General features: G+C 42.4%; 1 protein-coding gene across 2 annotated transcripts; it reads right to left on the reverse strand.

The window, feature by feature from the left end:
* Positions 1 to 13,678: 13,678 nt before the first annotated feature.
* Positions 13,679 to 58,377, reverse strand: SERPINB6 (serpin family B member 6). Of its 2 annotated transcripts, none has more exons than XM_077143509.1 (7): positions 58,248 to 58,377; positions 45,782 to 45,956; positions 41,574 to 41,717; positions 38,986 to 39,103; positions 37,300 to 37,442; positions 19,620 to 19,775; positions 13,679 to 14,228 (listed from the first exon to the last, which is right to left on the reverse strand). In XM_077143509.1, the coding sequence occupies exons 2-7, from the start codon at positions 45,944 to 45,946 to the stop codon at positions 13,824 to 13,826; spliced, it is 1,131 nt and encodes a 376-aa protein (XP_076999624.1). In that variant the 5' UTR covers positions 45,947 to 45,956; positions 58,248 to 58,377; the 3' UTR covers positions 13,679 to 13,823. The 2 variants fall into 2 exon arrangements, with proteins under 2 accessions (XP_076999624.1, XP_076999623.1); XM_077143508.1 differs by lacking the exon at positions 58,248 to 58,377 and adding an exon at positions 57,486 to 57,593.
* Between the last annotated feature and the right edge of the window lie 1,783 nt (positions 58,378 to 60,160).

Raw genomic sequence — 60,160 nt, forward strand, 5'->3', positions numbered from 1 at the left:
TGGGGAAGGCCTATCTGGATTTATTTGTTTGGAATTCTTTGGATTCCTTTGACCTTTATATTTATGTCCTTTATGAGGATTGGGAAGTTTTCCCCCATTATATCCTCAACTACTCTTCTTAGCCCTTTACTCCCCTCTTCTCCTTCTACGACACCAATGATTCCTATATTGGTGCACTTTGTTTCATCTATCATTTCCTTGGGTTCCCATTCAATTTTTTCCCTCTTTTTTTTTTTGCCATTTGGTGTTTTGAGTCTTTGAAGTCAATTATCCTGTCCTCTATATCACTTATTCTTTCTTCTGTCTCTTCAAATCTGGTGTTGTGTGCCTCTATTATGTTTTTTAGTTGGTCAACAGAATCTTTAATCTCTGTGGTTTCTGCTATTTTTCTATTTATTCTTTCAGATTCCTCTTTGTGCTCTTCTACTGTCTTCTTGATCCCCTTTATGTCACTTGCTATCCCACTTGTTTTATTAAGTAGAGTTGTATGAACATCTTTGATTAGTTGTTCCAACGTCTGTGTCTCCTCAGGTGTTTTAATTTGGTTATTAGGCAGACTATATCTGTCTGCATTGCGATATGCTTAGTGATCTTCTGCTGTCTTGGCGTCATCTTGATTGATTTACTTTGGCAGTTGATTTCTTTCAGTAGTCTAAGGCCTTGTGTTTGCATGATGCTTGTACAGCAGAGAGCAGGGCACAGGGTGGAGCACTCAGTACAGTGATTTGTTTCAGGGCAGGTATGGGCACAGGTTGGGGATGTTACACTGGTGCTTGTGAACGTGGGCACCAGTGGCCAGCAAGGATGCAACTGTGCAGGTGCACTGGTCTGAGGGACGTAACCCTGGTGTGCGCTGGTCTGAGACATGGGGCTCTTTGTGTACGTGCATAAAGCTGTGGCAGCAGGTCAGTGTTATGCCTTTGTGGATTGGGGGTAGATGTAATCTTGCTGCTCAGTTTAGCACTTTCTTAGAGCTGGAAAGTGTGGCTGAGGGCCGTGCACATGCACAGTTCTAGGACTGCTGTAATGTGCAGTTTCCAGATCTGAATGACGTGATTGGGGGCCTGTGTGCATGCACGGGCCTGGGAGTGCTATAAACAGATACACTGAGGGCAGGATAATGCTGTACAACACTATGGGTTGGGGAGCAAGTGTGGCCTAGGTATTGAAGTTAGTGCCCACAACCTCTATGTTTTGTAACAGCCTGCACGGAGCAGGGAGGGGGAGGTAGTACTTGGGAGGAGTGTAGGAGAGGTGGAATGGACTGCACTTGCATTGGGAGTGTGGGGCAGGTACATGAACTGGGGGCTGGTGGGGTGGGGGTGTCTGGAGTGTGGGAAATGGGAGCAGGTGAGGGGGTTCATGTCCATGGGGTGTGGGATGAGTTGCCGGTCATGGGGTTGCACTGGTGAGGGTAGAATGCCCAAGGTATGTGGTCTGGCTTACTTCCTAGTCTTGGGATCCTGTCCGTGCACTCCCGTGGGCTCTGTGGCTCTGTGCCTCCACGCCAGCCTCCAGCTTTCTGCTTCTCAGTTCCTCAGCCTCTGCAACCAGGGCTGCCACATGTGGTGCAGAAGGTTCTCACAGGTCAGCCGCACTCCCAAATTGCTGCCTCAGTCACCCTCCTGTCCCTTCTCTAACTTTTCCATGGAACAGGGCTAAACTCAAGCTGCTCTAGTTGGCCATCTTCCCAGAAATCAATTGCATATTAAAAGGCAGTTGCCAAGTGGAATTTATCCCAGGTGCAAGGATGGTTCAACATGCAAAAATCAATCAATTTAATGCACCACCTTGACAGCATGAAGGGAAAAAAAAGCATATGATCATCTCAATAGATGCAGAAAAGGTATTTGACAAAATTCATTGGTCTCTCCTGATTAAGACACTCAGAAAAACAGCAATAGAAGGGTAATAGAAGGAAACTTCCTTGACATGATAATATCATTTACAAAAACCCTGCAGCTAGCATCATCTTCAATGGAATACTGGAAGCTTTCCATCAAGAACAAGATAAAAATGCCTGCCTGCTTTCACTTCTGCCATCAAACACTGTACTAGAAGTTACAGCCACAGTAATTAGGCAAAAAGAAAGAAATTAAAGGCATCCAAATTAGAAAGGAAGAATTAAAAATGCCTCTATTTGCAGACAGAAAAGCCAAAGGAATCTACAAGAAAGCCACTAGAGGTAGTAAATCCAGAAAAACAGATGAATATAAGAGCAAAATGTAAAATCAATTATATTTCTATATATTATCAATGAGCAAAGCAAAGAAAAAAATAAGAAAACAGTTCCACTCACAAAAGCATCTAAAAGAAGAAAATAACTAGGAATAATTTCAACCGAGGAGATGAAAGACCTGCACATTGAAAACTCTAAAACATTGCTAAGAGAAATTAAAGATCTAAATAGATAGCAAGACATATCAAAACCATGCCACAAACAATCCATAGATTTTAATGTAATCTTTACCAAAATTCCAGCAGCCTTTTTTGCAGAAATGAGAAAAAGCCAATCCTCAAATTCATTTGCAATTTCAAGAGACCACAAATAACCAAAATAATCTGAAAAAACAAAGTTGGTGGAGTCATACTCCCTGATTTCAAAACTCTCTAAAGCTATGTAATCAAAACAGTGTGACACTACAAATTTAAAAATGTTTTTGCATGAGGAAGAACAAAGGAATGTCATTACTGCAGGGTGCTGAAAATAGATGGTAATTAATATTTTAAAATTTTACCTTATGTGTGAGACTAAAGCAAAAAATGTTTATTTGGTACAAAATTTATATTTTGACTAGTGCATTTCCTAACATAATTTATGTAGACAGTTTAATTGAACACCATAAGTACATGGAACCTTGAGTTGGACATGAGATTTAGTTGATTTGTCCAGAGTGATGCCCCAACAAATCCCAGAGTGATTTGAACAGTGAATAAAAAAGCATTTGTAAAGTCCCCTTTGGGGAACGATGAAAAAGGGGGAAAATTCATCTTCCCCAAGTTGAATTCTTGATATTCCCACAAGCAGTGTGGACAACCAAAGCTATAGGCTGAGCCCCTAATCTTGGGGTTTGTTCATATGAAACTTAACCCCACAAAGGACAGATCAAGCCTACTTAAAATTATGCCTAAGAGTCACTCCCAAGAGAACCTCTCTTGTTGCTCAGATGTTGCCTCTCTCTCCAGCCAACACAACAAGCAAACTCACACCCTCCACCTGTCCACATGGGACATGACTCCCAGGGGTGTGGACCTTCCTGGAAATGTGGGACAGAAATCCTGGAATGAATTGAGACTCAGCATCAAGGGATTGAGAAAACCTTCTTGACCAAAAGGGGGAAGAGTGAAATGAGACAAAATAAAGTGTCAATGGCTGAGAGATTCCAAACAGAGTTGAGAGGTTATCCTGAAGGTTATTCTTATGCATTAAACAGATATCACCTTGTTAGTCAAGATGTAGTGGAGAGGCTGGAGGGAACTGCCTGAAAATGTGGAGCTGTGTTCCAGTAGCCAGTAGCCAGTAGTAGTTTCTTGGAGATGATTGTATAATGATATAGCTTTCACAATGTGATTGTGTGATTGTGAAAACCTTGTGTCTGATGCTCCTTTTATCTACCTTATCAACAGATGAGTAAAACATATGGAATAAAGATGAATAATAGAGGGAACAAATGTTAAAATAAATTGAGTGAAATGCTGGTGATTGGTGATGGGGAGGAATGGGGGGTATGGTATGTATGAATTTTTTTCTGTTTTCTTTTTCTGAATAGGTGCAAATGTTCCAAGAAATGATCATGATGATGAATATGCAACTATGTGATGATATTGTGAATTACTGATTATATATGTAGAATGGAATGATCAAAAGTTATGAATGTTTGCGTTTGGTGTTTTTTGGTATTTAAAAAAATTAAAAATTAATAAAAATAAATAAATAAATAAATAAGACATAAATATACAAGTCAAGAAACCCAAAGAACTCCAAACAGAATAAATCCAGATAGGCCTTCCCTGAGGCACGTACTAATCAGTCTGTCAAATTTTGAAGAGAAGCAGGAAATCCTGAAAACGGCAAGAGAAAAACAATCTACTACATACAAGGGAAATCAAATAAGACTGCGTTCAGACTGCTCAACTAGCACTCTGGTGGTGAGAAGGCAGTGGTATGATATATTCAAGATTCTGAAAGAGAAAGACTTCCAGGTAAGAATTCTGTACCTAGCCAAATTGTCCTTCAAAATTGAGGGAGAGATTAAGGCTTTCACAGACAAAGAAGCCCTGAAAGAATTTGTCAACAAGAGACTGGTCCTACAAGAAATACTAAAAGGAGTTCTGCTTGCTGAAAAAAATAGACAGGAGAGGGCAGTTTGGAGGAGCACACAGAATTGAAGAGTACCACTAAGGGTAATTTAAAGAATACAAAGTGAAAGAGGGAAAAGAATACATAGATCTGACAAATAAAATAAAAAAGATGAGATGATGGAATCAAAAAATGCATTTTCAGTAATAACTTTGAACGTTAATGACCAAATTTATTAATTAAAAGATACAGATTGGTAGAATGGAATAAGAAACATCATCCAACTATATGCTGCTTACAAGAGACTCATCTTAGACACAAGGATACAAATAGATTGAAAGTGAAAGGATCGAAAAAGATTTTCCAGGTAAGTTGTAACCAAAAGAAAGCAGGAGTAGCTATAATAATATTGGACAAAATAGACTTTAAATGTAAAGCCAGATGGTTTCACAGAGGAATTTTATCAAACATTCCATAAAGAACTAGGATCAATCCTGCTCAAACTTTTCAAAAAAATTGAGGAAAAAGAAACTCTACCTAACTCATTTTATGAAGCTAATATCATTTTAGTACCATATCCAAGTGGGGATTATACCAGGAATGCAAGGATGGTTCAACACAAGACACTTAATTAATATAATACAGCACATTAACAAATCAAAAGGGAAAAATCATATGAACATCTTGATTGAGGCTGGAAAAGCATTTGACAAAATTCAGCATCATTTTCTGATTGAAAAACTCCAAAAGATAGGAATCAAAGATAACTACCTCAATATCACAAAGGGAGTATATGAAAAACCAATAGCTAGCATCATACTCAATGGAGAGAAATTGAAAGCTTTCCCCCTAAGATCAGACACAAAGCAAGTATACCCACTGTCACCACTATTATTCAACATTCTGCTAGAAGTTCTAGCTAGAGCAATCAGGCAAAACAAAAAACTAAAAGGCATCCAAACTGGGAAGAAAGAAGTAAAACTCTCATTATTTGCAGATGATATGATACTATATTTGGAAGATCCAGAGAAAGCTACAGTAAAGTTACTTGAGCTAATAAACAAATTCAGCAAGGTGGCAGGATATTAAATTAATGTGCAAAAATCAGTAATATTTCTGTACACAAGCAATAACCTAGCTGAGAGTCAGTTAGGGAAAAAATTACATTCAAAATAGTGACTAAAAGAATCAAATACTTAGGAACGAACTTAACTAGGGATGTGAAGGAATTGTACACAAGAAACTACATAACATTGCTAAAAGAAATCAAAGGAGATCTAAATAGGTAGAAAGGCACCCCCTGCTCATGGATAGGAAGGCTAAATATAGTTAAGATGTCCATTATCCCCAAATTGATCTACAGATTCAACACAGTACCAATCAAAATTTCAACAACCTCCCTTGAAGATTTGGAAAAGCTAACTACCAAATTCACCTAGAAGGGAAAGAGACTCCAAATAGCTACAAGCATCTTAAAAAAGAACAAAGTGGGAGGATTAACACTCCCTGACTTTAAAACCTATTATAAAGCCACAGTGGTCAAAACAGCATGGTACTGGCACAAAGACAGAAGCATTGACCAATGGAATCGAATCGAGAATGCAGAAATAGACCACCAAATCTATGGTCAACTGATTTTTGACAAGGCCCCCAAATCCTCTGAACTGGGACAAAATAGTCTTTTCAATACTTGGGCATGGAAGAACTGGATATCAAATGAAAGAGAACCCCTATCTTACATCCTATGCAAAAATTAACTCAAAGTGGATCAAACACCTAAATATAAGAACTAGCACCATAAAGCCTCTAGAAGAAAATGTAGGGAAACATCTTCAAGACCTAGTAATAGGAGGTAGCTTCCTAAACTTTACACCCAAAGACAAGCAACAAAAGAAAAAATAGATAAATGGGAATTCCTCAAAATCAAATGCTTCTGCACCTCAAAAGTTTTTGTACAAAAGGTGAAGAGTCAGCAACTCAATGGGAGGAAATATTTGGAAATCACATATTGGACAAATGTTTGATTTCCTGTATATACAAAGAAATCATACAGCTCAACAACAAAAGAACAAACCCAATTTAAAAATGGTCTAAAGGTATGAATAGATATTTTCTGAAGAGCAAATACAGATGGTTCAAAATCACATGAAGAGATGCTCATTTTCATTGACTATAAGGGAAATCCAGATCAAGACTACAATGAGATACCACCTCACACCTATAAGAATGGCTGCTGTTAAACAAACAGGAAACTATAAATGTTGGAGAGGATGTGGAGAAACTGGGACACTTATGCATTGCTGGTGGGAATGTACAATGGTGCAGCCACTATGGAAGACTGTTCGGCAGTTCCTTAGGGAACTGAATATCAAACTGCCCTATGACCCAGCAATAGCACTACATGGTATCTACCCAGAAGAGCTGAAAACAATGACACGAACAGACATCTGTACACTGATGTTCATAGCAGCATTATTCACAATCACCAAAAGATGGAAACAAACCAAATGCCCATCAACAGATGGGTGGATCAACAAAATGTGGTATATACATACGATGGAATATTATGCAGCAGTAAGACAAAATGACACCCTGAAACATATGACAGATGGCTGAGCCTTGAGGACATAATGTTGAGTGAAATTAACCAGACACGAAAGGATAGATACTGTATGATTCTCATTTTATGACCAGCATAAAGGTATAATCATAGGCTTATAAAACAGAAGATGGAGAACTAGGGATACATAGATACTAGAGATGGGTGAACCGTTCTTCTTCACAAAAAAAGTCAATTGTGATGATAAAAAAATATTTAAGCCCTCTAGCCTCCTATATTCTGGAACAGCTAGAAGGAAAAATATGAGAGGATCGTATGGTAGCCCATGACAAACTCTGGGATCTGTCCTGTAACCACTTGTTGAAGAGTGAAAACTATTGCTTTTCTATTTCTTTGCTTTGTATATATGCTATACGATATCACAAAAAAAAAAGTTTAAAAAAATTGAAGAGGGCAATGTGATTGAATGTGTGTTTGTCTTTTTAAAATCTTAGCATAACATTTTGTAATGTAATAATTTGAAGACTTGGTTTTAAGTTCAGTTAACTTCTGAACTTGGATGAAATACCTAAAAGAGGAACAAGATTTCTCAGGTAAATAGTTTTATGTGAGTGGAATAAAGTTATTGTTGGTTGTGCTTAGTAAAAGTTAACATTTGACTGTCAGTCTAGCTATTCATTATGCATGGGTTTTTGGTTAAAATCAAGCTAGTAAAAACTCATTTATCATTAATCAGCTTTTTTTTTGCAAGCTAATTGAAAAATGTTGTATTTTTATATTTTTAGCCAACCCAACCTCTTTTGGGGGGAAGATTTTATGCTGTTTATAAACATACATTTCCAAGGTTTTTAAAGTGTCCATATATGGGAGTTTTAGCTTCTTTCTTATCAGTAGAAATATACAATGTTGGGGAAACATCCAAACAGGTGTTTTTAAAAGGATCATCGCACATTCTTTCAAAAACTTGGGTTTTTTTCCCCTCATTCATAGGTAACACCTCCCTTTAATCAAATGTTAATACCTGCAAATGGGTGTGTCATATCTGCATGGCGATAATTTAATCAAGTGTCCAACTTACAGTAATGAATAGGGATTAAAAGAAATGGCCTCAACAAGATGGATCAGGGTTAGAACATCCTTTCAAACCAGCACATTCCACCCTCTGGATCCTGAAAAAGACATGTTCTCCCCATATACAAAATACATTCATTCATCACAACATCAGAAAGCCTTAAACCATTTCATTAGCAATAAAGATGCAATACAAGGTTAGAAACAGTGCAAACTCTCATCAACCTGTTAGTCACAGGCATGGTCTGTTCTAAGGTAAAACGCTCCTCTCGCTCTGGGCCTGTAAAACTCAGAATAAGTTATCTGCTGCCACCATTGAAAGGAGGGACAGTCACAGGATACGGTATTCCCATTTCCATAGGGAGAAATCGGAAGGAACACAGGAATCACTGGACCCAAGCAGCTTCAAAAACCTGCAGGGCGAACTCCATTAGATTTCAAAGTCTGAGAGTCATTTATCTCTGGGGCTTTAGAAATTGGCAGTCCCACCTTTTCCAAGGGCCTATGCAGAGGCCCACCTCTCTCCTAATGCAATCTTAAGGGACATTGGAGAGACCACCTTTCTCTTGGCTCCACCTTCTCCAAGCATGGGGGCCATGCCTGGGATCTCTGCCGTCTCTGGGGCACATGCTCCACCTTTCCATGTGGTGACAACCCAGTTCTCTCCAATCTCAGGGAATGTGCTCTACCCTCTTCAAGGCCTGAGGTGGTACAACTCTTCCACTGCAACGAGGTAGAAGGCCCATCTTCTGCCTTTTGGGCAAATCCTTCTCTGAGTACTGTGGTGGGTCCACTCTCCTAGCCCAAGCCTCCACGGTTCTGCCTCTGAAGTTATTTTTCCTCCAATGTGTCCCTTTTCTGAGCCCCCCCAGTCATGACTGGTAGCAGTTCCATTTATACAAGTCCCACAGCACTCTTGTTGGTTTTCTATGTCGTAAGCAAGGATTATGCCCATCAGACAGAAGGAGTTTCCACAAATCCTTCCTGGATAACTCCATCTCCAATCCTGGCTTTCTCTGAAATGGCTGACTGGTTCCACATTTCCATTAAATCCTCACATGGGGCACTATTCCCTGACGTTTCCCTTCCTGGAAGCCCAGAATTTTCTAGAACATCAATTTTTGGTCTCTTTGTACCCAAGAGTTCAGATCTCAGCTTATTTCTCTCCTGTCCCATTTTGCTATAAGCTGCAAGGAGAAACCAAAAACTGCACTTTCTACATTTAATTTGGAAATTTCTTCTGCTAAATATCCAAGTTCATGGCTTTTCAAATCTACCTTCCAGCCAAAGCCACTAGTCAACTTTGCAAATTACCTGCCATTTTAAAACAAGAATCACCTTCCTTCCAGTTTGCAATAACACACGCCTCATTTCCTTCTAGAACCTCATAAGAGGTATCTTGAGAGTTCACATTTCTACCAACAGTCTCTTCAAAGCATTCTAGGCATTCTCTATCAAGCTCTTCAGCTCTTCCAGAATCTTCCCCTTATCCATTTAAAAAGCCATTCCAACATGTTTGGGATTTGCACACCATAGCACCCCAGTTCTCTGGTACCAAAATCTGTTCTGGTTTGCAAGATGCCAGAATGCGATATACCAGAAACAGAATGGTTTTTGAAAAGGAGAATTTATTAAGTTGCTAGTTTACAGTCCTAAGGCCATGAAAATGTCCAAATTAAAGCAAGGCTATAAAAATGTGCAATCTGAGGCATCAGGTAAAGATATCTTGTTCAAGGAGTGATTGATACTCAGGGTTTCTCTCTCAACTGGAAAGGCACATGGCGAACATGGCAACATCTGCTAGCTTTCTCTCCAGGCTTCTTGTTTTATGAAGCTCCTGGGGGCATTTTCCTTCTTCATCTCCAAAGGTCTCTAGCTGTGTGGGCTCTCATGGCTTTGAAACTTTTTCTAAAATGTTTCCTCTTTTAAAGCTTTCCAGTAAACTAATCAAGAACCACCTGGAATGGGTGGAGTCACATCATCCTCTAATCAAAGTTTAATACCCACAATTGGGTGTGTCATATCTCTGTGGAGATAATATAATCAAGTGTCCAGCCTACAGTACAGAATAGAGATTAAAACATGACTTTTCTAGGGTACACAGTCCTTTCAAACCAACAAAGTTAAGATACAGTTTTACCTGAAAAAGAAATCAATTATATTTTTTTCAAAAATATTTGTGAGGTGTCCTAGGATTGACAGCCATGTCATTGCAGAAAAGGTCAGCACATCTGGAACACTTGCCTTTTTAAAGGAAAACAATATATATATATAGACTAACCCTAACCTTTTTTAAAGTACTTTGATATGTGATACTAAGCAATCTTGGTGTTTTTCAAAAGATAATGGTTGCTAACCTCATTTCAAAGTGTTATTAAAATCCTACTATTTAAAGCGTTAAAAGTTTTTTTTTCCCCCCCAGTTACAGTGATTCTGCCCTGTAGCTGCATTCCTTGCATTACAAAACTGACTCTCATGTAGAAGTTCAGAGAGCCAATTTGCAGTTCAAACACTAGTATCCCTAATCCGGAAATAGGAACGTTCTGCTTCCATGGTGATACGGGAAGGGACGGAAAAGGCTAATTAGGAATCAGAAATAGACACAGACCTTCATGTATGGAGAGTCACAGAGAAATTTTGATGAGTAGTTCTTGCCACCTCAGAGTGTTAGTTGCTTTTAAGACTGTTCATTCCCAAGAATATCTGAAAGGAACTCAGCCCTGAGACCTCTTTGAGTGGACATGAACGGGATAAAGAGCATATTGGTGGCACCGTCAGGAAACACAGTTTTTAATGGTTAGGCCCACCTGACCCCATCTCAAATAGAGAAACAAGTCTCTATTAAAAGCCGTGTTTTCTGGCAGTAAAACTGGGATTAGTTCTGAGAGTCTCAAGGCAGGCAGTGAGGCAGGGAAGGTCTTACCTGAAACGCATGGACCTCCAGGTACCGGTGAGACTGCAGGTATCTGATAACAGTGACTCTATGATTCATTCCTCGAAACTGTTACCACCTTCACCATCTGTCTTCATTTTGCTTCATTTTGCCTCATGCTTCATTTGGCATATCTCTTCCACCCGTACTTGGGCATATCTATCGGCCTCAACTCCAGATCCAACCCTTGACATGGTTTTTCAGATTGCCCTTGGTTCCTGATTTTGCAGACCTTGGGGAAAACACACCCCTGTCCCCCTCTGAGTCCAGCCTCCCAGAACCTCTAACTCAGGCTTCCTCTTATCCAGGAGTGGGTGGAGTTCAGGTAAAGTCAGGATCTGCATGGTGGTTTGAGATCCCTGTTCTCTGCACGGTGAAATGCAGAAACACTCCACCTTGAAGACTGTCTGTTAGGATGGGCTGTGAGCAGGTGTCCTTAGCCTTCCCTGGACTTCCAAGCTGCTTGTCCTTGGTGACTGCCCATGCCCTCCAGTAACAGCCATGCTGTATATTCCCATCCACCTCCCACTCTCCCAACGAGATTTCTGGCAGGCTTTTCATGATCTGAGAAGGCATGAGGTTAAATACATACACATCTGCCCCTGTTAATTAATCCCAGGAGAACAGAGATGGCATCATGAAAGAGCTGGAAAGCACCTGAGATGGTTGACCGCTACGCCTTATCCACTGGAGAGGAGGAAAATGAAGCAGAGGTGGTTTGTGTGATTCATGTAGGGTCACCCAGAGTTCACGGAAGGTGCTGGACCACAGTCATCCCCCCTTCTTGCCAGGGCAGTGTTTTTTTTTTCCCACAGCCCGCAGTAAGAGTGTAGTCAAAAGAAAACTAAAGAGTGTTTTTCTCACACATTCAGTGAGGAAGAAGGAGCATAATTGTGATGAACAAATGTCAACAAAACTTATTGTCTGGTTGCTGAGCCCATTTAGAGTTTTCCTACTCTCAGAGCAGCTGGGCTACATGGCTAAATTGGATCTTCAAGCGTGTGGTGTGTCATCCCCTTTCGCTGAAGCTAAATTGCTATTTACAACTTGAAAGTGGTTCTAACTGCTTTGGTGACGATGCTTTCGAATTTTGTTTGCCTATATGAATGCATGTACTCAAACTTACCCAAATCTCTTCTCTATTTTCCCACAATTTCTCTCATTCAAACTATTAGAAAACCTTCCTGGCTTTTTTTTTTTCTGCCATAGGCAGGCACCAGGAATTGAACCCGGGTCTCTAGCATGGCAGACGAGAATTTTGCCACTGGGCCACCATCGCACTGCCCTGGATATTATTTTGCCAGACCTAAGAGTTAATGGATCATTTATATAATATCTACTTCTGTCCCTTTCTTTTGTTAACCTGCCACAATAAAATCAGTACAGCTTATTTCCAGAGTCTCTGCCCCTCCATCCTCTCCCACTCAGGTTCTACAGTCCAGTTTTCTGCCCCTCTCTCCCCTCCGTTGCTTAGGGATATCCTTTGGAATGCACCCTAGGGTCCTTCCTGGAGATGGGGATGGAGGCAAGGAGGGAATGTCTCAGCACCTCCACAGGAGTGATGGGGACACAGGGACCCAGGCAGAGTGCACAGGGCCCAGTTGCACCTGCCCTTAGCTCCACACCCCAAGACCCACATCCCAGGGTCCAAGTTCATGGGCTTCAGTGCTGTAAATTTCCAAGCCCAATTTTTCAGATGGGGAAATAGAGTCAGAAAGATAAGACTTCCTATCAGAGGTAGCCCTTGCTCCAGGCCTGCACCTTTGGCACTGTGCTGACTGCTGGAAGCTCCGCCCCCTCTCCCCCTCAGGGCAGCCCAGCCTCTGGGAAAGAACCAAAGCTTTGGTGTTATCAGACCAGATATTCCATCCAGTTCTACCTGCATGGTAGCTGCAAGACCTTTTTTTCGCTTTTTCTTTAACTTTTTTATTGTATAATATAACATATATACAAAGCAAAGAAATAAAAAAGCAATAGTTTTCAAGGCACCCCTCAACACGTAGTTAAAAAACAGATCCAAGAGTTTGTCATGGGCTACCATACAATCCTCTCAGATTATTTTTTCCTCTAGCTGCTCCAGAATATAGGAGGCTAGAAGGCTTAAATATTTTTTATCATCACAATCGACTTTTTTTCGTTTTTTTTTTTTAAAATAACTATACAAAAAAGCAATAAATTTCAAAGCACTGCATAACCATTAGTTGTAGAACATATTTCAGAGTTTGACATGGGTTACAATTCCACAATTTTAGATTTTTAATTCCAGCTGCTCGAAGATACTGGAGACTAAAAGAGGTATCATTTTCTTTTTTTTTTTTTTTAACATGGGCAGGCACCGGGAATCGAACCCAGGTCCTCTGGCATGGCAGGCAAGCGTCCTTGCCTGCTGAGCCACCATGGCCCACCCTAAAAGAGGTATCATTTAATGATTCAGCATTCATATTCATTTGTTAAGTCCTATCTTCTGTATATAATTCCACCATCACCTTTGATCTTTCCATACCTGTCTTTGGGGTTGTTTGGGCTATGGCAATTCTAAATTTTTTATATTGGAAGGGTCTGTCACTAATAGACAATAGGTCTACAGCTACAAAATGGATTAAAATAGCATGGCATTTCTGGGGTACGTAACAGCTTTGAACCAGTCCAGGTGGGGAGGGAGAGGTACAGCTTACATGTCACTCCAGGCTGAGGGTTCTGCTAAGTGGCAGTGCTCCCATGGCATGAGTGACCACAGGTCTCCCAGGAATGCCCATTCTAAATCCTGGAGGAGCACTGAGCACAGAAGTACACAAGCACACAAGAGACGTGCACACGGAGTTGCCAAATCAGGCCTTTATTTCCGAATTGCCACCAGTACATTAATAAGGTCACTTGGGGGCAGGCACATGGTTCAAGATCAGAGGCAAAGTTGGCCAGGAGGAGAAAGGAGAGGGGCTCCCTCCAGGACCACGGCTCACCTATGGAGAGGAGACCCGGCCGCAGAAGAGAATACTGTTGGTCTTGCTGTGCTGGATAAAGAAAAGGAAGGGGTGGTCCGCGCAGAACCTCGGGGTAAACCTGCTGCAACGCAGCATCATGATGGCTGCCGTGGCCGCCGCCGCCTCGGTGCCCTCCTCGTTGACCTCCACGAAGGACTTGTGCACGACCTTGGACAGGTACAGACTTTTCTGGGATGACATTCCGGAAAAGTCGGCCCTGGCCTGGTCAAAGGCGTCACTCATGCCCAGGCGGCAAAGGACATCCTTCATGTCATAGTTTTCCTCCAGTTTAAACCTGGGAAGGAAAACCTCCACTTCTTCTTCATCCATCATGTCTGGCCTCATCCATTCCATGAAGCTCTCATACGTGAGTTCTCCTTCCACCTAGGAGAAGACAGAGGGTGAGTGTGAAGACCTGGAACGATACTGTCCAATACGACTTTGCGCTGTGATGCTTGCACTCTGTGCCTGCACCATCTGGGGCAGGAGCTGCTGGCCAGACATGGCTTTTTTTCCCTTTTTTTTGCATGGGCAGGCACAGGGGATCGAACCTGGGACAGACATGGCTCTTGAGTGCTTGAAATGTGGGTGGTGCAAGTGAGGACCTGAATTTCTTATTCTATTCACTTTGCATTAACTTAAATTGAAGTTGCCCCCCATGTGGTGAGTGGCTACTGTACTGGAAAGCGCAGTTTGAGAAGACAGCACTGTAACGCTAAACCATTCAACTAAACACTATCACATTTCCATGCCTTGGCTTTTCAGCTCCAGAAATGTAGTTGAACTGGTTCCCCAGGAGAGAAACTATACCTGAGACCCAGCTTAGACAACACTTGTGCAGAAGTGCCCATCCTTTTCCAGTGTTAAGGCAGGACTTCTCAGACCCGGCCTTCTCTTTCACACCCCTCCTTCCCGATAAGCCCATCACCAGTTTCTGTTGACGTAACTGCTGAAATATCTCCCCAGTCTGGCCCTGTCCTTCCCTGTCTCTACAGCGCCTGCCTTCATTTGGGACCCTGTCATATTGCTGAAATGCCGCAGCTGCTCCCTGTCTGATCCACCTTTGCTGTCTTCTTTTAAAAACCAAAGTACTCTCCTGCTTTAACCATCAGCAGTTCTCCCCAGCCTTGCTCAGAGTGTGGTCTGCAGGCCAGACGTCAGCCTCCCCAGGACTCTAATGAGCAATGCAGAATCTCCAGACCGGCTGCATCAGATCTGAGTTTTAACAAGGCCCCACCGGACTCATTTTCAAGTAATAAAAGCTCTGCCCATATAACTGCTTTCTGAAGGACAAAGCTGCAATGATTTAGCAGCAAGGCTGGGGAGAAGACGTCTGATGTCTGCCAATGGCTTACTCTGGGCGCTGACATGAACACAATATATACACCACTTCCTTTAATCCTCCAGACACCCTGGTGGCAGGAACTGCCCCCATGCTCCCAGGAGGAAGCAGGCTGAGAGAAGGCAGTTACTCTTTAGATCTGCTAAGGTACAAAGCAGGACATTGACTTCTGACCTTGCTGGGCCACTCCCTGAGTTCTCATTAGGAAGATCACATTTTCTCGTGCGCTCAGAACTCAGAACAATGTCCTTCCTTACTTTATGTAACTGGGGGAAAGAGGGCACGTGGGCACCTACGCTAAGGAAACACTTTCTTTCCAAGTTTCTTCCCGCAGGGCTCAGAGCTTTTAATGTGGTCAAAAAATGTAATCTTTGAACTGCCGAGAAGAGAACACAGGCTATGGATTCACAAACTCATGGCTTAGAGTTGGACTGTGGGCTCCCCCTTGCCCTCCCACAAAAGAGACACTCAAGTTCTACTGCTCGGTACCTCAGAATGAAACCTTGCTTGGAAAGAGTTGGTACGGATGGAATTGGTTACAATGAGGTCACACTGGAGAAGGGGGCCCCTTAATCCAATATGACTAGCCTGTCCTTATAAGACTGGGAGAGGAGAGACAGACAAAGAGAGAAAACAGCCATGTGGCAAGAGTCACAGACTGTGTTATTATGTCACAAGCCAAGGAACGCCCAGGAACTCAACCACCGCCAGAAGGCAAGAGAGAGGGATGGGACAGAGTCTTCCCTACAGAGGTCAGAGGGAGCTGGCCCTGCTGATACCTTTATCAGGACACCTGGCTGCCAGAGCTGTGAGACAATCCATGTCTGTACGTGGTACTTTGTCATAGCAGCAAATTGTCACAGCAGCATATTCAGCCAATGCCTCCCTATGTTTGAGGAGCACCTGGAGAATCTGGGGTCTCAGAGAACAATCTTTAGGGAAACACCAGACCCCCCCTTGTTGCCTCTGAGGCAAAGTTTCAATCTGCCTCCAGCCTCTCCACCTCGCTTTGGCTTCTCCGGCCACACCTGCCATCTTCTCCCCTGGCGGCTGCCCCTTCCAGGCCTCTGCCCACACCAGCTCTCCCTGCACAGCCCTCTCCCACCCATTCTCTCCCACATGGACTGCACCTTCTCCTTCAAGCCACGGTCCAAATGCTATTGCTTCTGAGCAGCCCTCCAAGGCACCTCGACCCTCAGCCAACTCTGCACTGTTGCCCCATCTGTCACTGCCCTTGGCACCTTGCACTGTGATTCTTTCCTTCTATCACCAAATGCTCTGTAACCACTCATATCATGGTGATTTTGAAGACAGCATCCTCCTTTTTTAAAAAATTTTTTTTAGTAGAGCTGTTTAAATCCCAAACCTAAAATGTGTTTATCGTGCAAGGTATAGGAAGAAAACAATGGGATTTCTCTGCCCCGATCCAATTCCCTAATGTGAACGATGTTAACAGTTTGGGTACACATCCTTCCAGGCCTTTTATTCCTGGGCACCTACAAGAACCCACCCTTGGTTCTCTTTGGTTACTCTGTCATGGACAGTGTAGACTCCAGAGCCAGGCTCCTGGGCTGGTAAAATACTAGCTCTCTGCTAACCAAATACTTAATCTCCTTGGGCCTCAGTTTCCATACCTACAAAGGGCATGATAATAATATCATTCCCACCTTAGAAAGTTGTATTAATTTAGTTGATAAACATAAACTGTTAGTAGAATAGTATCTACATATAGTAACTCCTGAGTAAGTATGGGCTATGATTATTTTTTCTGTAATTTTTTTTCCTACTTGTCTCTGTCTCTTGGAAATCTCTCCATTTCAGTATTGACAGTTCCACTGAGCCTAAATGATTGCACAATAGGTAGTCCATGGTGGGGCTCTATCACAGTTTATCTGATTACTCCTATAAGGATGGAGGTTGCTTCCAGTATTTTTACCATTACAGACAATGCCATACCAAACATCTCTGTGCATCCACACCAAGCTGTACTACCATTCTGCAGGAGAGATTGCTACAACTGGGGTGCTATGCCCAACGTCATACACAATTAAAATTAATGGAAAATTTTAAATTGTCCTAATTTATACTCCAATGATGAAAACCCTTTTCTCCTAGCCCTCACTAATAACAGACATTACCAATCTTCTTAACTAGACAATTTTATAAGTGGAAAATGGTTTGGATTGGCTTTATTTGCACCATTTTGAGGTTATCATTTCATGTTTCCTGGCCATCTGTACTTTTTGGTGAACCCCTGTGCATATTATTCCCTGTTTTTCTACTTGATCTTTTTCCTTATTTATTTGTAGATGTTCTTTACATATTTATGTATACCTTTTTATATACACAATACAATTATTTCCTCTGTTTCTCATCTTTCCACCAGCCAGAGTGACTTTTTTTACTTTCGATGTCTAGGTACACATTTCTCAAATATTTCCTTTTGCGCTTTATGACATGCTTAGAAAGTCCTTTTCCACACCTCAATATTATTAAAAATATTTTCCTATATTTGTTACTTTTTGTGCTCTTATTGCCTTTTTGCCCCATGTTTTTTTAATCCACCTGGAATTTATTTATGACAGGAAACAGGTATCTAATTTAGTGATTTTTCCAAAGAGAGAGTCAACTTTTTGAAAACAAAGCTATTTAAAAATCCTACTTTAATTATAAAATTTTCATATATATGTATCTGAGTTTTTAAAGTCACTATGGTGGGGGGTGCCACAGTGGCTCAGCAGGCAGAGTGCTCGCCTGCCATGCTGGAGACCCGGGTTCGATTCCCGGTGCCTGCCCATGCAAAAGAAAGAAAAGTCATCACTGTGTTCCACTGATGCCTTTATCTCTTCCTTAAACTACAGACAGTGTTTCATACATTACAGATTCAGGGTACACGTTGATATCTGGGAGGGGATGTAACAGCACATCTTACTGAATGAGAAAAATACATATGAAGATATGGCACAATAAGCTCAACACTCCAGAAACGTTCCGTGCCTTCCTGTTTCTCTAGCACAGCACCGGGCACTTAGCATGCACTCGAATAGTTACCAAAACAAATAAGCGACTGCCACAGTTAAGATGTGCGAGTTAGAATGGACGAATTGTCAGGACCTGTGTGGGAGGGGGTGGCTGAGCAGAAGACAGAAGAGAAAGCGCACACCACGCTCCAGGGCGGGAAGAGATGCTCCAGGTCTGCAAGGGGCCTGGACCACACGCTCAACAGAAACGCAAGAACCAGAGCCTCTAGGAAGTGTCAACATTAAGGCTTCGTATTTAGAGGAGCTGTCGTGTACCACTGGAAGGGAAGCATGTTTGGGGAACCAAGTTGTGTGGGGAAAAAAAAGGGAAGCAGGGACTCTGCAGAGTTAAACAAGCCCAGCACAGTGGGCTGGGGATGTTATTGAAATGGCTTAGGATGAGGGTGGGGAATTGGGGAGACTGATAAAGCCCCACACTGCCTTGTCCGTGGGGTTTGTAGGATGAGAAAACTGTAATTTGGAAACTTGACTTTTATGCTACTTAAACTTTGTTGACTTTTTGTTTTCAATTATGTTCTAGAAGATTCTTTTGAAACCATTGGACTAGCTTTCGACTTTGAAAACAGGAATGGGAGAAGGGAAGGCCTTAATTGCCCTTGAACCATGTAAAACTAGGAAGCAGTGGGAGAATGAGTATTAAGAGGTCCCCAGGAACCCAGCACAGGAAACCTAAAGGGGAACCAAAAGTCCCTGCAGAAAGAGTTCATCAGGCAGCCCTTATGCAGTCTGCCATTGCCTCTCCCCTGCAATCCTCCTTTCCGAATTCTTCTCTGCCCTAAACTTGGGGAAAGGAGGGGTATGATCTGTTTCAGTCACGAAGGGCCTTTGCTCATGACATGGTCCATCTTTTGGGCCTGCACCTTATTTCTACTCCCTGACCAGGTAAGACAGGCCATCATCATGCCCCAGGGACACTGGTTTGTTCAGAGACCTTCACCACGGTACTGCGCGTTAATCTGAGAAAGTTCTCACCCATATACAAAAGCAGTAAAATGCAACCCAAACCAAGTCCACAGAGTTTTTCAAATATCTTTAAAGCAGCTTTCTCTTAATGTCTCTCTGCTGTACAGGATGACTAGAGTTCAGTGAGTGAGGAAAGAAAGCTTACTTAGAAGTCAGGACCGAGTTAGCACTCAGCTAGAATACCGTCTCCTCTACCCAAGTCTCCTGGGGTGACCATCAAAGTTTTCTCACACTTCAGTTCTTCCCCGTGCCCTCTATCTGCCTTTGAATTTCAGAATGTTCGTCCAAGTGATTGGAAGTTGTGCTAGCATTAAAAATAATTAGCTAGGTAATGGGGAGAATTACCAAAGCAGAAATTCAAATGTAATTATTCTGCCATCAAGGCACAATGCCACCCCCAGAGAGGACCAGTTGTTTAACACTCATTACCGTTTTCAAATCGGTGTCTTCACCTGGAAGCATGATGATCATGTTCAGCTCCTTTTCGACATAGGGAAGCATCAGAATTTGGGTGAATATTTTTCCTATGTAGGTCATTCGAAACTTAGATTTCTTAAACATCATTTGCACAGGTTTCTCCTCATTCTGTAGAAAAGGAAACAGATACACATTAAGCTGAAACATGGTCCAGGTGACACATGGGACAGTCAACAGAGCTGGCCACTCTACTTCTAGAGACAGTTTCTTCCTCTGGCTTCCAGAACACACCAGCTTCCTTCTTTTCTGGCTAGTCTTCATTACTTCAACTTCCAAACAGTGGGGTCCCTAGGGCTCAGTCGTTCAATTTATTTTCTCCCAGTGATCTCATCCGGTATCACGACTTTAAATAAAATTCCCAAACTCGCATCTCTAGCCTGGATTCTGTACTCCAGACTCATATATTTGCATATATTTTATAATCTCCTGTGTGTGGACACATACAAGAAACCTGCAAAGTAACGTGTAGCACTGAGCTCCTAGTGTTCCCTTCCAACCCGCTCTACCTACACTGTTCCCCATCCTTCCAATTGTCAGAAATCTTGGGGACACCCTTGATTCCTGCCATTCTCTCACCCTCCATAGCTGATTCATTTGCAAACTGATCAAACTCTACCTCCACTGCTATCACCCCAGGCCTGGATCGTCATAAACTCCTAGGTGACCTCTCTGATCCTTCCTTTATCCCCCTCGTCATTATTCCCAGCACAGCAGCCAGGGGGGTCCTGGTAAAGCATGGGTCAGCTCACTGCACTCTGACCTTCCAGTGGCTCAGATCAAAGGCGAAAGTCCTTAAAACAACCTGTAAATGGCAACAAGAGCTAGCCCCCTACTTTCTCTGTGATCTCATGAGTATCACTCACCTCTTGCTTCTCTGCTGCAGTTACAGTGACCCTTCACAGCCCACAGACAACCCGGGGGCCTGTCCATCCGTGCCTGGGCAGCTCGCACCCCCTGCCAAGCCTTACCTCGGTACTCAAATACCACCTTCTCGGCAGGGCATGACTCACCTGAAACTGCACCCCTACCTTCCCAGCCCCTCTTTTTTGTAAATGTCTTCAAAGTGCTTCTGCTCCCCAGTACATTGCCTATTGCTTATTCACGCCTGCTGTCTCTTTCCCCAAGGAACATGTGCACTTCCCAAGGTCAGGGCTGCTTCCAGTTTGGTCCTCTGCCATCACAGTCCTTGCACAGTGCCTGGTGCCTACTTGGCACTCCAACAGTATCTTGTGAATACATGAATGAATAAACTAATGAACAGGAAAACTGAAAGGATCAGGTAAAGTGAACAGACTGTGGTAGTTTGGAGCTGTGTGTACTCCAGAAAAACATGTTGTTACACTTCATGCATTCCTGTGGGGGTGAACCCATTATAAATAGAACCTTTCAATGAGGTGGCTTTAGTTAAGGTGTGGCCCAGCCCAAAGAGGATGGGTCTTAATCCTATCACTGGAGTCCTTTATAAGCAGAATGAAAGCCACAGAGGAAACAGCCAGAAGCTGAACATCACTGGAACCAGGAAAAGAAAGGAGAGGCCAGACGAGGCCACCACGTGTCCTGTCTGTGATGGAGAAGCCCAGGAGCAAGGTTCACCAGCAGCCAGCCCCAGAACAGACTGTCTTCAGGGAGAAAACATCGCCTGAGTGCTGTCTAGATTTAGGCTTTTTCCTAACCTGCAAGGCATGAGTGAATAAATTCCCATTCTTTTTTTTTTTTTTTTACTTTTTTTTTATTAATTAAAAAAAGAATTAACAAAACAATTAGAAATCATTCCAATCTACATGTACAATCAGTAATTCTTAATAACATCACATAGTTGCATATTCATCATTTCTTAGTACATTTGCATCGATTTAGAAAAAGAAATAAAAAGACAACAGAATAAGAATTAAAACAATAATAGAAAGAAAAAAAAACAAAAAAAACAAAAACAAAAAACCTATACCTCACATGCAGCTTCATTCAGTGTTTTAACATAATTGCATTACAATTGGGTAGTATTGTGCTGTCCATTTCTGAGTTTTTATATCCAGTCCCGTTGTACAGTCTGTATCCCTTCAGCTCCAATTATCCCTTCTCTTTTTTTTTTTTTTTAATTAACGGAAAAAAAAGAAATTAACCCAACATTTAGAGATCATACCATTCTACATATGCAATCATTAATTCTTAACATCATCACATAGATGCATGATCATCATTTCTTAGTACATTTGCATTGGTTTAGAAGAACTAGCAACATAACCGAAAAAGATATAGAATGTTAATATAGAGAAAAAAATAAAAGTAATAATAGTAAAATCAAAACAAAACAACACAAAACAAAACAAAAACCTATAGCTCAGATGCAGCTTCATTCAGTGTTTTAACATGATTACTTTACAATTAGGTATTATTGTGCTGTCCATTTTTGAGTTTTTGTATCTAGTCCTGTTGCACAGTCTGTATCCCTTCAGCTTCAATTACCCATTGTCTTACCCTGTTTCTAACTCCTGCTGAACTCTGTTACCAATGACATATTTCAAGTTTATTCTCGAATGTCCGTTCACATCAGTGGGACCATACAGTATTTGTCCTTTAGTTTTTGGCTGGATTCACTCAGCATAATATTCTCTAGGTCCATCCATGTTATTACATGGTTCATAAGTTTATCTTGTCTTAAAGCTGCATAATATTCCATCGTATGTATATACCACAGTTTGTTTAGCCACTCTTCTGTTGATGGAGATTTTGGCTGTTTCCATCTCTTTGCAATTGTAAATAACGCTGCTATAAACATTGGTGTGCAAATGTCCGTTTGTGTCTTTGCCCTTAAGTCCTTTGAGTAGATACCTAGCAATGGTATTGCTGGGTCGTATGGCAATTCTATATTCAGCTTTTTGAGGAACCGCCAAACTGCCTTCCACAGTGGTTGCACCATTTGACATTCCCACCAACAGTGGATAAGTGTGCCTCTTTCTCCGCATCCTCTCCAGCACTTGTCATTTTCTGTTTTGTTGATAATGGCCATTCTGGTGGGTGTGAGATGATATCTCATTGTGGTTTTGATTTGCATTTCTCTAATGGCCAGGGACATTGAGCATCTCTTCATGTGCCTCTTGGCCATCCGTATTTCCTCTTCTGAGAGTTGTCTGTTCAAGTCTTTTTCCCATTTTGTAATTGGGTTGGCTGTCTTTTTGTTGTTGAGATGAACAATCTCTTTATAAATTCTGGATACTAGACCTTTATCTGATATATCATTTCCAAATATTGTCTCCCATTGTGAAGGCTGTCTTTCTACTTTCTTGATGAAGTTCTTTGATGCACAAAAGTGTTTAATTTTGAGGAGTTCCCATTTATTTATTTCCTTCTTCAGTGCTCTTGCTTTAGGTTTAAGGTCCATAAAACCGCCTCCAGTTGTAAGATCCATAAGATATCTCCCAACATTTTCCTCTAACTGTTTTATGGTCTTAGACCTAATGTTTAGATCTTTGATCCATTTTGAGTTAACTTTTGTATAGGGTGTGAGAGATGGGTCTTCTTTCATTCTTTGGCATATGGATATCCAGTTCTCTAGGCACCATTTATTGAAGAGACTGCTCTGTCCCAGGTGAGTTGGCTTGACTGCCTTATCAAAGATCAAATGTCCATAGATGAGAGGGTCTATATCTGAGCACTCTATTCGATTCCATTGGTCGATATATCTATCTTTATGCCAATACCATGCTGTTTTGACCACTGTGGCTTCATAATATGTCTTAAAGTCAGGCAGCGCGAGACCTCCAGCTTCGTTTTTTTTCCTCAAGATGTTTTTAGCAATTCGGGGCACCCTGCCCTTCCAGATAAATTTGCTTATTGGTTTTTCTATTTCTGAAAAATAAGTTGTTGGGATTTTGATTGGTATTGCATTGAATCTGTAAATCAATTTAGGTAGGATTGACATCTTAACTATATTTAGTCTTCCAATCCATGAACACGGTATGCCCTTCCATCTATTTAGGTCTTCTGTGATTTCTTTTAGCAGTTTTTTGTAGTTTTCTTTATATAGGTTTTTTGTCTCTTTAGTTAAATTTATTCCTAGGTATTTTATTCTTTTAGTTGCAATTGTAAATGGGATTCGTTTCTTGATTTCCCCCTCAGCTTGTTCATTACTAGTGTATAGAAATGCTACAGATTTTTGAATGTTGATCTTGTAACCTGCTACTTTGCTGTACTCATTTATTAGCTCTAGTAGTTTTGTTGTGGATTTTTCTGGGTTTTCGACGTATAGTATCATATCGTCTGCAAACAGTGATAGTTTTACTTCTTCCTTTCCAATTTTGATGCCTTGTATTTCTTTTTCTTGTCTAATTGCTCTGGCTAGAACCTCCAACACAATGTTGAATAATAGTGGTGATAGTGGACATCCTTGTCTTGTTCCTGATCTTAGGGGGAAAGTTTTCAATTTTTCCCCATTGAGGATGATATTAGCTGTGGGTTTTTCATATATTCCCTCTATCATTTTAAGGAAGTTCCCTTGTACTCCTATCTTTTGAAGTGTTTTCAACAGGAAAGGATGTTGAATCTTGTCGAATGCCTTCTCTGCATCAATTGAGATGATCATGTGATTTTTCTGCTTTGATTTGTTGATATGGTGTATTACATTAATTGATTTTCTTATGTTGAACCATCCTTGCATACCTGGGATGAATCCTACTTGGTCATGATGTATAATTCTTTTAATGTGTTGTTGGATACGATTTGCTAGAATTTTATTGAGGATTTTTGCATCTGTATTCATTAGAGAGATTGGTCTGTAGTTTTCTTTTTTTGTAATATCTTTGCCTGGTTTTGGTATGAGGGTGATGTTGGCTTCATAGAATGAATTAGGTAGTTTTCCCTCCACTTCAATTTTTTTGAAGAGTTTGAAGAGAATTGGTACTAATTCTTTCTGGAACGTTTGGTAGAACTCACATGTGAAGCCATCTGGTCCTGGACTTTTCTTTTTAGGAAGCTTTTGAATGACTAATTCAATTTCTTTACTTGTGATTGGTTTGTTGAGGTCATCTATGTCTTCTTGAGTCAAAGTTGGTTGTTCATGTCTTTCCAGGAACCCGTCCATTTCCTCTAAATTGTTGTATTTATTAGCGTAAAGTTGTTCATAGTATCCTGTTATTACCTCCTTTATTTCTGTGAGGTCAGTAGTTATGTCTCCTCTTCCATTTCTGATCTTATTTATTTGCATCCTCTCTCTTCTTCTTTTTGTCAATCTTGATAGGGGCCCATCAATCTTATTGATTTTCTCATAAAACCAACTTCTGGTCTTATTGATTTTCTCTACTGTTTTCATATTTTCAATTTCATTTATTTCTGCTCTGATCTTTGTTATTTCTTTCCTTTTGCTTGCTTTGGGATTAGTTTGCTGTTCTTTCTCCAGTTCTTCCAAGTGGACAGTTAATTCCTGCATTTTTGCCTTTTCTTCTTTTCTGATATAGGCATTTAGGGCAATAAATTTCCCTCTTAGCACTGCCTTTGCTGCATCCCATAAGTTTTGATATGTTGTGTTTTCATTTTCATTTGCCTCGAGGTATTTACTAATTTCTCTTGCAATTTCTTCTTTGACCCACTCGTTGTTTAAGAGTGTGTTGTTGAGCCTCCAGGTATTTGTGAATTTTCTGGCATTCTGCCTATTATTGATTTCCAACTTCATTCCTTTATGATCCGAGAAAGTGTTGTGTATGATTTCAATCTTTTTAAATTTGTTAAGACTTGCTTTGTGACCCAGCATATGGTCTATCTTTGAGAATGCTCCATGAGCACTTGAGAAAAAGGTGTATCCTGCTGGTGTGGGATGTAATGTCCTATAAATGTCTGTTAAGTCTAGCTCATTTATGGTAATATTCCGATTCTCTATTTCTTTATTGATCCTCTGTCTAGATGTTCTGTCCATTGATGAGAGTGGGGAATTGAAGTCTCCAACTATTATGGTATTTGTGTCTATTTCCCTTTTCAGTGTTTGCAGTGTATTCCTCACGTATTTTGGGGCATTCTGGTTCGGTGCATAAATATTTATGATTGTTATGTCTTCTTGTTTAATTGTTCCTTTTATTAGTATATAGTGTCCTTCTTTGTCTCTTTTAACTGTTTTACATTTGAAGTCTAACTTGTTGGATATTAGTATAGCCACTCCTGCTATTTTCTGGTTGTTATTTGCATGAAATATCTTTTCCCAACCTTTCACTTTCAACCTATGTTTATCTTTGGGTCTAAGATGTGTTTCCTGTAGACAGCATATAGAAGGATCCTGTTTTTTAATCCATTCTGCCAATCTATGTCTTTTGATTGGGGAATTCAGTCCATTAACATTTAGTGTTATTACTGTTTGGATAATATTTTCCTCTGCCATTTTGCCTTTTGTATTATATATATATCATATCTGACTTTCCTTCTTTCTACACTCTTCTCCATACCTCTCTCTTCTGTCTTTCTGTATCTGACTCTAGTGCTCCCTTTAGTATTTCTTGCAGAGCTGGTCTCTTGGTCACAAATTCTCTCAGTGACTTTTTGTCTGAGAATGTTTTAATTTCTCCCTCATTTTTGAAGGACAATTTTGCTGGATATAGGAGTCTTGGTTGGCAGTTTTTCTCTTTTAGTAATTTAAATATATCATCCCACTGTCTTCTAGCCTCCATGGTTTCTGCTGAGAAATCTACACATAGTCTTATTGGGTTTCCCTTGTATGTGATGGATTGTTTTTCTCTTGCTGCTTTCAAGATCCTCTCTTTCTCTTTGACCTCTGACATTCTAACTAGTAAGTGTCTTGGAGAACGCCTATTTGGGTCTAATCTCTTTGGGGTGCGCTGCACTTCTTGGATCTGTAATTTTAGGTCTTTCATAAGAGTTGGGAAATTTTCAGTGATAATTTCTTCCATTAGTTTTTCTCCTCCTTTTCCCTTCTCTTCTCCTTCTGGGACACCCACAACACGTATATTTGTGCGGTTCATATTGTCCTTGAGTTCCCTGATACCCTGTTCAAATTTTTCCATTCTTTTCCCGATAGTTTCTGTTTCTTTTTGGAATTCAGATGCTCCATCCTCCAAATCACTAATTCTGTCTTCTGTCTCTTTGAATCTATCATTGTAGGTATCCATTGCTTTTTCTATCTTTTCTACTTTGTCCTTCACTTCCATAAGTTCTGTGATTTGCTTTTTCAGTTTTTCTATTTGTTCTTTATGTTCAGCCCATGTCTTCTTCATGTCCTCCCTCAATTTATCGATTTCGTTTTTGAAGAGGTTTTCCATTTCTGTTCGTATATTTAGCATTAGTTGTCTCAGCTCCTGTATCTCATTTGAACTATTGGTTTGTTCCTTTGACTGGGCCATATTTTCAATTATTTGAGCGTGATCCGTTATCTTCTGTTGGCGTCTGCGCATTTAGACAGATTTCCCTGGGTATTGGATCCAAAAGTTTCGAAGATTTTTCTGTGAAATCTCTGGGTTCTGTTTTTCTTATCCTGCCCAGTAGGTGGCGCTCGTGGCACACGTTTGTCTGCGGGTCCCACCAGTAAAAGGTGCTGTGGGACCTTAAACTTTGGAAAACTCTCGCCGTCCTGGGGGTTCGCTAGCCGAAGCGGCTTGAGCCGGCCCTCGGTCCGAACGCAGGGAGGGTTGCTGGTCGCCGCAGCCAGGGAAAGAGCCTGTCCGAATTTCCTAGTCGGCCCTGGGCAACAAGCGTGGCGGGAGGGCGCCAGCGGCAGCGGCCTGCCCGAGAGAGTGCACGTTCCCCGGGAGTCACGGGTTTGGAAGGGGCCTCCCCCACCCGTCACCGTTCTCCGCGGGCTGGGGATTTCCGATCCAATTCTCTCAGTTGGTCCGGAGGCTGCGCGTGGTGTGGGCGCCAGTCGCCTTGGTTTCAGGGGACCACCTCTCCAATTCTCCCAGCCGGCCCGGGAAGGGGGAAGGGAGTAACTCCAGCCGCTTGCCACCCCGCCCGGTAAGGCCCGCGTGCCTCGGCGATCTCACCCAAGCTGCTTCTCTCAGCCAGCCAGCCGTTCCAGGATGGGGTACGCTGTCTTTTTTTATCTCTGTTGTGGCTTTGGGCGCTTTCTGTATCGTTTCTACTCCCCTAGTAGGTGTCCTGGAGAAGAAACTAAGATCCGCGCGTCTTACTAAGCCGCCATCTTCCAGGAAGTCCTAAATTCCCATTCTTTAACCTGACTCACTGCATGGTATTTGCTCTGGTAGCCAAGGAAACAAAAAACAACGACTTACTAGAAAAATCTGCATTTGTTACCAGTGCATCCCTAACAGGGCAGGAAGCAAGCTTTGAGGGCCGTGCCTGTGTCCTGTGCAATAATCTTCCTGAATCCTTTCTAATTTATGCAATTTAATGATAGCTACCAACTTACTGAATCCTACGTGACAGGCACAGTCGAAGGCCCCTTAAGCCCCTAGCTCTCTGGCATATTCCGTTATTCTGTATTAAATGGAATAAACCAAAAAATATCTGTCTCAGCCTTTTGTCTTCACCTTGCTGGGCTCCCCTGAACTACCCCTGAGTCATGCCATCCTCCTTGTCTCTGGCTGCCTTCCCATGGGCTGGCGATCAGCAAACTTCTTCTATAAAGGGTCAGATAAGAAATGTTTTCAGCTTTGTGGGCCACACAAAACTTCTGTCACAACTACTCAACTCTGCTGTGGTGAGTGTGTAGAAAGGGGCTTGACCAAGTGTGCTTAAACAAACAAGCACCATTGTATTCTAATAAAACCTTTTTTAAAAAAATAATATAGGCCAGGGGCTGGAATGGACCTGCCATAGTTTGCTGACCCTTGCCTTATGGGTCAAAGGCTCTAGTGTTCTAATATAAAAGGATCCCAATCTTAGAAACTGGGTGATTCATGGATATGGAATAGTGTAGATAAGTTTCATGCTATTTAGAAACAAAGGAATTAAAATGCAAATTCCTGACAACTCAAAATCTGCCCTTTGAGGCCCCTCCACCCACAGGCTGGTTCTCAATTCCCACCACCACCTGTTCCTCCTTTGTCTTTCTCCACTATACAGTCAGAAAGCAGGATGGAAATCCTCACCTCCCTGTCCCTGGTGGAAGCCATGTTAAATAGTAATGGCCAGTAAGGCAGAGAAGGAAGGCTTCCCTTTCTGAATAAAGTGACACGGCACACCAGGAGAGGCTTCAGCTCTCTGCCCCTTGTCCGTCCCACTTCCTCCCACCTTCATGGGAGAAGCCCATGTCTAAACCATACTGTGACCAGAAGGAAGAGAGACCCGTCCTGGGGTTGGCCTGGTTCCCGAGAGCACCCCCACAAGCGCCCCTTTGGCCCAGGCCCCCAGGCCTCTGCTCACCCCAGACTTCCTTGGAGGAACGCCGGATGCCTGAGTTTAAACTACTGTGAGAGCTGGGTTTCCCATTCATTACACGCACGGGAGCGAAGTCCTAACGTACATCTCGTTAAAAAAATTTCAAGCACAGAAATAATTTTTCCAGGCAGAAAATAAGACAGTTCATTTCAAAATAAAACTTGAAGAAAATATATCTCTGGAAAAAACCAAAGATTCAGACTCAAGTCTGCCTAGAAGTTATAAACAATAATCAGGAATAAATTGAATGTAATCTATCTGTCTACTCTTGCCTGCAAGCAAAACTCTCCTTAAAGTGAACCAAAAAAAAAAAGAAAGAAAGAACAAACTGGATTTGGTGAGAAAGATAAAAGGCTACCAGCAAAGTCTATCTTCAAAGCTGGAGACTTCAAAATTCTGTTACTTATCCTGTGTACATGTCCTTAGTTTTTTAAAGAAAATTTTGCCTTTATATTATCTTTATCATCAACAGAAAAAGGCTGAAGACCATCCCTTTTGTATTAGTTAGGGTTCTCTAGAGAAACAGAATCAACAGGGAACACTTGCAAATATAAAATTTATAAAAGCGTTTCACGTGACCGCAGGAATGCAGAGTCCAAAATCCACAGGGCAGGCTGCGAAGTCGACGATTCCGATGGATGGCCTGGATGAACTCCGCAGGAGAGGCTCACCAGCCAAAGCAGGAATGGAACCTGTCTCCTCTGAGTCCTCCTTAAAAGACTTCCCATGATTAGATTTAGCATCACTAATTGCAGAAGACACTCCCCTCTGGCTGATTACAAATGGAATCAGCTGTGGATGTAGCTGACGTGATCATGACCTAATCCTATGAAATGTCCTCATTGCAACAGACAGGCCAGCGCTTGCCCAATCAGATAAACAGGTACCACAACTTGGTCAAGTTGACACCTGTCCGTAACCATGACAGTCCACCCCTTGTCAACTTGGCACCTATATATATATATCACCTTAGACCATACTTAATTTCCAAATGAAAACAAATAAACACACATTTTTTCTTTTACCTGACAATACTCAACTGTCCTGCATATAACTGGAAATACATTACATCTCTCCAGAATAGGGTGCAAATCCCTGGGCAACACTCATTCTTAAACTTGACATCTTACAACTTAAATAGTATAACACAAACAAAACAGCATTACAGTCCTCATTTCTGTAACTGATCAAATGGTCATAGTTCATATTTATCACAACCTTCTTCCACTACCCATTCCATGTTCCCTTTCCCCTCAGCAAGCACTTCAGCTGGCTGTGGTTCTTTGCCTGGTGGGGTGACCCAAACCTTCATTCCTGAAGTCTCAGAGCCATTAGTGGTCCTGCCTGGATTGTGTTGTTGCAGTTTTCCATTGATTTTAATCACAGGGCATGGTAGTACTAATAAACGCCCTAGGGGATCTCCTATATTCCAAGAAAACTCTTCTTTACCTCCATTATGTAGTTGCAGTCCTACTTCCTTCTGATAGTCAGGGTCAATTACCCCAGACAATAATGTAATCCCCTTCTTGGCTTGTTGATCCAGAGGCATAAGTAGCCCAAAGTGACGAGGTGGCAATCTCAACTTCCAGTTCAGTGGTATCATTGTTGTTTCTCCTGGAGGAAGCACACCCCATTTTGGAACTAAAACCTGTAGACCAGCAGAACTCAGGGTAGCAGGGACAGGAAGCAAAAATTTTCCTAGTGGATCACTAGGAGCAATAGTGAGTGGCACCACACCCATTTCCACCCCTTGGTTCCTGGACCCATGGATCCTGGCTATGGGAGAAACAGCACCATACAGCGGACGCTGATTCAGAGCATACACAGCTTCCTGGAGAACATTACCCCAGCCTTTCAAGTTTTTGCCACCTAGTTGGCACCGTAATTGAGTTTTCAAAAGGTCATTCCACCGTTCTATCAGTCCAGCTGCTTCTGGATGATGGGGAACATGGTAAGACCAGAGAATACCATGAGCATGCGCCCATTCCCACACTTCATTTGCTGTGAAGTGTGTTCCTTGATCCAAAGCAATGCTATGTGGAATACCATGACGATGGATAAGGCATTCTGTAAGCCCACGGATGGTAGTTTTGGCAGAAGAATTGCATGCAGGGAAAGCAAACCCATATCCAGAGTATGTGTCTATGCCAGTTAGAACAAATCACTGCCCCTTCCACAAAGGGAGTGGTCCAATATAATCAACCTGCCACCATGTAGCTGGCTGGTCACCTCAGGGAATGGTGCCATATCGGGGGCTGAGTGTGGGTCTCTGCTGCTGGCAGATTGGGTACTCAGCAGTGGCTGTAGCCAGGTCAGCCTTGGTGAGTGGAAGTCCATGTTGCTGAGCCCATGCATAACCTCCATCCCTACCACCATGACCACTTTGTTCATGAGCCCATTGGGCAATGACAGGAGTTGCTGGGGAAAGAGGCTGACTTGTATCCACAGAACGGGTCATCTTATCCACTTGATTATTAAAATCTTCCTCTGCTGAAGGCACCCTCTGGTGTGCATTCACATGGGACACAAATATGTTCATGTTTTTAGCCCACTCAGAAAGGTCTATCCACATACTTCTTCCCCAGACCTCTTTGTCACCAATTTTCCAATTATGGTCTTTCCAAGTCCCTGACCATCCAGCCAAACCATTAGCAACAGCCCATGAGTCAGTATACAAATGCACCTCTGGCCAGTTTTCCTTCCAAGCAAAATGAACAACCAGGTGCACTGCTCGAAGTTCTGCCCACTGGGAGGATTTCCCCTCACCACTGTCCTTCAGAACACCTCAGAAAGGGGTTGTAATGCTGCAGCTGTCCACTTTCGGGTGGTACCTGCATATCATGCTGAACCATCTGTAAACCAGGCCCGAGTTTTCTCTTCCTCAGTCAATTCACTGTAAGGAACTCCCCAAGAGGCCATAGCTCTGGTCTAGGAAAGAGAAGGTAATGTGGCAGCAGGAGTGGAAACCATGGGCATTTAGGCCACTTCTTCATGTAACTTACTTGTGCCTTCAGGACCAGCTCTGGCTCTATCTTGTATATACCATTTCCATTTTACAATAGAGTGCTGCTGTGCACGCCCAACTTTATGGGTTGGTGGGTCAGACAACACCCAACTCATGATAGGCAACTCAAGTCTCATGGTAACTTGGTGGCCCATGGTTAAGCGTTCAGTCTCTACTAAGGCCCAGTAGCAGGCCAAAAGCTGTTTTTCAAAAGGAGAGTAGTTATCTGCAGCAGATGGTAAGGCTTTGCTCCAAAATCCTAAGGGTCTGCATTGTGATTCTCCTATAGGGGCCTGCCAAAGGCTCCAGGCAGCATCTCTATTTGCCACTGACACTTCCATCACCATTGGATCTGCTGGATCATACGGCACAAGTGGCAGAGCAGCTTGTACAGCAGCCTGGACCTGTCACAGAGCCTCCTCTTGTTCGGGTACCCACTCAAAATTAGCAGCTTTTCTGGTCACTCGATAAATGGGCCGGAGTAGCACACCCAAATGAGGAATATGTTGTCACCAAAATCCAAAAAGACCAACTAGGTGTTGTGCCTCTTTTTTGGTTGTGGGAGGGGCCAGATGCAGCAACTTCTCCTTCACCTTAGAAGGGATATCTCAACATGCCCCACACCACTGGACACCTAGAAATTTCACTGAGGTGGAAGGTCCCTGTATTTTTGTTGGATTTATCTCCCATCCTCTGACACGCAAATGCCTTACCAGTAAATCTAGAGTAGTTGCTACTTCTTGCTCACTAGGTCCAATCAACATGATATCATCAATATAATGGATCAGTGTGATGTCTTGTGGGAGGGAGAAATGATCAAGGTCCCTACAGACAGGATTATGACATAGGGCTGGAGAGCTGAGATACCCCTGAGGTAGGAGTATATTGCTGACCTTGCCAGCTGAAAGCAAACTGTTTCTGGTGGTCCTTACTAATAGCTAGTGAGAAAAAAGCATTTGCCAGATCAATAGCTGCATACCAGGTACCAGGGGATGTATTGATTTTCTCAAGCAATGATACCACATCTGGAACAGCAGCTGCAATTGGAGTTACCACCTGGTTGAGTTTACGATAATCCACTGTCATTCTCCAAGACCCATCTGTTTTCTGCACAGGCCAAAAAGGAGAGTTGAACGGGGATGTGGTGGGAATCACCACCCCTGTATCTTTCAAGTCCTTAAGAGTGGCAGTAATCTCTGCAATCCCTCCAGGAATACGGTTTTGCTTCTGATTTACTATTTTGCTTGGTAGGGGCAGTTCTAGTGGCTTCCACTTGGCCTTTTCCACCACAATAGCCCTTACTGCACGAGTTAGAGAACCAACGTGGGGATTCTGCCAGTTGCTCAGTATGTCTATGCCAATTATACATTCCGGAACTGGGGAAATAACTACAGGATGGGTCCTGGGGCCCACTGGACCCACTGTGAGACGGACCTGAGCTAAAACTCCATTGATCACCTGGCCTCCATAAGCCCCCACTCTGACTGGTGGTCCAGAGTGACGTTTTGGGTCCCCTGGAATTAATGTCACTTCTGAACCAGTGTCTAATAATCCCCGAAATATCTGATCATTTCCTTTTCCCCAATGCACAGTTACCCTGGTAAAAGGCCGTCGGTCTCCTTGGGGAAGACTTAGAGGAAGATTAACAGTATAAATTTGTGGCAGTGTAACAGGTTTCTTCCCCATAGGGACCTGGCCTCCCCTTCATTCAAGGGGCTCAGGGTCTGTAAACTGTTTCAAGTCTGGAAATTGATTAAGGGGTCGTGACTCTGTGTTTTTGTAATTCAGGTTAGACTTCTGTTCCCTTGACCTAGAACTCTTTTGTTTATACAGCTCCAACAAGAATTTAGTAGACTGCCCTTCTATTATATTTCTAGGTACCCCATGATTTACTAGGCAATGCCACAAATCTCTGCGTGTCATATAATTCTGATGCCTCCTTTGAGTTTGCTGTCTATTGTAACAGCTGCATCTACCCTGTCTTTGGTGATTAAGTGCTGCCACCTGGCTTCTGCCAACTCGGGATCCTGTCATCCCCATTGTGTTTAAGGATTCCAGCTCAGTGACAGCAGTTCCTACTGTAATATCTGACCTACAGAGAACTGCAACCACAGAGCTCTTTAGGGATGATGGTGCGAGTCTCACAAATTTATTTCTCACTGTTCTGGTAAAAGGTGCATCCTCTAGACATTCCTGGGGTGTAAGAGCAGGCTTTGCATGATAAATCCACTCTAACATTCCAATCTCTCTAAGCCTCTGGATCCCCTCATCTACATTATACCAGGGCAGTTCTGGCATTTCAACCTCAGGTAATGTTGGCCACCTTTTGATCCATGTTTCAACCAACCACCCAAACAAGCTGTTAACACCTTTTCTAACTGCTCGAGCTATAACTTTGAATGCAGAATCTCTGCTTAGTGGGCCCATATCAATAAATTCAGCCTGATCCAGCCTTATATTCCTCCCACCATTATCCCACACTCTTAAAATCCATTGCCACACATATTCCCCTGATTTCTGTCTATATAAATTGGAAAACTCGCACAGTTCTTTTGGAGTATAACGTACCTCCTCATGTGTGATACTTTGTACCTCACCTTTAGGGGCCTGTTGGGACTTTAGTCTAGTTATAGGTCTAGAAGAAATGAGGGGTGGTGGGGGTGGGTCATGAAAAGAATTTGAAATATCTTTCCAGCCATTTGCTTCAGGGCCTTCATTTGCAGTTTCATCTGGTGAAACAGGAATAATCACTCTAGGGCTAATCCCTTCAGGAGGAGGTTGGGTGGCCAATTCCTCAAGGCAGGCTGGAGGTGGGGCGGCTATGTCCTCAGGGTAGACTATTACAGGGTTATCTAGAGAAGACTCAGCATGGTCTAGGGTTTCAACCTCGCCCCCAACATCATTATCAATCCATATGTCACCATCCCATTTTTCAGGGTCCCACTCCTTTCCAATCAATGCCCTCACTTTAACGGCAGACACCATGCAAGATTGAGATTTCAGTTTACGTTGTAAAGTTGCTACTCTAACAATAAGATTCTGAGTCTGATTTTCAGAGATCTCAAGTCTACGGCTACAGGAAATAAGATTTTCCTTCAGGATACTCATAGAAACCTCTACATCTTTCAGACGGCACTTAAGTTTCTCGTTTGAAGCCTTAAGCCCATCCCTTTCACCCCTTAATGTAGACAGTGTATCTAACAACAACCAACCAACATCTCTATAACTCTTAATTCTACAAAACTCTGTAAAGGTGTCAAAAACATTATCCCCCAGAGTCTGGCTTCATACAAGCGAAGCATTAGGAGAATCGAATGGTGATATTTTGACTATCTCCTTTGCCAACTCACTCCATGGATTGGGAGTGTCATTCTGATTATGGGAATCAGAGTCCTTAGTGTCTCTGAGTCTAGTCAGAGTAGAAAACCATTCATAAAAACCCATTTTTAAGATTCTGTTTCTTAAGAACCACTCCTGGTACCAAGATGTATTAGTTAGGGTTCTCTAGAGAAACAGAATCAACAGGGAACACTTGCAAATATAAAATTTATAAAAGCGTTTCACGTGACCACAGGAACGCAGAGTCCAAAATCCACAGGGCAGGCTGCGAAGCCGATGATTCCGATGGATGGCCTGGATGAACTCCGCAGGAGAGGCTCACCAGCCAAAGCAGAAATGGAACCTGTCTCCTCTGAGTCCTCCTTAAAAGGCTTCCCATGATTGCATTTAGCATCACTAATTGCAGAAGACACTCCCCTTTGGCTGATTACAAATGGAATCAGCTGTGGATGTAGCTGACGTGATCATGACCTAATCCTATGAAATGTCCTCATTGCAACAGACAGGCCAGTGCTTGCCCAATCAGATAAACAGGTACCACAACTTGACCAAATTGACACCTGTCCCTAACCATGACACCTTTGTTCAGTGTTCTTTCAGCATCAGCTGCGTGACTGGTACCCGTAAGGTAGCAGTGTCTGCTGTATGGAGGTGCTGGGCGGGCACGGACTGCCCTGCGGCCACTGAGATGTCCCCAGGGAGGCCAGCAGAGGGTGCTGGCCAGCTCAGGGGAGAGGAAGCCACCGGCCCGGGAAGGAGAGGGTCCGGGAGGCTTTCAGAAGGAAGCAGGGAGGTCCTGATGGAAATGCGGAAAGGGAAGCAGACAGACTCCAGATGGCAATGAGCCGTGCACACCATGCAATGGAGTTTGGAATTTTCTCTCAAAGGTTCTGGGGAGCCAAGAAGGGCTCTAGGACTAGAGACATTTGATCAGATCTGGGGCAGAGGCAGAACTCCCTGGAAACAACACAGAAGACGGCAAGGGAGCCGGGCAGATAAAGTTACTTGAGGCTAACCCTCCTGCATGATTACAAAAGCAGCATGACATATACGTGCAATGGAATATCATCCAGCAGTAAGAAGGAATGATGTTCTGACCCACACAGCAACACGGACGAACCTTGAGGACACTGTGCTGAATGAAACAGGGCAGACACAGAAGGACGAATGTTTCATGATGCCACTAATATGGACTCGTAATGTATAAACGCGCAGACAGCAAATCTAGAGTAGAGGTTACCAGGAGATAGAATGAGGCTAAAGAGCAGGCAGCGGGCGCTTCATATGGGCAGAATGTCTAACTAGGTCGAACTGAACATTTGGAAACAGAGGTGCAGACAGCATTTTAGTGGGGGCGTAATTAGCAGTGCTCGGCGGGGGGTGAAGGTGGCTGAAACGGGGAGCTCAGAGTCAGGTGTGTCACCAGAAGGAAAGCTGAGGCGAACACACGGGAATGTCTAACACAGGAATCTTGGGGGGTGGACAATGTCTGTAACTGAATGTACAGATATAAAAACGCTCTTTCATGAACTAGCACTAACGTAGGACCCTATTACTAGGAGTTAATAATAGAGGGGTATATGGGGAAAAATGCACCTAGGCAAACCATGGACTAGAGGTTAATAGTAATACCTTAGTATCTTTCAGCAACAGCCACAAACGCACCACACCAATACTTGGGGTCAGAAATGGGACCGGGGGAGAATAAGGAGATGGGATGTTTGTAGTTTTCTTTTATATTTGTATCTTTCTTGGAGTAATAAAAGTTTCTAAAATAGACTATGGTGACAAACGCATGACTACGCGATAATACTGTGAGCTATTGATTGGACATCTGGATGGACTGTAGGGTATGTGAATATATCACAATAAAATTTCATTTAAAAAACAAAACAAAACAGTCAGAACCCAGGGAATGTTTTTGAAGCCTCTCCCTTGTTATTGCAACATACTCACCTTGCTGATTTTAAACGGCCTTTCTCTGGTCTGCTCCTTGTTGAACTGACTATCCCAGTTTCCTTTGAAGTAGATGGCATTCACGAGAATGAGGTTAGTCATGGAGTTGACAGCGTCGGAAGACAGCAAGTCTCTGATTTTATCTGGAAGGAAGAATTAAAGAACCCATTCGGTAAAACAGTTTCCCAATTCATGCATCAGGAATGACATTCAGATGGGGTCAACTTTAGAAGTCAACCTCACAGATGCATGCCTTTCACTGTCCCCAAAATACAACCACATAAAGGGATAGCTGTTCATAAAACAACAACCACAACAAAAACTTGAAACACAGTGTTGAGCGTTGGTTAAAAAAAAAAAAAAGCCCTCATCTGAATAAAGCACATAAAATGAACAAGTAAATGTCAATACATGCAGAATGAATTAATAACACATGAGAGAGAAAGGAATGATTGGTCCATAGGACTTAAAGAAAGGAACTTAAAGGACTGTGGCAGGCATAAAGAACAGTTTCAGTTAAGAACTGAAGGTAGAAAAGGGTTTGGCCATCTCTCTCCAGCCAACACAACAAGCAAACTCACCACCCTCCCCCTGTCTACATGAGACATGACTCCCAGGGGTGTGGACGTTCCTGGCAACGTGGGACAGAAATCCTAGAATGAGCTGAGACTCAGCATCAAGGGATTGAGAAAACCTTCTCGGCCAAAAGGGGGAAGAGAGAAATGAGACAAACTGTCAATGGCTGAGAGATTCCAAACAGAGTCGAGAGGTTATCCTGGAGGTTATTCTTATGCATTAAGTAGATATCACCTTCTTATTCAAGATGTAATGGAGCAGCTGGAGGGAACTGCCTGGAAATGTAGAGCTGTGTTCCAGTAGCCATGTTTCTTGATGATGATTGTATAATGATACAGCTTTCACAATGAGACTCTGTGAATGTGAAAACCTTATGTCTGATGCTCCCTTTAGCTACTATATCAACAGAAGAGTAGAACATATGGAATAAAAATAAATAATAGGGGGAACAAATGTTAAAATAAATTTAGTTTGAAATGAAAGGGGTATGGTATGTATAAATATTTTTTCTGTTTTCATTTTATTTCTTTTTATGTTATCTTTTATTTCTTTTTCTGAATTGATGCAAATGTTCTAAGAAATGATCATGATGATGAATATGCAACAATGGGATGATATTGTGAATTACTAATTATATATGTAGAACAGAATGATTATATATTAAGAATGTTTGTGTTTCTTTGTCATATTTTTTAAATTTAAAATTAATAAAAAAAAATTAAAAAAAAAAAAAAGAAAAGGGTTTGGCCAAATGTTAAAGAGCGAGTGGATAAACTGTAGAGTGTGGCGATGCCAGAGAGGGAGACAGCACACACCCTGAAATGTGAATTTTTCCTTATGCTAGTTGTGAAAAGAAAAACTATACTAATTTAACAACAAAAGCCACAATAGTAATAAGTATGATTCTTCTGGAAGAGATGTACTGACAAGCAGGGGAAAGGTAGAGGAAATGTCACACGTTGACTGTATTTCAGGAGCAGATTTTTAAAGTTTGCAGTTATTTAAGGGAAAAAAAAATAATCATTCCTGCTTAGGCTTGACAGTCTTGTGAAGGAACTGACCACAGGACTGAGCAAAATAGTATTAGATAAAATAACAGTGTATTTTCACCTTCTGTCTTCTTGGCTACCCAGGTGTTAATGTGTTTTCTGGACTCCTCTGAAGCACTAGCAAAGTCAAGTGTTTCCATCTCTGCTTGGTAGAATTTTTGGCAGGAATCTTTAAAAGACTGAGGGTAATAGAAAAAGGTAATTGCACAGCTGCAAAAGTAACAGACACCAATTGTTCATTGCACCAAATCGGAAAGTCAATAATTTCATGATTTACATATACAATTTACAAAAAGATGTGAAGAATTAACCTGAAGTCCAAATTCTGAATTTTCAGCTATATTTAACCTTAGCTTATAAACTAACCGAACAAGCAATCTGATTCTCAAAAAAGATTTCATGAACTGTTGGATCCCGTTTAAGGGAGTAGCTGTGTATCCAGGAGATAATCACATAGATTGAGATGCTCTAACTGCAGAGTCCATCTCTCCTGACCAATCACTGCCTTGTTGAGCCAAGGGTCAGACAGTGAGAGGTTACACTAAGGTCTGTGGTTCCTTCAGTAACATGGGAACAGGCCAGCACATCCACCAGCACTTTTCAAATCTGCGCCATCCAATGTGGGACCCCATGTGGCCAGCATATCTGAGGAACTGGAGATTCAACTGCATTTCATTTTAATAAATTACAATGAAATTTAAATAGCCACATGTGGCTGGCAGCTGCCATCCTGGAGGGCTCAGTTTCAGACTTTGACCAATCCTCCTAAAAATGTTCCAATTGTATTTTGTTAATGTATTCTATGACTTGACAGTGATATTAATGAACATCTACATCATGCCACATACGAGCATATGGGTGGAAACTAAACGGGCAGGAACAATTAATTTGTTGACAGTGAGCCACTGGATGGTTTCCCAAGATTTCTTTTGAGCATCTTAGGGCTAAACATTTCATCCTCTTTTCAGACTGTTTTTTTGACTTGACATTTTTCCTTGAGTACAGTGCTGATGGGCACGATGACACAATGTTATGAACACACAATCTGGACATACTAGCTGTGTGACCCCAGAAAAGTTCCCTAAGCCTCTGTGTCCTGCCCTGTCAAAGAAGACATGGCACTAGTTACACTGCAAAGGGTCTCTGGGAGGACCAAAGGAAAGACCACCATTACAGCTGTCTTACAGAGCATTATGGAGTTTCCAGAATGTTCTGGGTCCCAGACTAAGTAATCTACGACCATCAGTTCATTTTATCCCCATGGAACTCTGGCACTGCCAATTACACTGACCCTGCTTGTTTGCCAAAGCTTTCGAAAAATGTTCAACTTTCCCAGCCTAAGAAAATGGTCTGAATGCAATCTGATCACTCATACACTGATAATCTGTTGCAACCCATGGGCGATGTTTACAACTTTAAACACATTTGAAAACAACTGTCTACTTTTAAGTTACCCGTGTTTTTTTTTTTTGTACAAGCAACGACTAGTCAAACTCAAAGAACATCTCTAACTATATGTTGCTTTGGGTACTGGATTCCTGGAACACTAAATTAATGAGAAGTAATGGACAAATATTTCTCATCTCTTTAGTCTACTGTCTGATATCAAAATAACATTTTAAATATCAATGCTTTCCTTAAAATATCCACCAAAAAAAAAAAAAGAAAAAAGAAAAAGAAAGAAAATCAGCTAATCCTTTGTGCTGGTTGTAAGTTTCGTTTTTATTTAAATAGAAGGCTTATAAAAAAAGACAACAATAACCTATAAAGTAGCCAACACTGACAAAAACAAGTAAAATTGAGTTGTGAAATCACACTATGGTACGCAAACCTTAACAATGCTTGACTACTTTCATTTTATACCCATTTGTTTAGAAACAATTAATTTAGAGTCTGAAACAAGTTTTTCAAATAGTGAGAAAAAAAAACATACAACAGAAGAAGTATATCCATATATACTTCTATCCTAGCCATATAAAGAAGAAGTATATCCACATAGACTTCTATCCTAGCCATATAAAGAATTCTCATAAATCAATGAGAAAAAGGCATACAGCCCAACAGAAAAATATGCAGAGGAAACATAAGTAGGCAATTTGTGAAAAAGATACAAATGCTCAAGCAACACCTTAAAAACGTGGTTCAATCTCAATAATAATCAAAATCTTCATTTTTACATAACAAGAATATGCCCACATATTGCTGGAACTGTTTTTTTTTTAATGAAAAAAAAGTCATGAAAACATTATCTAACAGAGCCAGTATCAATAGCCAAAAACAAACTTAAAAAAAAAATCAAAATATTTATTTCACACAAAACAAGTGTGAAAAGCTGAGCAAGTCTCCCAGTACTCACAAAACTAACACTCTATGTAAAACAGTGACCAGAAATGTTCATTTTGACGACTTCTTTGTTTTGACCCATTCACCTCGTATTGTGCGACATTCCATGTTAGTTCTTTTATCAACACTGCCTCACTCCAGCTTCACGGAAGCCTGGACAGGACCTGCTACAAAGCCCATTCTACAGATGACAAGCCTGAAGCAGGGTTAAAGGAGCTGCATGTGCTTAGCGGACAGGACTGGCTTCAGGCCCTGTCTGTGTGAACTCTTCCTCCCCCTTAGTGGGAAACAACAAGCGGGACTTACGGAGAGGAACTCGCAAGACTTTTCTCCGAAGAGCCTATTGGCCGTCCTAAGCAAGTACTGAGTTCCTGCTTTGTTCACTTCAGTGAGAAGTGTCTGGAACCCTTGGTGAACATCTTCGCCTCCGCTTCTGCTTAAACAAAGGGCCTGAAAGCAAAAGCAGAATAAAAATACACTTCCTTATATTTGCCAACTTCAAGAAGTGGGTATCCCAAACTCAGCACTCGGGACTTTCCAGAGCCTACCACAACTTAAAAGAAAAGTAAATCCAATTAAAGATGCAAAGTGTCCTGAAAGCCATGCTCCAGGTTCCCTACCTGCAACTTACTAGGCCGCCCAGTGATCACATCCTGCAGGGAACCAGAGTCCTCTACGTATTGGTTTGAAGAGAAAAGCCTTTCCTTACCCTCTAACAGGATGTCTCAGGCTATCAACCCTCAATTTGTGGTCATCTGTCTGCAAACAAGGCTGCCAGATCTGTCTTCCCACCTTTACTGAGGCTTGCCCCTCAGCATCTCTTTCCCCTCCCCTTGCATCCAGGCTGGCCCTGGGACTTGCTTGAACAACAGAATGCAGCAGGAATGTCACTAATCCAGCCCTGGTTTTAAAAGCCCTGTGGCTTCCACTTTCATCCTCTTGTAACCCAGCGGCCATATTGTAAAAAGTTCAAGCTGCTCTGCTGGAGACCACATGGTGAGAGCTGCTTGGTGGAGAACCCAGGCCCCAGCTCACAGCCAGCACCACAGCTCTAGACTTGTAGGAGGGGCCTTCTCGGACCACCTGTGCCAAAGCTAGCTGTCACAGCTGCATGAACGAGCCAGGCTAGCACCATGCAGGGCCGGAAAACAGTCCAGTTGACCCACACAGGGTGAGAGATGACCATCGTTTTGCAGCAATCATAACATATGCAGCAACTATTATGTAGTGTGGGTTCTGCCATAAGCAAAATAAAAAATGTGTGGCACTGGCTTCAAGGTTGGGTGGCTGGCAATGGAAAGGCTGCTGAGGATACTGCTAGAGAAGCCTAGAAGGACAGTGAAAAGTTGCTGTTAGAAGCTGGGGAAAAGGAGCCATGGTGTATATTAGCAGAGGAACTGCTAAGACCTGCGAGTAGGTAGCGGGTGAGGTGGGTGGAGGGGACTAGGAACTTCCCCACTGAACACATGGATATGCCTAGGAGACTTCCAGGAAGAAGTGGCAAGTGCCAACCGATTTATTTTAGATGCCTAAGGAGGGAAAAGATCAGGTGATAAACTGGAGCTGAAGAAAAAAATGTTCTGTTTTCAACCAGAACACTTCAAACCATGGCTTACTGGGTAGAAAATAAAAATGATTCTTATTCCTAACTTCTACAGCTGAAAAATGATCCCAAAGCAAGAAATAGCATCAGGGCAAGAGATCAAATGCAAAGCACTAAATTCAGAAGCAAGATCAAGAGGCACTTTAAAACCTTAGAAAGATCAAGGCAGGAGCTCAGAGACTCACTCAGCTAGGCAAAGGGGCTTCTGAAGAACTTTAGGTTCTTCCTACCGTCCCCTGACTCCAAAATACAGGGTCCTGTCTCAGACAGATTAGTGGATATGGCTTTTATCTAATGACGTAGATTATAAATTGATATATAGAAAGTCCACAAAGGCCTAAAGGAGTTGTAGCAGCTTGGACTAAAAGAGAAAGAGGCAGCCTCCTGGCTCTCCACTTTGTATGGGAAGGAAGCAGGCAGAGAGAGCTAGTTAGCAACCAACATGAGCCATTTCTAACAGAACAGGTAAGGAGTTGCAAGGAGTTGCAGAGAGCCTTGATAACACCTCGATTTGGACATCTCTTGACTAGTCGATTCCCACGAGCCAGTACATTCCTATTGTTCAAGCCAACCCATGACATGGGATTTTCTTGAGCAGCCAAGGAAACACAGTACTGAAGGTGGGCTCATTGGGGCTACCAGGTGAAGTACACGTCACCCTCCCCAGACCCTGCGTCTCACTCCGTGTGGAATCAGGCTCCAACATTCCCTGTCCAACACATACCTGGCACATCTGGGAACTGCTATGATTCAGTCACTGTCGTGGGTCTCCCGCACTCCCCGTCTACCTCTTGTGAATGGGAGTGCCTACTGCAGTCGTCCTGTTCCATCTCGCCATGGGAGTGCCTACTGCGGTCGTCCTGTTCCATCTCGCCATGGGAGTGCCTACTGCAGTCGTCCTGTTCCATCTCGCCATTGTACATGGGTAATGTGTTAGTGTTTGTACCCACGGAACCACATTGTGGTGGACTGAATTTCATATACCCCCAACGAACACATTTTTAATCTGATCCACATGCCTGTGATGGGAACCTGTTGTAAACAGGCTGTTTTGGAGATGTTATTTTTAGTTACGCTGTGGCCAACTGATTCAGGATGGGTCTCAATTCATATTACTGGAAGCCACAGAAAGAGAAGAAACCAGAAGCCAGGGTCAGAGGAGGCCACAGAGGGAGAAGCCAGAAGTCAGCAAAAACTGGAAGAACTGAGAAAACAGAGGATATTGCCGTATGACGGGAGGGAGAGAGGAAAGCTGTGAACTGCCAGCAGCCAGCACCAGAACACTGCCGTCTCCTGGGAGAAAAAGAACGTGTCACTATCTTCATTTTGGACTTCTTGTAGCCCCTAAACCATAAACCAACACATTCCTGTCGCTACATCAAAACCAATTTGTGGTATTTGTTTTAGCAACTCTGCCAAACCAAGCCACATACTGAGAAGCTGCATCTGAAGAGCCCCAGTCGCATCTATTCCTGGACTTCAAGCCTGAGCCTGATTCCACACGGAGTGAGATGCAGGGTCTGGGGAGGGTGACGTGTACTTCATCTGTGGGAGGAATGGGGGTCATTAGGAGCCAGAGGGTAGACAAGGGTAGCCACTGGTAGCCCCAATGAGCCCGCCTTCAGTACTGTGTTTCCTTGGCTGCTCAAGAAGATCCCATGTCATGGGTTGGCTTGAACAATGCGAATGTACTGGCTCGTGGGAATCAACTAGCCAAGAGATGTCCAAATCGAGGTGTTATCAAGGCGAAGCTTTCTTCCCAAAGACTGGTGTTCTGGGGCTGACTGCCAGGGACCCTTTGTCCTCACCTCCTCTGTCAGATAGCAGTGCACATGGCAGCCTCTCCCAGCCCTCTCTTCTCTTCTGGGTTACACTGACTGTCAGTTTCTGAGTGCTCCCTCTGTGGCTTTCTCTCTAAATTTCATCCACTTGTGCAGGATTCCCGTCATAGGCTCAAGACCCACCTTAACATAAGTTAACATAAGTAACTTCGTCAAAAGGTCCTACGTAGAACAGGTTCACACCCCCAGGAATGGGTTAAGTGTAAGGACATGGTTTTCTGGGGTACATCACTACAAACCACTCCGTATATACACACCCTGTGGGAGCCTTTCTCACACTAAGTGTGGGCTTGCCCAGGTGATGGGCATTCACCACGGGACATTAGCAAAATGACCCAAGCAGAGGCTTGATAAGTGCTTGCCCACACAAGCTCATCCTCATGGAACACTCCCTCTTGGAACCCAGTTACTACGCTGCAAGAAAGTCCAGGCATTCCTTTTAAAGAAAGGTCAGATGGAAAGGCCCCAGGGGATGAGGCACTGCGTGGAGGAGGCCATGGGGAAAAGAAACACCATCCCTAGTGAGCTTCCAGCTGGATGTGGCTGGAGAATGACCCCAGTCAACCCACAGATTCCTGACACAGTGAATCATCACTTTAAGCCACTAAGCTCTGGGGTGTTGTTGAGTAACAACAAATAACTGAAACACCGTTGAAATTAATTTTTGGTGACAAGTGCCATTCAAAGGGATTTCACACTTCAATAAGGCAATAAAGATAAAAGGTGATTTTTAACAGTTATGAAGCAATTGTCAATTCCCAAAGACTATCATGAGATTCAACTTGAATCTTGCAATGTGACCTCCATTTACAGACTCGGGTACAAGTGAAGACAGCGTGGTGATAAAATCATTCGTTCTTCTGAATCAAGTGCCTGAAATGCAATCCCTAACAAGAGGCCCAAGTCGAGCAGTGGTTATGGGGTTTTCTCTGTCAACCCTCTGTCTACAACCTGCCATGCTGGCATTGACCCATTCAGAGCAATTGCTTTGGGATGTGAAATGTGGACGAGCAGCTCAACTAAAGAACTGGCGGCAGCAGTCGGCACTGCCTTGAAACAGTGATAGGTACCTGGGCCATTTGGGTTGCGGTGTTTCCCTTCGCCCCAGTGAAGACCATGGCCAGGGCCGCTGAGATGCTCATGGGCGAAAAAAATACATTGTGCGAGTTGTTTTCACACAGCTGTTTCAAGAGATTTAAGGCAAAAGTGCCATTTGCTTCTGCTAGAGCATCCATGATGGTGAGCCTGCAACAGAGAATTTAGAAGCAAATTTAGATTTACATAAATGAAGGCTTACCCATTGTGGTAGTTAGATTCAGGTGTCAACTTGGCCAGGTGAAGGCACCTAGTTCTATTGGTGTGGACATGAGCAATGGTACGGGTACCTCATCTGTTGCTGATTACATCTGCAGTCAGCTAGGAGGCGTGCCTGCTGCAATGAATGATGTTTAACTTAACTGGCTGGTGCTTAAATGAGAGAGCACAAAGTAGCACAACGTAGCACAGCCCAAGCAGCTCAGCATACCTCACCTCAGCACTCGCAGCTCAGCCCAGGCCTTTGGAGATGCAGAAAGGAATCACCCTGGGGAAAGTTGTTGGAACCCAGAGGCCTGGAGAGAAGGCCAGCAGAGATCATCACCCTGTGCCTTCCCATGTAAGAAAGAACCTCAGTTGAAAGTTAGCTGCCTTTCCTCTAAAGAACTAACGAAATAAATCCCTTTTTATAAAAAGCTAATCTGTCTCTGGTGTATGGCATTCCGGCAGCTAGCAAATGAAAACATCCGTATACTGCTTTTTTTTTTTTTTTTTTTTTTTTTGTATGACAAGGCTCTGGAAATCGAACCCAGGTCTCCAGCATGGCAGGTGAGAATTCTGCCACTGAGTCACCATGGCCTGCCCACGTCTACTGCACTTTTACTCTACTTATAAATCCTTGTGGTTGATTCTTATGTTCAATGAGCAAATAGGTACATGCTTAAGAATTTCCTTTTGAGGGTCTCAAAATAATTCTGTGTGGAAAATATCAAATAGTAATGTTTGTAATAGGATTCCATTTTTGTAAAAAATGGAATGATGCAGGACTTTATGATTCTGTGGTCTGAATGTTTGTTTACAAGCAAGAAAAGACGGTGGAAGGATACACTGGTGGCTGTTAACTCTAGTTAGTTTTTGGAAGCATGTGCTGGTTTGAAGCTATTATGTACCCCAGAATTACGAAGCATTAAAGCAGAACAGTTCTTCAGAGATTCCTGTTATATACTCCCTATTGTACTGGCGGGGAACCTAAAGTTCCTAGAAGCAAAGTGATAAATCCCAGGGTCAGTGCCCTGTCTTTTCCCTGCTGTTCAAGAAGCCAATTACTTCTTGACGTTACTTCAGGTAGAGAGGAATCCAGAAGAGAGGGCTGGAAGCAGGTAAGAACTAGGCTGGTCAGAAAGTCTACAATGGCAGCAGAGCCAGTGGGGGAAAGTTGAGCTCTAAGGACGCAGAGCCTGCTTGCTCGATATCTCCTATAAATATTTACCTAATTAATGTTTCCCTAGTCAGAGAATTCTAGCATTCTAAGACATTCTAAGTCTCAGAAGTGGGTGGGGACTGAAAGAACGAGGAGAACAGAAAGCAAGAACAGATATGTCCATGGAGCAGAAGAGAAGACAGACATGGGAATTAAAGAATGAACGCATTCTTTACCAAGCATGCAATTATATCTACACCTGTGGTCAGCTGAAAGTGGTCCCCAGAAATGTCCAGGTCCTACTCCCTGAACCTGTGAATGTTACCCTTAGATGACAAAAGAGGATTTGCAGAAGTGGGCAAGTTGATCCTGACATGGAGAGATTATTTTGGATTATCCTAAATTTATTCATAAGGGTCCTCATAGAGAAGCAAAGAAAGATTTGACAGAAGGTAATGCGACAATGGAAACCAGATGCCATGCTGCTGGCTTCAAAGGTGGAAGAGAGGCCATGAGTCAAGGAATGTGGTACTATAGTCTGGAAACACATTTTCCCCTACAGCTGTCTGGACCCACTGAAATGGACTTCGGACTTCTGGTTGCCAGAACTCGAAGACAACAATGTGTAGTGTTTAAGTCACCAAGTTTGTGGTGACTTGTTAGAGTAGTTACAGAAAACTAATACGTTAACTAAAATCTGTTAATTTTTGTACACTGTCTTTGTTTAAACCTTTTGTTTTAAAATCCTCTTTATTCAGAGAACAGTCAGGACATGGGACACTTGTGGTTTGCACTGATAGTCTGATACTGGGAAAAAAAGGGATTTATGAAATAGCTGAACAGTCATTCAGGACAAAGTCTCTTACATCAAATAGAAAACGGTACTTCCTTACGTGACTAGGGGCAACTGCTTCTGCATCTGTGATGATAAAACATTAGATAGCCCCCTTGTTCTCCAAACAGAAACAAGATAAGGGGATGCTTTATTATAGCTTAGTTCTGATAGTTCTGGTCAAGGCAAATGCAACTCATCAAACACAAGGAGAAGTAAAATGAGAAGGTTAAGAAATAAGCAGAATTAGCAAGCTGTTTCATAGTCTACCTGAAGAGCAGACAGAATCAATGGAAAACTCTTAAAACTATAAGAGAATGAAGTAAAGTGGGCTACAGAATAAATATACCAAAACAAATTAGGTTTCATATATACCAAGAATCAACAATTAGATGATGAAACAGGGTTCCTTCAAGATACTGTCAGGAACTTAAGACACCTTGAGAAAAACCCATTTCATTCCTTACTAAAGAAAAAATTTAAGTGTAATGAAAAATAGGGGAAAAAAAGTAACATACCTATAGTAGAAGGACGAAATAAGTAGCTATTAACCTTCCAAAATTAATTTCTATTTCATGGTGATTCCTATTTATTTCCCATGTACTTTTACACTTTGTAACTCAGCAGAATGAATTTAAAGTTTAAGAGATCAAGGAAATTTTGAGAAAAGAATAAGACTAGCTTAGATTAATTTTAATAAATATTAAAATCTATAATACTCTACAAAATGTGACAGGGTGCAAGAAAGACAGGTGGTTCAAAGTAACAGAAAAACGATGTCAGAAGCAGTGCTTGGTGTAAATACTGTAAGACAGCGAAAGCAACACAAGTCAAAGGGAAAAGAGATGGATTACTCTTGAAAATGTGTTGGAAATCTCTTAAATTTCTGCAGAACCATTTATTTTCAATATTATTTACACAATAACATTAAATTAACTTCAGATGAGTTAAATATTTAAATGTAGAAAATAAAATCATTAAAAATTAGTAAATGTATCTGATCTTAGGAAAGATCACTGGGTACTTCCTAAGATAAAAAATAATTGAAAATAATCACAGAAGTTCAATACATCTGACGAAAAATATTTTATTTCAGTATATAAAAAGATGCCATAAAAACCCAAAAGATGAATGACAAAAATGAGAAAAACAGTTGAAAAAAATATCTTTCATATGTCATTTAAAGGGCTAAAAAAAAAAGGTTGGTAAGAAAAGCAGACCCCAGTAGAAATATGTGCAAAGGACATAAGCAAATTTACAAAAAGAAAAGAAAAGCAAGAGCTAATAACTGTCTTTACATTTTTTTATTTAAAATTTTTCACTTCAAAGAAAAATAATAAATCCCATGTTTTGAGCATCTGCTTTGTGCTAGGTCCTACGTGAGTGCATTTCTTGAAAGATCTTCACCCACTCCTTAAACCCAAGGAGGTAGGTCCTGGGAAGATCTGCATTTTACAAACAAACAAACAGAACCTCGGCTGGTGAAATCTCTTGCCGGAGGCCACTGGGTGACAGGGAGAAGAGTAAGTACTGAAATTGGTCTGCTGGACTCTGGAGTTCACTCTCTCTATCACTATTGCATCCAGCCTTCCAACGAAATTAAAGATACCTGTTTAAAACAGGAAATTCTCAAGTACAAAAGCCGGCTGGTGAGTAAGAGGGACATTGTTTCCCCCACTCCGCAGGCGTGCTGTAGGCTGGGACATCAATATTTTGGTGTGTCAATTAGAATTACGTAAAAAAAAAAAAAAAATTTAAAGGAAGGAAGAAAGGAAAGAAAATGCCAGAAAAACATGCATTTCTTCTGAATCAAAAATTCCACCTCTAGGAATGGCAATGAAGGCAAAACTCATAAATGCTGATAAAAATATTGTACACAAAAATGACTTCTGAAGTACTTTATACCCTGCAGAAAAAAATATCTTTAAATGCCCCCAGAGATCAGGGTTAAGATTCCATCACACTCACGACATGGGTGCAGGGCTAGCTGGCAGTGTCTGGCACACCCACCAGCTGGTCAGCTGCTCCCCCATGCTTGGCTGGCTCCCCAGTCCCCTGGCAGAGCAGCCCCATCGCTGGGCTGGCTGACCTGGATTTGCCCCGGGAGGAGGAGACTCGAGCGCGCCATCTGCTGACCAACATAGTTAGTGCAGGTCGGGGGCACCAGACAGGGAAGGGAGAGCTTGAAGGAGGAGGAGCCTCACAGTCGCCACCTGCTGGGGAGAAGGGGCTGGGAGTCCAGCCTGGGTCTCCTGTGCGGTGGGGAACCATTCTGCCACAGAAGTATCCCTGCACCCCTACTCTGCCACGGGAGTATCCCTGCACCCCCATTCTGACACGGGAGTATCCCTGCACCCCCACTCTGCCAAGGGAGTATCCCTGCACCCCCACTCTGCCATGGGAGTATCCCTGCACCCCCACTCTGCCAAGGGAGTATCCCTGCACCCCCAGCCTAGCTTCTAACAGACCCTTAAATTGAACTATATCACCTACATGAGATCCAGACGTTGACTTGGTGGAGAATAACCAACAAAGTGCAAAAGGAAACACTCAGCAAAAACTAAGTAAATACAAAACTTTAGAAGAGTGAAGGAAACCAACTTGCGAGAGAATCATCTCAAGAGAATCAAATGCCCTGAACACAACAGAAAATCACAAAGCACATGAAGATCCAAGCAGAAAAATGGCCCAGCCAAACGACCAAATCAAAATCTCAGAGGGGACACAGAATGTGGAACCACTCAAGGATATTTATAAAGAAATAAAGGACATCAGGAAGATACTAGAAGAGCATAAAAAAGAATTCAGGAGGTTAAGTAGAAAAATGGCAGCTCTCACAAAAATGAAAGATACAGTCGACCAAATAAAAAATATACTGGAGACACATGATAGCAGATTCAAAGAAGCAGAAGGAAGAATAAATGAGCTAGAAGATAGAACAATAGAACTAGAGCACACAAAAGAACAAATGGCAAGACAGATAGAAAAAAATGCAACTGGATCTTAGGCAAATGAAGGACCACAAGAGGCAATGGGAATTACTGGTGTCTCAGGAGGAGAAGAATACAGTAAAGTGTTGGGAAAGTTAGTTAAAGATATAATCAGAGAAAACTTTCCAACCCTTATAAAAGACACGAATATGCAACTCAAAGAGGCCTAGTGAACTCCAAATAGAATAAATTCTAACAGGATCACTCCAAGACACAAACAAATCAGACTGTCAGGTATTGAAGAGAAACAGTAGGTCCTGAAAGCAGCAAAAGAATAGCAATCTACTACAAAAAGGGAAAACATATAAGACTTACTTCAAACTACTCAACAGGCACCAGGGAAGCAAGAAGGCAGTAGTATGATATTTTTGAGATTCTGAACAAGAAAGGCTTTCAAACAAGAATTCTTTATCCAGCCAAGTTGTCCTTCAAAACTGAGGGAGAGATTACAATCTTCAAAGACAAAGAAAGATTGAGAGAACCAGTCAACAAGAGACCAGCCCTACAAGAAATACTAAAGGGAGCCCTGTTGGCTGGTAAAAGAAGATAAGAGAGGGAAGTCTGGAGGAGGGCACAGAATTGAAGAATATGAGTAAAGGTAACTGAAAGGAAAAGAGAAAGAGAAGGAATCTGACAAATAAAAACTAAAGAGCAAGATGGTAGAGTCAAGAACTGCTTTTACAATAATTACTTTGAATGTTAATGGACTAAATTCACCAATTAAAAGATACGGACTGACAGAATGGATCAAAAAACATAATCCATCTATATGCTGTTCAGAAGAGACGCATCTCAGACTCAAGAACACAGTTACATTGAAAGTGAAAGGATGGAAAAAGATCTTCTATGCAAGCTGTAACCAAAAGAAAGCAGGAGTAGCTATACTAATAGCAGACAAAATAGACTTTAAATGTGAAGACGTCATAAGACACAAAGAAGGACATTGCATATTAATTAAAGGGACAATTCACTAGGAAGAAATAACAATCATAAATGTGTGTGCTCCCAATCAAGGAGCGCCAAAGTACATGAGGCACGTATTGGAAAAACTAAAGGGAGCTATAGACATGTCAAAAGTAATAGTGAGAGACATCAATACTCCACTCTCCGCTATAGACAGAACAACCACACAGGATCAACAAGGAAATAGAGAACCTAGATGATAAGATAATGAATTAAATTTAATAGTAATATATAGATCATGACATCCCAAAACACCAGGATACACATTCTTCTCTAGCGGACATGGAACATTCTCTAGGATAGATCATATACCAGGCCATAAACTGAGTCTCTATACATTTACTAAGATTGAAATTATTCAGAGCACTTCCTCTGATACAACAGAATAAAATTGGCAATTAACAATCACCAAAGAAGCAGAGCTTTCACAAACATATGGAGATTAAACAACACACTCTTAAATAATCAGTGGGTCAAGGAAGAAATTGCTGGAGAAATCAGTAAATATTCGGAGTCAAATGATAATGAGAAGACAACATATCAAAAGTCATGGGATGCAGCAAAGGCAGTGCTGAGAGGGAAATTTATTGCCCTAAATGTCTGTATTAAAAAACAGGAACAACAACAACAACAAAAAACAATAACGAGGAAAACTTGAGGATTTAATTGCTTACCTGGAGAATTTAGAGAAAGAACAGCAAAGTAACCCCAAAGTGAACAAAAGAAAAGAATTAATAAAGACTAAAGCAGAAATGAACAAACTGGAGAACAATGAAACCATAGAAAGAATCAACAAAACTAAAGGTTGGTTCTTTGAGAAAATTAATAAAATTGATGGTCCCCTAGCTAGACTAAGAAAGAAGAAAAGAGAAGGACACAAATAAACAAAATCAGAAATGAGAGGGGGGTTGTTACCACAGATCATAAAGAGACTTAAAAAATCCTAAGAGAACAACTATATTGCAACAAACTAGACAACTTAGATGTAACAAAGTCCTAGAAACACTCCAATTACGTATACTGACTCAAGAAGAAACAGATCTCAACAAACCAATTACAAGAGATCTAATTAGTCATCAAAAATCTTCCCACAAAAAAAAAAAAAAAAAGCCCAGGACCAGATGGCTTCACAGGAGAATTTTATCAAACATTTCAAAAAGAACTAACTCCAGTCCTGCTCAAACTCTTCCAAAATACTGAAGAAAAAGGAATGCTACCTAACTCATTTTATGAAACTAAAATCACTCTAATATCAAAATCAGATAAAGATAATACAAGAAAAGAAAACTACAGACTAATCTCCTTAATGAACATGGATGTGAAAATTCTTAACAAAATACTGGCAAATTGATAGTATCCAACATCACAGTAAAAGAATTATACATCATGATAAGTGGAATTCATACCAGGAATGCAAGGGTGGGTCAACATAAGAAAATCAATCAATGTAATACAGCACATTAACAAATCAAAGAGGTAGAATCACATGATCAGATTGATGCTGAAAAAGTGTTCGACAAAATCCACCATTCTTTCCCAATAAAAACACTTCAGAAGTTAGGTATTGAAGGAAACCCTCTCAATATCTTAAAGGGCATATATGAAAACCCATAGCCAGTATCAATCATATTTAGTGGTGAGAAAAAAGCATTCCCCTTGAGATCGGGGATGAGATAAGGATGCCCATTGTCACCACTATTATTCTACATTATATTAGAAGCACTAGTTGAGGCAATTAGACAGGAGAAAGAAATAAAAGGCATCCAAATAGGAGAGGAAGAAGTAAAACTTGCATTATTTGCAGATGACATGATCCGATACTTAGAAAACCCTGAGAAATCTATAGCAAAACTACTTAAGCTAATAAATTCAGCAAAGTGGCAGGATACAAGATTAATGTCCAAAAATCAGTGATGTTTCTATACACAAGCAATGACCTATCTAAGGTGACAAATAAGGAAAAAAATCCCTTCAGAATAGTGACCAGAAGAAACAGGTATCAAGGAATAAGCCTAACCAGGGATGTCAAGGAGTTATACACAGAAAATTACAAAAAAATTCTAAAAGAAATAAAAAATGACTTAAACAGATGGAAAGATATTCCATGCTCATGAAAAAAGGTTGAATATCATCAAGAAAGACATCAGTTCTACCCAAACTGATCTACAGATGCAATGCAATACCAATACAACACCCAACAACCTACTCTGAAGACTTGGAAAAACTGGTGATCAAATTTATGTGGAAGGGAAAGAGACCTCAAATGGCTAAAGATATCCTAAAAAAGAAAAGCAAACTGGGAGGTCTATCACCTCCTGATTTTAAAACTTAAACAGTGATCAAAACAGCATGGTACTGGCAGAAAGACAGAAGGACTAACCAGTGGAATAGAACTGAGAGTGCAGAAATTGACCACCAAATGTATGGCCATTTGATCTTCAATGAAGTCCCCAAATCCATTGAATTGGGGCAGAACAGTCTTTTCAATAAATGGGCATGGGAGAACTGGATTTCAATAGCCGAAAGAACAAAAGAGGACCCCTACCTTACACCCTATACAAAAATTAATTCAAAATAGATCAAAGACCTAAATATAAGCGCCAGTACCATCAGACTTCTAGAAAAAAAATAAACACAGGGAAACATCTTTACGATCTAGTAATAGGAGATGGCTTCTTAAACTTTACACTTAAAGCATAATCTGTGAAAGAAAAAATAGACAAACGGGAGCTCCTTAAGATCAAGAGCTGCTGTGTCTCAAAGGACTTTGCTAAAAATGTGAAGAGGAGGCAGCCATCTCAATGGGAGAAAATATTTGGAAACCACATATTGGATAAACACTTGATGTATCTCATAGCCTTCTGTTCTAATTCCTCTGAGAACATCGAAGATTGTTTCATCCAGCTCTCTTCTGCTCCCTGCATTGTCTCTTTCTCTGAGGTCTTTTTTGTGTTGCAGTTAGCATTTGCTTTTTTTTATGTAAGTCTCTCTCTTTCATGCATAGGCTTTCCAAAGATGCCTGATGATCCTTGGATGCCAGTCCGTACTTAAGCAGGAAAAAGAAGGTTGGGAATTCTGTTTCTATGGGCAGAACATGAGAGCTGGGCTGCAGTGTGCTCAAGGGGTCAGAAGCTTTGTGTCGGAAGAATCAGCACATGGAGGAAGCCTCCTGTCATGCTGGTATTCTGGAAGCAGGCAAGGGGATTTCTCTTCACCTGTAACCTCTCTTTTCATCCCAGTGCTTCCCCCACCTCCTCGCAGTCCCCGAGTTCCAACCAGCTGAATAAAACTGTTCCTTTAGGGGTGAGGCAATGACCTCCTGGGAGGTGGGTGGATAAGGTGGGGGGGATGGCATCTGGAGTTGAGCTGTGCTGTGGACATACTTTCTACCAAGGCCCTGCACTCACCCCTGCCTTGTGGGGATGTCTCCCCCTCCCCAGGCTGCAAGGTAGATGGGTGGGGGGCTTCTTGGAAGCTGCTAAATCACTTTCCCCTCCTCTATTCACTTTCCTCCTCCAAAAATCTGCTGGAATCTCTTGTCCATTGTTTGCTCCTCTCTCTTTTCCTGTGTCCTTGTATATAAATGCTTTTAAAAGCTACTTGACTATCATTTTAGCAGGGTTTTATGAGAGAAAAGAGATAAACACATACATTCACAACTTTGCAAGCTACTTTTGTGAGCAGAATAAAACAATATTTTAATGTTGAAAAGCCATTTGTTTAGCAACTACCCAGTTTCTCTTCTAACTGAAACAGATGCCTAAGCATCAAGTACCAGTTAATAAAATCCTACTTGTTTATCCTGAAATGTGTGAAATGTGAATTTGAAAATAATCTGCCGCTATTACACAATCACGAAATAACTACCATTATCACTTTGGAATAATATATACATCCTTAACAATGAATCATAAAAAAGATTAAAGAGATGCTAATCCTAAGACAAAGAAACTCAAATTTTAAGTTTACCTCTCAATAAAATATTTCAAATATCAAAGGAAATTATAAAGAATCTTGAGATTTTTTAAATGTCAAATGCTTTCTTTTATCCATTCAGTAAATGTTATCAGTCATAAGGATGCAGGTTTCATAGGAAATCATATCACAGGCCTAAAAATGGGGCTTACTTCTTTAGTCTCAGTAAATAAGTACCCAAAAGCATTTTTCACACATACATACAGATATATATACACACAGTATATATATATTATACATATATACATAGATATAAATGAACATGAAAAATTCATTATATATGTCTAAATCGTTTACTGCTTTAAAAACAGTATGCTTTTAAAACTAGGCAATATTTAGCTAAATATATTTAACACATTCAATCATGCATATGAACTGGGTTTTAAGTATTATTAACAAGTACTTACGTGTGTGTGTATATATACATATATTTTAAACAAGTCTAGCAAATCTATTCTAGTAACTTTTTTTCTAGAACCCTGGAACACCACCAATTAACATTCATAATTGATTTTGCTCACCTGCCTTAATAACTATTTAAGATAATGCTATATAATTGTGGTTCTTGCCTTCTTGGGCTAAGGATGCGTAATCCTTAATGCCCATACAATTTAACGGGCTCAAGTTTGGTTGAGTGAAGGCTTGGGCTCCTGCTTTGTCACTACCTGTGTTTTCTTTGACATTTGTGTATGCATATGTGTGTTCTTTTCTCTGATCATCTTTCCCCTAATACATAACCGGGATGATTCCATCTACTCCAAAGGCTTACTGGGAGGATTAAATAAGATAAAGCCTGACAAGCAGTGCGTATTCAATAAATGGCAGGCAGAATTATACATTTTCTTTCTTCCGGTGTTTCATCTAACTCCAGGTCCAGCAAGGTTGGAAATGTAAGGTATGTGGGCTCATAACCTAACACACACGGCCCTTCATGTAAGTAGAAAAGGAAGGCGATTCCTTTTGTCGCAGTTTACTGCGCTGGAACTTGAAGTTAAGCGCAATCCACTGAACTGTAACAAAATACCTCGGATGGGAGTCGGCCCTATATCACTTCAGATGCTCAGCTTACAAGGCCAAGTACGACCAAATCGCCCCCCTCCTCAGTGGAAGAAAGCAGAGCCACAAGGGCCGCAGTTACTCGGGCGTCACGAAATACTGGGACGCACCCTGTGGGTACTGCAGCGGTAATCCACGTCGGTCACCGCGCCCATTATTTAACCCCAGCCGTCCAGGGCGCCCCAGGAGCTTGGTCCAAAGGTCATGTCACTTCACCTCAGTCCTAAATCACGCCGGCGAGAAGCAGGCAGCGGGGCCCCGGCCCTATTTCCATCACCAGCCCCAACCAGACCTGGAAACCAAAGCGCCTGCTCCTGGCGCAGCTTCCCGTCAGGTCTGGGCGTTCCTGACAGCGCCTACATATGAATCTGCCATCCTTCCCTTTTCCAGACCTGAGAGTGGAGGAACCCCAGTGCCCATTCTATCTGCCATACAAACGTCAAACCTAACTAAAACTTTCCCCCAAGGCCTCTCAACCAGGAAGACGCTAAATCGTGTCCTACCTTGCCCGCAGGGGGTTCCGTGGACAAAAAAACAAACAAAAAGTTAAGGAAATCGGGAAAGGCGCCGAAAACCGTCTGCGCAGCCCCGAGGGATCCGGAAGCTCTGCGGGATTCCGCCCGACTTCCCGGCACTAGGAGGGAGCGGTTGGGGAGGTCCACGCCTCCGGGGCGCCGCCTTGGCCTCGGGATTCCCAACGTCCGTGTCCGCGCGCCGGGAGCCCGCGCGCTCCGGGGCGCGGGGCCACTTGGAACCGGGGGTCACCCGGGGTCGGGAATCACCTGTGGCAGGAGTAACCTGCGGCCAGGGGTCACCTAGGGCCGGGAGGAGAGGCGGACCGCCGTGGCGCGAGGGTCACCTGTGGCCTGAGGGCCCCGCGCAGCCGCCTCGGACGCTCCGCGCCGCCCCCATCCCGGCGCCGGCCGCCGCCGCCTCCTCCTCTTCCACCTCCGACTGGGGCGGGAGGCCAGCTCGCCCCGGGTCCCGCAGGCCGGCGGCGTCACTCGCCGGCCCCGGCGGCCACGCACGGCTCACCGCGCGGCGTCATCCGGTCCTCCCGGGCTGAGGGACTCGGCTGCGAAACCCAAGCCGGGAAGCTGCCCCCGCCCACGCTCGCCTCCGCCCGCGGCCCGGGACTGCTTTCGGTAGGGCAGCGCGGCCTCTCCACGGAAGGTCCGCCCCGACCCGACCCGGCTCCAGCCCGTTGCAACCCGACATCCCGAGGAAGCCCCGCGGGGAAGCGGGTCCCCGAGCCGGGCACGTACCCAGCGGTCTGGACGCCACTGCCTGGGAGCCAAGAGGGAGCGCGCGGAGCGGCCGGGGAGAAAGCGAAAGAGGGGCGCCCCGAGTCTCAAATACAGTCCGGGGAGGGCGGGGGCGGGCCGGAGACGGCGTGGACGCTGCGCCCGCAGCCGGGCCGCCCTCCGACACCGGGCGGGACCCGGATGCCCAGGGAGGTGCTGGGGACAGGGGGTGTAGAGTGGGGTGGGGTGGGGCCCGGGGCGGCGCTGGGACTTCCCAGTCCCGGGAGCCCGACCGACCCTTTCCCCAGGGCCCGGGGGTCCTGGATGCGTTTATTTGGTCCATTTGAGCCACCAGGGAGCCCCTGCTGTGCCCCTGGCCGCGAGGGGTCAAAGGAAAACCCTGCCTGCCCAAGGGAGTGTCTCCATCAGGGACGCTCAGTGCGCCCCTTCTCACCCACCCACCCCCACCCCAGTATGTGTGTCTATAAAGAATTGTGCATTATGGCTCCAGAAAAGTGCCCGTCCCTGGTACACGGTCTGTAGTTGGTCCGTGCAGAACAGAAATGAAAAAATGAGCGAAGTGTTTTTCAATGACCCCAGGACTCCTCTGGCCCATACGATTTAGACTCCAAGGCTCTGACAGATTCTGCCGATGAGCCTGAAAACCCTGTCTGCCTTCATGGCAGAGCCGTCTGACAAAAGGGGGTCAGGTGACTGGACATAGGGAAATCCCATCCAGAGTTTTTAAAAGAGAAACTCAGTTTTGGACATTTCAAATTACCTCCTGCCTCCTCGGTCCACCCTAAGCCGGAGTTTCTCTTCACACCAGCACTGTTGACATTTTGAGCCGGCAGTTGTTAGTTGTAGGTTACTGTCATGACATTGTTACACGTTTAGCAGCATCCCTAGAGCTTCCCCTCACGGGGTGCTGGTGGCAACTGCCACTCCATTCCCCAGTTGTGACTTTTTATTTAATTTTATTTTTGGTATACTGGAACCTAAAGGAATGCTGAGAGATCGCACTTCCATCCTTATTCTCTATGATCATTTTCACCCCAAGTTCGTTAGGTTTACCCTTACAGTATTTCTTTTAAAAAAAAGAATATATCATTTGTTTATAGATTCTAATTCAGCTCCTATCTGTCTGCCTGCCTGTCCATCTAACCTATAGCTCTGCACTTTGCCTTTTTTCCTTAACAAATTTTGGAGATTCCTCTAATTCCATAGACAGTGAGCTTCCTTATTTTTTGTTACAGCTGCATAGTATTCTTTTTTGTGCACTGGTGGATGTTTGGGTTGTTCCCAGTCTTATGTTATTAAAAATAATGCTGCTATGAATAACCTAGTGCAGGGTTTGCAGATGTTTAATGTACACACAGATCATCTGGGGGTGTTGTTAAAATGCAGGTTCTGTTTGAGTAGATGATGAGACTCAGCATTTCTTACAAGCTCCCGGATTGCAGCTGGTCCACAAAACACACGCTCAGTACCTAAAACAGGTGTAAATAGTGTTTTGAATTAATGGACAAGTATCTGCTAATCTGTATTCCTAGATTCCTTGAAATGGGATTGCTAGGTCAAAATGTGAAGGCACATATAATTTTGTTAGCTAATGTCAAGTTTTCCTCCATAGGGATTGCTTCATTTTGTATTTTAGATAGCCATGCATTGACTAATGGTGTTACTGTCAAATTTTGGGAGTTTTACCAATCCAATAAGTGAGAGATATTATCTCAGGCTAGTTTTTTTTTTTTTTTTAGTGTGAAATATAACATATATACAAAAAAAAGCACTAAATTTCCAAGTACATTTTAACAAATAGTTATAGAACCGACTTTAAAGTTTGATTTTTTGCTTTTTCTTCTAGCTGCTCCAAGACACTGGAGACCAAAAGAAATATCAATATAATAAAATGAGTCATACTCATTTTTTAA

This window comes from Tamandua tetradactyla, chromosome 25 (assembly GCF_023851605.1).
Source record: "Tamandua tetradactyla isolate mTamTet1 chromosome 25, mTamTet1.pri, whole genome shotgun sequence".
Taxonomy (NCBI): Eukaryota; Metazoa; Chordata; class Mammalia; order Pilosa; family Myrmecophagidae; genus Tamandua; species Tamandua tetradactyla.

Coding starts and splice junctions, on each gene's coding strand:
- SERPINB6 (XM_077143509.1), bottom strand. CDS start 45,946: ATGGATGCTCTAGCAGAAGCAAATGGCACTTTTGCCTTAAATCTCTTG. Junction 39,104..41,573: donor AGTCTTGCGAGTTCCTCTCC/GTAAGTCCCGCT, acceptor TATTACCCTCAG/TCTTTTAAAGATTCCTGCCA. Junction 19,776..37,299: donor GGCCGTTTAAAATCAGCAAG/GTGAGTATGTTG, acceptor CCTTTTCTACAG/AATGAGGAGAAACCTGTGCA.